This window comes from Oryctolagus cuniculus, chromosome 3, assembly GCF_964237555.1.
Source record: "Oryctolagus cuniculus chromosome 3, mOryCun1.1, whole genome shotgun sequence".
NCBI classification, from domain to species: domain Eukaryota; kingdom Metazoa; phylum Chordata; class Mammalia; order Lagomorpha; family Leporidae; genus Oryctolagus; species Oryctolagus cuniculus.
The window spans coordinates 161,375,786-161,447,874 of record NC_091434.1 but is presented as its reverse complement, the minus strand read 5'-3'; the positions used below and the strand labels follow the sequence as shown (position 1 = coordinate 161,447,874).

The 72,089-nt window shown below is 36.8% G+C and overlaps 1 long non-coding RNA gene across 1 annotated transcript; it reads left to right on the top strand.

Annotated features, from left to right (window-relative positions):
• The first annotated feature begins 18,973 nt into the window (after nucleotides 1-18,973).
• On the top strand, nucleotides 18,974-61,563 carry LOC138849114 (uncharacterized). The gene is made up of 3 exons (XR_011387533.1): nucleotides 18,974-19,057; nucleotides 40,378-40,455; nucleotides 61,313-61,563. It is a non-coding gene; the product is annotated as an uncharacterized lncRNA (long non-coding RNA).
• The last annotated feature ends 10,526 nt before the right edge of the window (nucleotides 61,564-72,089 follow it).

Below are 72,089 nucleotides of genomic sequence, written 5' to 3'. Positions count from 1 at the left end.
ATTTCAAAATGCAGCATTTCAAAATCTGGGATTCACTGTGGCTAATGAAGAGTTTAAAAGGAAATTTACAGAATTCAGGGTTTGAATCATAAAAGGAAAAAAAAAAAACTCAAATCAATGCTTAAATCTTCCACATTAAGAAATTAGGAAAAAAGAGCAATTTAAATTTAAGGAAATCAGAAGAAGCAGCATAGTCAAGAAGATAAATCAATGAAAAAGAAAAAATAAGAAATCAATGAAAACGAAAGGTCCTTGTTTGGAAAAAAAATCAATAAACTCCTAAGAAGTTGACAGGAAAAAGAAAAATATATAAAAAGTGAAAGAGAAGATATCATTACATACCTTAGAAACATGAATAGAATAATAACAGAATAATTTGAAGTTGTCTCCACACATAAATTCAACTAACTAGATGAAATGGCTCAACCTTTTGAAAGACACAAAGTGTCCAAAGTTACTCAAAACAAAACTGTTGGTCATGACCAATCTACATGAATACAGGAAGTTCAATATTTAGTTAGAAACAACCTAGTAAAGAAAATCAGTCCTACTTGACTACTATTCTGGCACAGCACAGACACAGACCAAAGGAATAGAATAAAATGCCAGAAATAGATACATAATTATATGGCAAATTAACTTTTAACATTGAATCAAGGCATCCCATATGGGTGCCACTTCAAGACCTGGCTGCTCCACTTCCGATCCAGCTCTCTGCTGTGGCCTGGGAAAGCAGTAGAAGATGACCCAAGTCCTTGGCCCTTGCATCCACATGGGAAACCTGGAAGAAGCTCCTGGACCCTTCTTCGGATTGGCGCAGCTCTGGCTGTTGCAGCCAAAATGGGAGTGGAACCATCAGATGATGGAAGACCTCTCTCTTTCTCTTTCTCTCTCTCTCTGCCTCTCCTCGCTCTGTGTAACTGTGACTTTCAAACAAATAAATAAATATTTAAAAAGAAAACAGTGATGCCAAACCAATTCAGTAGAGAAAATGTGGATATTAATAAGGAAACTTTAAAATGTAGATATTAGTAAGGAAGACATCCACATGATATTAAAAGAAATATATTCAAATGACCAAGGAGTATATAAAAACTAGCTCAACATCATTATTAATGAGTTTGTATAAATTAAAATCACACTGAGACAACACTTTGTACATACTAGATTAGGTCAAACTTAAAAATCAGCAATACAGGTCTTTAGTTAGAAACTGAAGCAACAGGAATTCTTAAATAGTTCCAGAAGGAATAAAAAGTTATTTGGCTGCTTCTCACAAAGTTAATGATACATCTGCCTAAATATCAGCAGTTACACTCTTAATTACCCAAGAGAAATGAAAATGCATGTCCAAAAAAATGTACAAGAGTAGTTATGGTTGTCAATTAAGAGAACTATGGACATATATTGGAATATTAATATAATGTTTAAAAATAAAGTATACTTTAATAATAAAAATGAATAGATTATTTGTATATGCAACATATTCATATGTCTCAGAAATATTGAAGTGAGAGAAAGAATTCAGTCATAGGATATATATATGATACTACTCTATTTGTATGATTTAGACAAACCAGCAAATCTAATTTATGATCATCTAATGATTGAATGTCTGTGGGGTAGAGATTGGCCAGGGTGAGACACAGGCAACATTGTAGAATGATGGAATTATTTCATACCTTGATTGAGTTGTTAGTTTCATGGGTATATATGTGTCAAAACTCATTGAATTATAAATCTCACAGTGATTAAATTTTATATCTATTTTAAAAAATGTTCACTAGAAAGCTCTTGCAATTTTTAAGAACATTTGAGAATTTTCCCCCAATACTCAGCCTGCAGCAGTGAAGTGATTGGTTGTAAAGAGCTCCATTTGCCAGAAAGCAAGTGCAAATCTTATCAGCCAGTTCATCTGACTGCAGTGCCTACCTACAGACACTAATAGCTTTGTCCTCATTTCTGACTGCTATGCCAAATACAACTTCCCTGATTGGCAAACTCTAACCTGAAACTACACAGGAAAGGGGATCTCATTAATGGAAAAGAGTGATAGTGATCCCATATTCCTAATAGAAAATCCAGGACTCCAAAACACGGTGTAAATGAAAGAAATTCACTGAAAACATCTGTGGAAAATAACATGGCTGAAACAAGCAATTGAGAAAGGTTGGAGCATGGGCAGTGGGGAGGGTAGTGTTGGAAGCATAACTATGTTCCTAAATCTGTATATAAGAAATACGTGAAACTTGTATATCTTAAATAAAAATTTTTTAAAAAGAAAAAAACAATTAGCTCTTTTAAATGTGTTTTTTTTTCTTTCATATGTATCTTGTTCTGGTATCACTACAATCAGTAATTTTATTTTCACTTTTCACAACTAATTATAAAATAGATTTACTTCCTTTTGAAATTCCACTGAAATGAAAGTATGACACATATTATAAAAAGTATTTAACGGGCAGGCGCTGCGGCTCACTAGGCTAATCCTCCGCCTTGCGGCGCCGGCACACCAGGTTCTAGTCCTGGTCGGGGTGCCAGATTCTGTCCCGGTTGCCCCTCTTCCAGGCCAGCTCTCTGCTGTGGCCAGGGAGTGCAGTGGAGGATGGCCCAAGTGCTTGGGCCCTGCACCCTATGGGAGACCAGGAGAAGCACCTGGCTCCTGCCATCGGATCAGCACGGTGCGCCGGTGGCAGCGCACTGGCCGCGGCGGCCATTGGAGAGTGAACCAACGGCAAAGGAAGACCTTTCTGTCTTCTCTCTCTCTCACTGTGCACTCTGCCTGTCAAAAAAAAATTTTTTTAAAAATTTAAAAAGTATTTAACTCCCCTCGCTATGGCCTGGGAAAGCAGTAGAAGATGGCCCAAGTCCTTGGGCCCCGATGCCCACGTGGGAGACCCAGAGGAAGTTCCTGGCACCTGGTGTCAGATCAGCACAGCTTTGGCCATTGCGGCCAATTGGGGAGTGAACCATTGGATGGAAGAACTCTCTCTCTCTCTCTCTCTCTCTCTCTCTGCCTCTCCTCTGTGTAACTTTGACTTTCAAATAAATAAATAAATCTTTTTTTAAAAAAGTATTTAACTCCAGAGATTAGAAGAATAAGATAATATGTATCAACATAACTATAGAAGTTAGAAATTGGTCTGTTTGGTAGTAAATACGAAAGCCATCACAATAGAAACCTAATTATCTCCGGGCTCAGAGCACAATAATGCTAATAATGACAGCTTGACACAGTGCGTATTTAAAGCTGAAGGAGATTGAGAAAACCACAGTAGGAAGACCTGCTGCTGCCTTTCAGGTCATACAAAACTCTCTGACCTACCTCCCCTGAAATTGGGTCATAAGTCTGCCATTCCTCCCCGCTGCCTGGAGATCAAGGAGCTGAACAAACAGGTATTGCTAAGTTCCCTCCCTCCCGACGTATTACTATTAGACCATATCCTTTTTTCTTCAGCCACACCTTTGTATGATTCTTAATAAAAATGCACAGTGCCTCCTGAGCCTCTGAGTCTTCATTTCTGAAGGGTCTCATATCATGAAAAAATTATGTTAAATGAATTAGCATGCTTTTATCTTGTTAACTTGTCCTGCGTTATGGGGATGTCAGTCAGAAACCTTGCCACAGGATAAAAAGATGCCAGGTTTTCTCTTCTACATTTCCAAAAGAAGCAAGTCGCTGTGTACCACAGAATCCTGCACAGCTGAGGAAGTAGAAACCCTCTCTGAATTCAGGGCAGCAGAAGCTGCAGAAGAAGCGAAAAGACTATTAGGGGTTCACCTCCCACCTCTTTCCACCAGAAATAGCCTCCTACACACTGGCAACAGAAAGAATGCTTGTTTTCTGGAGAAGTGAAATCAAAAGTGCTCTGGGCTGAGAAATGGGAGGAGTAGATGTTGCCAGAATGTTGTAACCTAGGTCTTTGGTACTCAAAGTATGGCCTATGGATTAGCAAGATTGAAACCTCTTGGGATCTTGCTACAAATTCAGAAGCTCAGATTTTACACTATAGTTATAGAATCAGAATGTGTATTTGATCAATGCCTGTATGTACTTTAAAGTTTAAGAAGCAATGATTCATGGTATTAATTAAAAAGCATGATGCTATGGAAGCCCCCTGAGTTCACCGACTCTGATCATATTTAGACAAGGCCATGGTCAAAGTGGAAGTTCTCTCCTCCCTTCAGAGAAAGGTACCTCCTTCTTTGATGATCCGTTCTTTCCACTGGGATCTCACTCACGGAGATCTTTCATTTAGGTGGTTTGTTTTTTTTTTTTTTTTTTTTTTTTTTTTTTTCCCCAGAGTGTCTTGGCTTTCCATGCCTGAAATACTCTCATGGGCTTTTCAGCCAGATCCGCATGCCTTAAGGGCTGATTCTGATTCTGAGGTTACAGTGCTGTTTAGGACATCTGCCATTCTATGGGTCTGCTGTGTATCTCACTTCTCATGTTGGATCGTTCTCTCCCTTTTTTATTCTATCAGCTAGTATTTGCAGACACTATTCTTGTTTATGTGATCCCTTTGGTTCTTAGTCCTATCATTATGATCAATTGTGAACAGAAATTGATCACTGGGACTAGTGAATTGGCATTGGTACATGCCACCTTGATGGGATTGAATTGCCTTGGCAGCTCATGACAAGAGCCTAGGGTGATTACTGATGCCATAAACAAGAGTGTCAATTTGTTAAGTCAACAACAGGAGTCACTGTGCGCTTACTCCTCATGTAGGATCTCTGTCCTTAGTGTGCTGTACATTGAGATTTAATGCTATAACTAGTACTCAAACAATATTTTTCACTTTATGTTTCTGTGTGGGAGCAAACTGTTGAAATCTTTACTTAATGTATGCTAAACTGAACTTCTGTATATAAAGAGAATTGAAAATGAATCTTGATGTGAATGGAAGGGGGGAGGGAGTGGGAAAGGGGAGGGTTGCGGGTGGGAAGGATGTTATAGGAGGGAAGCCATTGTAATCCATAAGCTGTACTTTGGAAATTTATATTCATTAAATAAAAGTTAAAAAAAAAGCATGATGCAATCTAGTTTATACCAGGTCAACCCCAAAACAAAGATCTAAAAAGCTGAGAGTTGAGGGGAGCCCCTATAGTAGAGACAGCTAGCTGCCAACAAAATCACTGCTTCTTCTTCCGGAGAACAGAGTTACTGTTGAGGAGCAGTTGCCTACCTTGAGGCTATATTTTCCAGGCCACCATCCCCTGTGAGGCCTTGAACTATTCTGGCCACTCTAGTTTGAATCTAAACCCTGTGTGTCAGTTCCAGATCCAGAATTTAAAAAGTAACATCCAGCTTTTCTACGTTCTCTTTTAGTTTTTGCTATGTGAGTACTATAAGACTCATGGGCTAGTAGCATCAGGCACACAGTTATACATGGGCAAACGGGGAGGAGCCAAAAGACCCTTCCAGTGGCCACACCAAGGACCCTGCTCTCCTCTGTGACCATCTGCTTTGTTGTTTAACTTGTGGTTAAAATATTCTGATAAAAAGAGAGCTCAGCCAAACCAAAGAAGTCTAGTTTTTAGCCACATGTGAAGAGAGCCCGGAAGTATGCAACTCCCAGTTGTCAATCAAAAAGTCAGTCATGAGCAACACAGACACATCACCAGTCAACACCTTAACTCTGAGGGTTAAAAGCCCCAAACGACGAAGAGAGGGTGCCATGTTTGCTCTCAACTGGACCATTGCTCTTTTATAAATTTTGCTTTATGTTCTATGCTTTATATTCTAAGAACTCTGTGTTCTCATTGAACTGCAATTCATTATTCCATTAGCAAAAAAGAACCAAGGGAAGCAGGCCACCACCAGTGACACTAGGATCATCAGGCAAAGAACATTCACCATTAACAAGAAAAATGAATAATAGCAATAATAAAACTGTAAAGTTTAACACTTTACACATTTTGGGTCTATTTATTATAGAAACCAGCTTTGCTTTATCAATACACACTTCAATGAGGTACCTGGCTATGCATCCAATCAACTTATGGTGTAACCCAGCAATCAGGGAGATGAGTTCTGTACAGTTTCCAATTTCCCGGTTAGTGCTACATTCTTAACTATGAATAGATACCAAATATGATCAAATATCTGAGAAAAGCACCCAAAATGTCTAAAAGAAAAATAGCAGGCTTATAGATAATCAGGCTGAGGCCAGTATTGCGGCACAATGGGTTAATGCACTGCTTGCAACACTGGCGTCTGATATCAGAGTGCTCATTCCAGTTCTGGCCGTACTGCTTCCAATCCCGCTTCATGCCAACGCACCTGAGAAGGCAGTGATGATGGCCCAAGTACTTGAGTCCCAGCCACCCACGTGAGAGACCAGATGGAGTTTCTGGCTCATGGCTTCGTCCTCACCCAGTCCTGGTTGTTGTGGGCCTCTGGAGAATGAAGCAGTAGATAAAGATCTCTCTTTTCTGTCTCTCTCTTTTCTGTCTCTCCCTGTCTCTCTCTCACTGTGCTTTTTGAATATATAGACAAAAATTTCATAAAAAAATAAAACCAAGCATGGGAAGGAAGAATTATTAACATTCCCAAAAGAAGCTAAGAATTATACAGGAAACAAAAGATAACCCGAACATTTTACAGGATTTGTATGAACAATATTTATGAAGCCACAATAATGTAAATGGTGGACAAATAATTGTAATATAATAATACCGGTAGAAAAAAATGAGAGAGTATAATGTGAGGGAGGATATGTGAGAAAGAAATTTTCATTTTCTAACTGAAATTGTATATTGTCTACATTTTTAAAAATAGGATATAATGTAAGAATTTATATATGTATACAGAAGTAAATACAAGATGACTTAATTAAAGAGTTAGAAATGTCAGCCTCTGTCTGTTCAGGTAAGGAGAGATAGAGCAGAATTACTCTAGTTTTGCTATTCTTTTCTTTTTTTAAAAAACTTTTATTTAGTAAATATAAATTTCCAAAATACAGTTTATGGATTACAATGGCTTTCTGCCCTCCACAACCTCCCTCACACCCGCAACCCTCCCATCTCCTGCTCCCTCTCCCATTCCATTCACATTAAGATTCATTTCCAATTATCTTTATATACAGAAGATCGATTTAGTATATATTAAGTAAAGATTTCATCAGTTTGCACCCACACAGAACATAAAGTATAAAATACTGTTTCAGTACTAGTTATAGCATTACTTCACATTGGACAACACATTAAGGACAGGGATCCTACATGAGGAGTAAGTACACAGTGACTCCTGTTGTTGACTTAACAATTTGACACTCTTGTTTATGGCGTCAGTAATCTCCCTAGGCTCTAGTCATGAGTTGCCAATGCTATGGAAGCCTTTTGTGTTCACTGACCTCGATCTTATTTAGACAAGGTCATAGTCAAATTCTAAGACATACAGAACATTTTAACTCTAAATTCTGCACATGTGCAACTAAGATAAATAAAAGTTAATTTAAAATGGAAAACAACATGAATGACATTTTATTTTCCCCTTATTTAAATCAACCTAGTAGCATTATACCTTATTTGAACTAGTTAGTTCTACAATTCTCTACTGATTGCTACCACATTTTACCCATCACCAAAATATGTCAGATTGCTCAATTTTGAAGATGAGACTCTGTTTCATTAGAAAGTTTGCCTGTAAATAATCACACACTGCAGATAGAAATGAGCCATATTTTTACTCCATTAAAACTGCTGTTTTGCCATCATACTTCGTAAGTTACCTGTAAAAAACATGCATTTGATTATCTAGTTAAATTGCTAAAAATTTCACAGTGGAATTGCTTCTGTTATTACAGAGGGATTCCCCAAGGAGGTAAGAGAAGATAAGAAATTAAATAACAGGCTGGCAATGTGGTGCAACAGCTTAAGTCACCACCTGCACTACCAACATCCCATATCTGAGTGCCACTTCAAGTTCTGGTTGCTAGGCTTCCCATTCAGCTCCCAATTAATGTGCCTGGAAGAGCAGCAGAAGATGGCCCAAATATTTGGGCCCCTGCCATCCATGTGGGAGACCCACATGGAGTTCTGGGCTCATGGGTTTGGCCTGACCCAGCCCCATCCATTGTAACAATTTGGCGAGTGAACCAGCAGATGGGAGAACTGTTTGTGTGTGTGTGTGTGTGTGTGTGTCCCACTCTCTCTCACTCCACCTTTATAAATTTATAAAGCCTTAAAATGAATTAAATAAGAATAAAAGATTTCCATATCAAACCTTAGACAATGTTTCTTCCAATCATATATGCTGGTATGAAGCATTACAAAATTCAGTGGTGGGGCTTGAACTCTTAATAAAAATATAGTAAGATAAAATATCAATGGCTTCTTTCCCAGAGTGACCTTGGAAGTTATTGTTTGATTCCTTACAAAAGCAAACTTCATCCATGTGTAAACAGTCAGGTCAAATCTTCACAGTAGGAATGATTAAATCCATGTTAGGACAGGCAGAACCAAGAGATTTCAGTCCTAAAATAGCTTAGTTTCAAACTCATAGTGAAACTCTGAGTCATGATATTCAATGTTATAATTGAAAGATTTATTATCAAATATCCAAGAAGTTTTTTTTTTTTTTAAATCCTGTGATCGCTTTACATTTATGACAATTTTTTATAACTAAAATTATTAGCAAGATATAAAATGCTCTTGCCAGGGTGGAATACAAATTCTCAAAAGATTTACTGCCACAATGTGTTGATGTGTCGTTTCATCACGATAACTGCTGCCACAGATTATAAAAAGGAACATTATTTCTAAATTTCAGTCTGAACAAGCCGTCTAGACCAGATAGAGGAGCTGAGAGAGAAAGCAAGCTGGGAGTGATTCATGACATCCTTGTATTTCTAAAAACTGCAGCTTCAAAAAGCAAAGCCCTCCTATGCAGTAATTATATTTTGTCATTTTACATAATAATATAGCTTGCAGTATACTTCTGTTTTCCAAATCACCTGGGGATTGCAAATTGTTCGTGCAATTATCTGATTTTCTATCTCACTGGGACAGTGTTTCTCAAACTGTGAGGTTGATCACCCTGGGGAGATGTCAATCTTTTCCTGGGGCTGTGAAAGTCAACTCAAAGAGAAGAATAGTGTATTTCTCTGCACACTAATTATTTCACTAATGGCTGAGAAAGCAAAATCATTTAATTAGGAATTTTGGGGGTGAATTTTTTAGGTGAAATGTAACATTTCTCTTCCACATGTGTCATAAAATATATTTGTGGGTTTCACTTGCATTCATACATTAAAGGATGTCATTTATTTTGACCATCAGTTTAATTTTTTTATATTTCAAAACAGGAAGAATATAAAGATTTGTAAAGAAATACTAACATTTCAAGGAAAAATAGAGTTTTGCTTGATTTCTAAATGTACTTTATGAATACTCAAAGGATTTGTTGACAATTGCATCATTTCTAAGATATAAGGGTATTCCAATTTCTCTTTAACGTGATTCTCATCGTCAATTATTTTGTGATGTAATCTCTCTTAATTGAGAAGAGTGAAAGCATTGAAGATTATTTTCCTTGTCAATAACTTTAGAATAAGACCTCATAGATGCTATGTGTTGCTTGCAGCGCAGGCCCTGATGAGATAGGATGTACTATTAGAAGTAACGGTGCTGCTGAAGGGGGTGTTCTCCAAGGCTGTGTTCTACACACATGAGAAATATTTATAGCTCAGTTGATCTATTGCCCAGAATAAGCATAATACTACACTTGATCTTAGCCAAAAGGCTGAGAAGCAATGAGAATAAGCATAATAAACTATTTGTTTTTGGATTTGACATGTCTGTAGGAATAATTTTAATGTTATGACTGGTTAACCAAAAGTCTAGCTATTATATTTCATATGAGATATTACCTTTCCAATTTGAAAAATCATGCTGATAGCACCTCTATTCCATATTTTTGGGATATATCTTGTATTTCTTTATTAAAAATATTTTTCTTTTATAACTCTACCTGATCCTGAATGAAAGATGACAAATACAGAAACAATAGACGTATTGTAGACTTTTCATATATTTCCTACTTCCAATTTTTATATCTTTGTATTTTCTGAAAATAATTATATATGTCTATAATTTTGTATGCTACTTTTTCTGCTTAAATATCCTTTTCTATGCATTCTCCATCTGTATGAAATTCAAAAGCACATTACTATAATTTTACCAAAGTCTTCATAAGCATGAAGAAAGTTAATTAACCAATTAAGGCAATTATCTTGACATGTTCAAAGGTGTGTTAACTAAAAAGACTACAAATAAGACATAAAAAGTTTGTGCATTTTGGCACAGTGGTTTTAAGCCACCATTTGGAATGCCCACATCCCATATGGAAATACTGATTTAAGCACTGACTACTCCAATTCTGACCCAGCTTCCTGTTAATGCATCCCGTAAGGCAGCTGATGATGGTTCAAAGTACTTGAGCACCTACCACCCACATGGAAGACCTGGATGGATTTCTGGGTCCCTGACTTTGACCTGGCCCAGCCTTGGCATTTATGGATGTTTGAGGAGTGAACCAGCCAGCAAAGGAAGATTGTTGCTTATCTTCCTGTGTCACTCTGCCTTTCAAATAAATATCTGGTTTTAAAAAGAGACAGATATTTCTCTTTACTTTGCACATGATCTAATGGGATACACGTTTCTATAAAGGAGTGCAAAAATCAGATAAATTTAAATTTAATCACTTTGAAATGCCAGACTTTACTGAACTGAAGGAACTCAATTGTATTCAACGTAGACAGAGAATATTAATGAATGAATAAGGCATATCCCATTTAATACAGTAACAATTTGTAAGAACTATGGAGAATAAAAGAACATAAGAGCATATCATACCTATACCTGTTAAGAGAATTTTTCACCCAAGACAGTATGTCTCCAATAACCTGTCATCAATTCTCTAGTTTGTAACCTTCAGAAATCTAGTGTGATGTCTTAATTGTGCTTGAAGAGAATTCCAAAGCATTGTGTTTCATATATGTAATTATAACACTGTCCATAGGCAAATATTAGAGTTTAAATCATTCATTTTATAATACCTATTTCTTTCATTTTCATAAATTGTCTTCTATAGCACTTCTACCAAGAAGACATTACTAATTACATTTTTGCTATATAATTGTGCATGCATATTCGATAATTACAGTATACTAGAAAATTCTATACAATCTTTACAACCTCAATTATTTTTAAAGAATACTTTTTAGGAAGATTTGTTTATTTGAAAGGCAGATTTACACAGAGAGAGAAGGAGAGGCAGAGAGAGAGAGAAAGAGTCCCATGTGGGTGCAGGGGCCCAAAGACTTGGGCCATCTTCTACTGCTTTCCCAGGCCATAGCAGAGAGCTAGATCAGAAGTGGAGCAGCTGGAACTCAAACTGGGATGTTGGTACTGCAGGTGGTGGCTTTACCTGCTACGCCACAGTGCTGTTCCTGCTCAAATATTTTCTTGTGAGTCCTGTAAGACTTAGCCTCTTCTATACATTATTCTCATTTGAGTGTTCTGTGCTAACATTGTTCACTACCCAGATATGTCATTCATCCGGTTCATACTATAAAAAAGCAATGCTAAAAACAATTCTTCACCAAGAAAATACTACCAAATGTTGAAAAACAAGCAAAAAATTATTTTGGAGAAAAATTTAAAGACTATTTGTAAATGAGACAAAAATAAATGTCTTAATGAAATGATGGAGTAGGAGCTTGAGAATGCCTGTTAAAAATAAAATTTAAAAAAACCTGGCCATCCAATTTTCAACTTTTGTCATTTATGCATTTTAACCTGAAGTCCTATGAAAATTTAATCTGATTAAGAATAGCTTTTTCTCTTTTATTTACTACAAGAGTGTTTGGTGATAACTGCGAGAAAATTTCATGTATGGCATTGAATAAAAATCATGAATTTTGAATGAAACTGTCCTTCTTTAAAATCCCATTCAACCAGTTATATAATCTTCAGTCTCTGGATCAATCTGTACAAAATAAAGAAGAATGGTTATTTTTAATATTTGAAAGATCTATGTGCCCTAATAGTTAGGCTCATTTTTGCACCTCCTTAGTGGAAAAGTGGTTCCCCTTTCAAATGCCATAAAATGTGTTATAGGCTCCTAAATAATGAATTTGCTGTTATTTGCAGTCAAGCCAAAACTATATCCAGAATAGGTGTCTGATCTTACAAGGATGAACTGCTATCCCCTCAACGGAAGAAGAAATATTATGTAGTCAACTTGTTATCAAGTAATTAGTCTTATCAGAGAACATTGCCACACATTCTTATTATGAATTAGCCTGGTAATACATATTTCCCTCTCCATTGTGTTTCAGAGTTTACTATGAATGTGGTAGTAACGCAACTGCCATGCATTTTTGTGTTGTAATTACTTATCCATCCAACCCATGTTTAACCAACCTCAGCTATGTCCCTCCTCTTTCCACTGATCCCACAGAGCCCTGTCAAACAAGAACTCTGCATATAGGATACGAGAGGTGTGAAAGACTGAGCTATCTGCTCAAAGTTTATTGATGGCCTTTGGCCATGCTCAGGCTTGATCCTGAATCTATCATTTTCATCTTACAGTGGACAGTTGCGAGGCTTATCCAATGTTAGAACTTTTCAGGTCTGAGAAACCATCTCAAAGAAGCATAGTGAATTTGTGTTTCAGAATGTTTTTCTGGCTTGAACAGGGCTCAGTATTTCAGAAATGCTGTACAATTATCTATTGCAGATGATGTGGCTTTGTTACAGAATTTCCACTGAAGCTTGCCTTTTACTTCATATTTAATCTTTTCCCACCACTGACATCTCCAACACCACATGTCTGCTGGAAACTCAAATCTAAGATTTAGGGAAGATTGTATTGTGACCTGCATCTGATGCAGCAAACTTTGACTCTGATTATTGCTCAGACTGACAGCATTTCATGCCACTCAATAAATGGGCTGGAGCATTTACCTATTAGTGAATGGCCTATTATGTGCTTTTCTTTGTTTTGTATTATAGGTTGCAAGATGCATATACACTTGGAGTCTATTGTATGGAAATCCTTTAAATAATGGAAATAAACTAACCAAGTTTTTGGATATCTCTTAAACCATCCTTCTCAGTCAGTTGCAAAAGACAGTCACCCCTAAACTTCTTAGTTATGTTAATACCTCTCACACTGTATTTCAGTACACTTGGTAAATAGTGTGACCTTTCAGAGCTGTCACAGAACATAACTCTTTTGTAAGTCATTGGTCCATCTGATGGAATGTATATTCAATACTAGCATGTTCACTGCCTCCAGCTTTACTCTTTCTTCTAATACCCAATATCAGAACAACTGCATATACACACAGTCATCATTCAGATGATATGTATGAATGTGTGTATGTATAAACATTTTATAAAATATCTTTGAGATAAAATCTGCAGAAAAATTCACTATGTAAAATCCATAAAACTCACCTTTCTAAAGTGTATAATATATATATACTTAATTATTAATGTATATGTAACCCAAATATATTATTTATAATCTATTAATTACCATGGGCATTTACTATGATTTCTATTTTTAAAATTTTTTAATTAATACAAAGAGAACAGATTTTATGCATTCCGTAGGCACATTTCCAAGAAGACAACCACACTTCTTTCACTCCCCAATCCTTCTCCCCATCTCTTCATCAGCTTTTGCAAAGACAAAATTTTAATCCACTCTATATTCACAGGCTTAACTCAGCACTATTCATAATCTTCAATGAGTAAAAGTAGGAAGAGCATAGTTCCACAGGAGTATTAACAAGGGCTGAAAATGTCAATAATATCTCAAAATGACCATTTCATTCCTATATATTTGTCAGTATCCTGTCTCAACTATGACAGATCAAAGGAAATATGATAATTGTACTTTTGAGACTGGCTTATTTCACTAAGCACAATGGTTTCCGATTGCATGCATTTTGTTGCAAAAGGCAGAACTAAATTCTTTATGGCTGAATAGTATTCCATAGTGAAATAACTCTTCCTTCTGATGATTTCATTTCATTTCAGTAACTTCCTCGAGTGAGACTGCTGGGTCATAAGGTAGACCTATATTCAGCTTTATGAGAAATCACCATACCATCTTCCATACAGTTTGCACTAGTTTACATTCCCACTAACAGTATCGAAGATACCTCTTTGCCCACATGCTCAACAGAATTTATTGTTTTATGATGTGGGAGTGATAGCCATTCTAACTGGGTTGAAGTGAAACCTCATAGTGTTTTTAGTTGCATTTCCCTGATGGCTAGTGATCCTGAGCATTTTTTCCTGTGTCTGTTGGCCATTTGGATTTCATCCTTTAAAAATGGCCTATACATGTCCTTTGTCCATTTCTTAACTGGATTATTCATTTCTTGAGTTCTTTCTAGATCCTGGGTAATAATCCTTTATTAATCACTCAGTTTGCAAATATTTTCTCCCATTCTGTTGATTGCCTCATCATGTTTTGAGTGCTTTCTTTGTAATATAAATTGTTCTTAGCTTGATGTAATCCCATATGTCTTATTTTTTTCTTTATTTCCTGTGCTTCTGAGGTCTTTTCCAAGAAATCTCGGCCTATGCCAATATCTAGAAAAGTTACATCAATATTTTTCTCTATTAATTTTATGCTTTCCGGTCATAGATTTATATGCTTGATCCATTTTGAATGGATTTTTGTGTAAAGTGTAAAATAGGGGTCTTGTTTCATACTTCTGCATGTGTAGATAAAATTTACCTCAACAATTGTTGAAGAGATTGTCCTTTCTCTAGGGATTTGTCAAACATTAGTTGTAGATGCATGGATTAATTTCTGGGGTTTCTTTTCTGTTCCATTAGTATGCATGTCTATTTTTGTGACAATACCAGGCTTTTTAGATTATAACTGCCTGGTACTATATCTTGAAATCCAGTACTGTAATGATTCTAGCCTTGTTTTTGTTGTTTAAGATTGCTTTAGCTGTTTGGGGTCTCATCTGTTTCCATATGAATTTTAGCATCATTTTCCCTAGATCTCAGAAGAATGGCATTGGTATTTTCATGGGGATTGCATCAAATCTGTAAGTATCTTTGAGTAGTTTGGAAGTTTTGATGATATTAATTCTTCCAATCGTGAATATGGAACATCTTTCCATTTTTATGTCTTCTATTTCTTTTTTAATGTTTTGTAATTTACACTGTAGAGATCTTTCAAACCTTTGCTTAAGTTTATTCCAAGGTATTTAAGTTTTTGTAGTTATTGTGGGTGGGACTTATCTTAAAATTCTTTCTCAGGCATGACTGTGTATACATAGGCTATTGATTTTATTGATTTTTGTGTATTGATTTTATATCCTGAAACTTTACCAAATTCTCATGTGTTCCAATAGTATCTTGGTGGATTCTTTTGAATCAAATCACCTGCAAATAGAGATAATTCGACTTTATCCTTTTCAATTTGCATCTTTCTGATTTCTTTTTCTTGACAAATGGCTCTGACTTAAATTTCCAGAACTATATGGAATAGCAATGTTGAAAGTGGACATTCTTGGCTGGTTCTGAATCTTAGTGGAAACAATTTCAAATTTTCTCCACTTGATATGATGCTGGCTGTGGGTTTGTCATATATTGCCTTGATCATGTTGATGAATGCTCCTTCTACACCCAATTTGCATAAGGGTCTTAATCATGAAAGGGTGCTGTAATTTATCACATGCTGTAAAGCTATCTCTGTACCTATTGAGACAATCATATGGGTTTTATTCTTCAATTTTTTAACATCAAAAAATCCCAGCATACCAGGGATAAAACCCTCTGTGTCCAGGTGATGATCTTTATGATGTGTCATTGGATTTGATTAGCTAGAATTTTGTCGAGGCTTTTCACTGGTATTATCATCCAGGATATTGGTCTACAGTTCTTTTTCTTTGTTGTATCTTTTTCTAATTTTGGAATTAAGATGAAGATGGCCTCATAGAAGGAGAATGATAGGATTCCATCCCTTTCAATTGTTTTAAATAGTTTGAGAAAAGCTTGGAATTAATTATTCTGTACAAGTTTGGTAGAATGGAGCAGTGAAGCATTCCAGTTCTAGGCTTTTCTTTGTTGGGAGGGTCATTATTACTGATTCAACTTCTGTTTTGATTATTGATCAATTTAGGTTTTGGTATCTAGGTTTTGGTAGATTGTATGGATCCAGAAATCTATCCAATTCTTCTAGACATTCCAATTTATTGGCATATAGCTTTTTTTAGTAATTCTTGATTATTATTTTTTGTTCTGTGATATCCATTGTTACATCCATTGATACATCTCCTTTTTAATCTCTGATGTTGATTTGGGTCTTTTCCCTCTTTTTTTGTTATGTGGAGCAATGGTGTATCAATTTTTCTAAAAAGATCGACTCTTCATTTTCCAGATCTTTTGTATCATTTTTGTTTCAATTTCATTTATTTCTTATAAATTTTAATTACTTCTTTCCTCTTAATAATTTTGGGTTTGATTTGCTGTTGTTAATTTAGGTCTTTGAATTGCACTAATAGCTCATTTGTTTGGTTCCTTTTCAATTTCTTTATGGACACAGCAATTGCAATAAATGTCCCTTTTAACATAGCTTTGTACCCCATAAGCTGTTATAAGTTGCATTGTTGTCTTCACTCATTTTCAGAAACTTTTTGATTTCTCTTTTGATTTCTTCTATGATCTACTGTTCATACAGGAGCATGTTGTTCAATCTCCATGTGTTTGCATGTGTTCTAGAGATTCTTGAGTTGTTGATTTCCAGTTTATTCTATTGCGATCAGAGAAGATGCAGGGTATGATTCTGATGTTTTTGAATTTTCTGAGACTTTTTTATGGCCTAGCATATGGTCTATCTTACAGAATGTTCCATGCACTGATGAAAAGAATATGTATTCTGCAGCTGTGGGATGAAATGTTTTATAGATATTGATTTGGTCCATAGTGTTATTTCTTTCTTAATTTTATGTTGAGTTCATCTATCCATTGATGAGTGGAGTGTTGAAGTCCCCTATTATTATTGCACTGGAGTCTGTAGTCTCCCTTTAGTTCCATCAACATTTGATTTGAATAGCCCAGCATTCTGGCATTGGGTGCATATACATTTGTTAACTCACATTTTCCTGTTGAATTGACCCCTTAATCATTAAATAATATACTTTTTATCTCTTAACAGTTTTTATGTTAGTCTATTTTCTTTAACTAGGGTGGCTACACTAGCTCATTTTTGCTTTCCATTAGCATGGAATAACTTTTTCCATCCTTTCAGTTTAAATCTGTGTGTATCTTTGTTGGTGAGGTATGTTTTTTATAGTCAGAAAATAGGTCTTATTTTTTAATCCATTCAACCAGTCTTTATATTTTAATGGGAGAATTTAAGCCAGTCACATTCAAGGTTACTGTTGATCAATAATGACTTGGTCCCACCATTTTTCCATAAATATTCCTGTTGTTTAATTTTGATTTCCTTTGGATTTTTACTAGGAGATTTGATGCCTTCATGTTCTTTCAGAATGATGACTATTACTCTCTGTTTCTGTGTATAGCACATCCTTAAGAATCATTTTTAAGATTGAACAAGTGATAACAATTATTTTAATTTCTGTTTGCTATGTAAAGTCTTTATTTCACCTTCATTCACAAATGAGAGCTTTGTTGGGTACAGTGTTCTGGGTTGACCGTTTCTTCCTTTGAGGACTTGAACTATGTTCATTCTCTTCTAACCTAACCTGTTTCTGATGATAAATCAGCTGTTGGTTTAATTGAGGATCTCCTGAAAGTAATCTGGCATTTCTCTCATGCATATTTCAGAATCTTTTCTTTATGTTTTATTGTTGAAAGTTTGACTAATGTCAAATGTGTCATAGTGTGCCATAGTGAAGATCATTTCTGATCATGTCTATTGCAAGTTCTATGTCTTCCATGTACTTTGATATCCGTTTCTTTCTCCAAATTTGGGATGTTTTCTACTATTATTTCCCTGAATAGGACTTCTAATCCATTCTCTCTATTCACGCCTTCAGGAACTCTGAAGACACAAAAATGTTTGCTCCTTTGAAACTATCCCATACATCTCAAACATTATTTTAAGTTTTTCTAATTTTTTCTTCCCCTTTTTCTAATTATTTCCAAGAATTTGTTCTATCGTTCAGATATTCTTTTTTTCTGCCTTACTAAGTCTGTTGTTGAGGTTTGCACTGTTTTTTCTCTTTGACATTGAATTATTCATTTTTGATATTTCAGTTTGACTTCTCTTCAATATCTCTATTTTTTGGCAAAATTTCTCATTCTTATTTTGTATGAATTTCTTTATCTCATAAATGTGTTTCTCTGTGTTTCTGGGTAATCATGATCATTCTTTTGAATTCATTATCAGGCATTTCATCAATATCTTCGTATTCGCATTCTGATATTGAAATGTTGTGTTCCTTTTGGGGAGTCATGTCGCTTCCATGATCTTATTTCTTGTGCTTTTGGAAGCACTTGGTTTTCTGCTCTAATGGCTTTTATCTTTGAATCATGTCTCTGTGGCTTAGTGGAGTCTCTGGTCCTTCAGTAAATAGCTATAGGTGTGTGCTAGGTGTGGCCATGGAGCTCCAATCAGTGCTCAAGGGTGGGGTGTCAGTGCAAGGTGGGTTTGGTAGCTCTCTTTTTGTCAGCAGGCTGGAGGTCATGGTCATGTCTGTTGGCATAATCACAGCCTCACCTCTTTTCTTCCAAGGTGATCAGTGCCCAGGGTTTACCCACAATGGCTACAACCCCCTCCCACACAAGCGCATGAACTGCACAAAGGATCTCTGCAGTCTTCAGTGTGAACACAGAACCATTGACAATGACCCATCCCAGGTAATCAGGGAGCTCTGAGCCTCTGAGGCCTGACACAGTGATTGCCCAGAGTTCCAGCTATACGATTTCATGCTTATTGTGAAGTCACAGAATCCCTACCATCGTGGCATGCAAGCTCCCACAGTCACGGTAAACAAGGGATCCACTCTCAGTCCTGTGTGCCTGCCTCTACTCTACTACTTTTGTGAGTTTAATTAAACTCTAGATCACCATTTGACAATGAAAATCAAAATTGAAAATATGCTTGTTCTTTGACAGATTCCAGTTAGTATTGTATCCAAATACAATACTTTATCAGTTATATGACTTGCTAATTTTTTTCTCCATTTGTGATTTTTTTTTTTTTTTTTTTTACTTTTTGGCTGGTGTCCCTTTAACAATGTTTCTAGTTTTGATGAAGTTCAATTTCTTTGATTACGTTTTTCTCAGCTTTGGTTATGTGTTTCAGAAACAATTTCCCAATTTAAGGTCATAAAGATATACTTCTATATTTTCTTGTAAGAGTTTTATGATCTTCATTTTCAAATTTAGATCTATGATCCATTTTGAGTTAATCTTTTTAATATGGTGTAAGAGGGAGGATCCAGCTACATTTTATGAATGAATCCTTGGAGATCCATTGATCCTGTGTGAGAATCATTCTGTTATTACATCCAAACTATCCACTAACAGAAAGGGCACCCATTTAAAATAATGAATGCAGGCTCTTCAATGGAAAACCAGAGCAGGATTCAAGAATTTTAAGAAAAGACACTATTGTTTTCAGAACCTTGCAACATGGACTTGAAGTATATATTCATAATATGTGTGATGCACAAGAATATACAGTTAAAAGACTAATACATTGCTTGGTAATTTGATAACAGAAATAAACACTATGTATTTCCTAATTAGTATTTATTTACCAGGTGAAGATGATATTCTTTTGAGAATACAAAGATAAAACCACTACTTTATTTCCTTCTATCCTGAACTCTGATCCAATGACATGCATGTTTATAAAATAGTTCTTGTTTTTCCACATAAACTTTTTTCTTATTTTCCAGCTCTTAAAATGTTTTAAGAAGTTAGATATTAGAGTTGTAGTGTCTCCAAATGTATACACTAAAAAAAGCTGATGTCTCAAAAAGTGAGAATATTTTCTTTCATTTGTCTTTTACTTTATGGCAATAGAGAACAATGGGTACTCTAATCACAGCATATTTACATTTTCAAATATTGCATTTAATTGTACCCTCTGCTTAAACAAAACGAGACAATTGAAGGTAGTTAGAAGCATTTTCCATAATGGATTTCTATTATAAGATGTGCTAAACCACTAAGTGGTGAGCATTAGTGTTTTTGAATTACAATATTGCAAGTCTATTAATTCTCCCTCAGGAAAGAGGAGCTCAAAGAATTGTTTTCATAGTAAAATTTGAATTTTTATTAATATTGTATCTTTTTTCATCAAATGGAAAGTCACAAGGATGACTTGTTGATATGTTACCTATTTACATGTGGAAATATGCACATAAACTTAGAGTATAGGGTTAATTAAGTTCATTTCTTTCCTAGTGCTAAGATCTCAAGAAATAAAATTCATGATAAATAGACTTTGTAGCAGATCAGTGCATCAAGGTTAAGATTGTTTCAACGAGGCCGGCTCACTAGGCTAATCCTCTGCCTTGCAGCGCCAGCACACCGGGTTCTAGTCCCGCTTGGGGCGTCAGATTCTGTCACGGTTGCCCCTCTTCCAGGCCAGCTCTCTGCTATGGCCCGGGAGTGCAGTGGAGGATGGCCCAAGTGCTTGGGCCCTGCACCCGCATGGGAGACCTGGGGAAGCACCTGGCTCCTGGCTTCGGATCAGGGTGATGTGCCGGTTGCAGCGCGCCGGCTTTGGCGGCCATTGAAGGGTGAACCAACGGCAAAAAGGAAGACCTTTGTCTCTCTCTCTCACTATCCACTCTGCCTGTCCAAAAAAAAAAAAAAAAAGATTGTTTCAATGAAGGCTGCAAGGATGACCATTTGTCCTGAAAATTTACTTAACCCACCCTTCATTTCAGGAAAGCAGCTGTTCCTACTGATATTTTCTGCATTGTGGAATATGGATAAATGAAATAATAACTTCTCTAGTTTTAAATTCCCATGTCATCACCATAAAAATGAACCTTAAACTTATTAAAAGCCTCACAGAAAATTACATTTCAGAAGGATAGACAAAAATTAGGATTTTCTCTTATTCCTAAAACATTAGTAGTCAAATCTCTTTCCCCACTGACAGTGTCAAACCCCAGTAACGTGACTACTCCCGTTTTAGGTTTAGATATCAAACTGTGAACATAATCTGTCCTTAAGGCTCATTGAAACACACTATATGATACAGCAGAGTGCCTTAGACAGAAACTGATCCCTTTCATCTTCTCCTAAACCTATCAGCCATGGGTTCTTTTCCACAGCTGTGCCTAACAGATTTTATCAAATGGATTTCTGTTACCCATTTTTTTCCATATATTCAATTCTATATTTTATTGTTATCTTAGCTGGAGTTTGCAGAATACTCAGAAAAATTAAAATGAAAAATAATCTCAAACTCTAGGCATACTCTTCACATAGTTTGTACTTGTTCTTGCAGAATTTAAATAAAATATGCTTTGATCTGTCATGTTCAATCATAGAGTAAATTTCAGAATAATGAGTTACTTTCATATCAGGTTTTCTTTGGTTGAGACATGTTTGAAAAATATTAGGAGAAAATGTTAAAAAAGAAATTGTTCATTTGGCCATAAAGAACTCAGTAACATTGTTTACATGTTTTTTTGAAATACCATTCTTGGAGATAGTAGAATGGTATGGTTTTAGACATAGTTGAACTAAATTTGCTCTATCGGAAAAATATGCCTCTCTAATTTTAGTTTTAAGATCAGCTATTTAAACAAGTTATCATGAAATGTGTCATTCTAACTGAGAAATTTTCTGAGTCAAAACTGATAAAAATGTTTTACAGAATATTATCATTACTAAATAGCATGCTATAAAATGAACCCAGCCCTCTTTTTTTTTTTGCTATTAATGGGAGATCCTTTTATTGTTCTTTGCTTTGGGCTTCTAAAGTCTTTAAAACAGCAATAATAACAGAATACAGCAGAATTAGATTCTATTTTCAGTACACATTCCATCTTCCACATTTCTAGAGAGAATTATGTTAGGGTGTATGTGAATTGGCAGACACAGCAGAAAGACAAAAGACCAGTATCCACTAAATAGCAGTGTAAAAGCATGCAGGAAGAACAGGGAGACTGTCTGAAATCCACACAGAAAAGACAAAAACATTTTTTCTCAAACCAATTTATTAAAAATAACACACTGAAGACAGGCCTTTGGTGCAGCGCTTAGGACAAGGTGTGGGACATCCGCATTCCCCATGGGAGTGCCTGCTCCTCAGTTCTGGCTCCACTTCTGATTGCAGCTTCTTGCCGATGTGCATCCTGGAAGAGCAGGTGGCCAGTCCTCTTAATAATCTTTTTCTTTGAACCAAAAACCAAATGCTTTCTGAAGCATAGTGCACACTTTTTTAGATGTAATGTTAACAAAGATTAAAAAATCTATCTTCCATGGCTGAGGAACAACAGTGGACATTGGTAGGAATTTAAAGTATATTAAAGGGGTTTTTTTTTTCTTTTGTAAAGACCAGAGTTTCATAATCAGATCCACAAGCTTCAAACAGCATTAGCCACAAAATTTGTGGAATCCAGCACATAATGAACATGTGGAGTAATTTGCTTGATAAAATTAAGATTTCACAGACAGTGGCAGCAGTATAGCAAGGCCAGGGAGAGGTCTTTGAAAGCTTGGATCTCACTGGGCTGCATAGATTGAAGGGTGCAAAACTGACCCTGGTACTCTGTGTATGAAATTCCTCACATATTTATCTAATGGTCTATGTAACTTTATTCAAATCTGCAAAGGATTTGGGCACAGAAAGGGGGAGGATAAACTTTCAAAACATGTGAGTTATCCTCCTTCTCATTATTGCTTAAGCCCCATGGGAGTTCACACCAAAATTATTGGTGGTCTCCAGGTCTCCGGTCTCTACTATTTTGGTAGTAGTAGCTTTTGACATTGCCGACTTTTGTTTCTTTTTGAATTTTTAAAAATATGCTGTATCTAAAAATGTAAATGGAGAGTTCTCTTAAAGCAATAATGATCCAAAACTATAAAATTTCAAGTTTACTTTTATTAATAATTAATATTAAAATCAATTGAGAATATAATATTAGTTATGTAAGAACTGGAAGTGATTTGTCTTTTATCTCAGCATTCAATGCAATCTCATTCACAATGGTATCCCTTCAGCTCTGTTGTGAAAGAGAAATATAAGTGAAATGATATTTGTATATTCAGAAACGTACAAACTAATAATGAAGTAAAGAAAAACAAGATTCAACTATCAATAAATTTTAGTTGTTCAAATTAAATAGAATAGGTGGAAAATCTCCTCAGGCTAGACAAATATCATTGTAATAGATTTTTATTATTAAGGATTATTAAGGACTTAACTGAATAGCAAAGTTAACATCCATTTTTGTTGATAATAACACTTTTTTTAAAAAACTCTTGGAAAAACTGAATGAGAAAGGTCCATAAATCTTACTACAAATTCAAAAAATGTAAATAAATTGCGTGAAGTCCATATAGGGATTTAATATCTAAAATTACATCCCTTTTTCATGCAGCAATTTGCCTAAAGTTTGTTAATTAAAAGCAAAATATATTTTATTTTAATATTAAAATTACAAAAATAAGTAGATGGGACATATCTCTCACTTTCTCTCCCCTTTTCTCACTCTTTCGTAAACTTAATAGACTATTTTCTGGAAAAAGTAGGCAATATAGATTAGCAATATGAAAAGTGTCAATTCACCAGTGAATAATGTTTGAATGTGTGCATACATATACATGTATGTCATACACAAAAAAAGATGCAATGATGAATTGCTGTTTTCAGCTGACAAAGATTATTAAAACTACATCCAGTGCTCCTTAAACTATGGGCCATGGAAGTGTCTGAGATTTTAACAAAGGCTACTGATCCAATGATTTTATATTGTTAAATTCTACATATACTTGTTCATACACGTGAACTGTTTAGATAAGCTATCGGGACATTAACAAAGTCTTTGAAGGTCATTCTGGGACTCATAAGGAAACTGAAAAAATATCTTTGATTTACAGCATAACTTTTTATTTGTCATAAAATATTGCTTATGTATGTGAAGTGTAGAATTATTTGGTAATCTCACACATCTGTATTTAAGTTTTTTCTAAATTTTAAAAATGGCAGATGAAATTATGGTTCACATTTTTGTGTATAAATATTTGCTTATCAATCAATCTATGTATTTGGATACAATAATGGTAATGGAATAAAGATAATTACATAAGCACATTTTATATTTTGATTTTCATTGGCAAATATTGATCTAGACTTTACTCAGACTTACAAAAGTAATGAAGTAGACTAATCCATTTCCTTTCTTATTGGATATCACTATTCCTTTTAAGATTTTTTTAAATATTTATTTATTTATTTGAAAGAGTTACAAACAGAGAGGGGAGAGAGAGAGGTCTTCCATCTGCTGGTTCACTCCCCAGATGGCTGCAATGGTCGGAGTTGCACCAGTCCAAAGCCAGGAGCCAGGAGCTTCTTCCAGGTCTCCCTCGCTGATGCAGGGGCCCAAGGATTTGGGCCATCTTCTACTGCTTTTCTAGGCTTTATCAGAGAGCTGGATCAGAAAGTGGAGCAGCCAGGGTATTAACCGGTGCCCATATGAGATGCCGACACTGTAGGTGACGACTTTGCCTTCTATGCCACAGTGCCGACCCCAAGAATTTTTTAAATTATGGGGTTTTTCTTTCATTTTATTTGAAAGGCAGAAATGGAGAGAGAGAGACAGAGAGAGATTGAGATCTTCCATTTTGTTACTCTACAAGGGCCTCAAGAGATAAGGATTCAAGCTAGGATCCCAGAACTCAATCTAGGTCTCCCATATTAATGGCAAGACTCCAGGTATTTGAGACATTATCTGCCCATGCCCGAAGTGCACTTTAGTGAGAAGCTGGAATTAGAAACAGAGCTGGGACTCAGATAAGAGATACAAGCATCTTTAACCACTACTCCAAACTTTAGACCCCAACATTCTTTTAATCTAATGGATATAACAAGCAAAAATATGATGTTTCATTCTTGATTTAATTTATATTTTCTAAAATTTTAGTTTGGTTCATAATAAAATACTATAATGCTGTACTCATATCTATTATAATTTATTTATTTTAATAGTAATCATATGTAGACCTTTTTCATTAAAAATTATAAAGGCATTTGTGTATATTTTAACATTTTTAATTGTTTCTCTATAATTTAATGAAAATAAATTGATATTTCATGATAAAGTTACTGTGCTTGCTGTAATAATTCATAGAAATATTATAGAAGAAAGAAAAAATACTTCATTTGCAGAACTTACCAGATATAATTGTAATTACCAGACAGAATCATTGGCCATATATCTCTGGAACCTACCTATATACCATGTATGCATGCAATTTGCATATCCACAAAACAGACACACACACACACACACTACTTTGTATTTTATTTTTTTCATTCAAACAATATGCTATCAGGTATTCTTATTTTGAGATCAGCATCACGCTATTTTAATGATTACAATGTAGATATATATTTTAATAATTGATAGCAAGAATCTCTTATTTTTCCCTTTTTCAGGTCAGATTATTTACAATCATTTATTCTTCCATAGAAACTATGAGAGTTATTTTGTCAAATTGAAAAAAACAGAAGATTTTTATTTGCAAAGTCTTAAATTCATAAATGAATTTGTAAGATAATTAAGTTATATATTTACAATATCCTAGTCCCATCAAAAAAAATTGTAAATTCTCTTTAGTCCAGTCTTATTCTATTATGCTCACTGAAATTGTTTCATTGTCTACGTAACATACATTCTGTCATCTGCTGCAATTGTCTGCTAAGGTGCAACTCTAACCTCGATCCGCAAGGCTGAGATTTGCCACAGTCACCATCAGATAGTTCTCATCTTCAGCTCCAGCCACGGAGTGTTTAAGAGTGCTTATTTCATTTCAGAAAATCAGGTGTCCGAGGAAGTAGACAAAGATGTGAAAAATGCAGCTCCCATGTAGGGAGCTTCAGGATTATGCCAAATAGTTTCTTCTTGGCTTTTGGTGTGGCGGCATTATTTCAGCTGAGCTACATCTTGTCTCTAGTGGGCTCCTCCATTCTTGGTGTGAGCTCCTCACAGCAGTGTCTCTTCTTTTAAGTCAAGGGCCCGGTGTTTGGCATAGCAGGTAGGTACATCTTGGGACATTCACATCACATATTGAGTATCTGTTTTGTGTCCTAGCTATTCTGCTTCCCAACCAGTTCCCTGACAATGTGCACCCTGAGAGGCAGCAGGCAATAGCTCAAGTATCGACCTTGTCACCCACATGAGAGACCCAATCTGAGTTCTGGGCTCATAGCTTCAGCCTGGCCCAGCCCTGGCTGTTTTAAGCATTTGTAGAGTTTACCAGTGGATGGAAGATCTCTCTCCAACTCTCTATCTCTCTCTCCTTTCAGATAAAATGAAAATAAGTTTAAAAAACATTTTAAAACTAACATAGTATTTCTTTTTTTAATTCATTTTTTATTTAGTAAATATAAAAAAAGCTCTTTAGTGTTGGGAAAAATAACGCTTCAAAAAATAATTAGTAGAAAAACCCACCAGTATACTGTCCGTCCTTTCAATGCCAGCACAGATTTGGGAACATACTGAGGATGAAGTGATAAACATCCACAGGTGAATTACTGCTACTCTTCTACTCCTCATAAAGACAGTTAATGGTGCCATACTAATGGCACCAAAACTTTGCTTTATTTTCAACTACTAAAATACCTATACTTTTCAGATTATTTGCATTTCCAATAATTTCTATGGAAATGTCCTGCTTTGTTTGCCTCAGGGCATGAGGAACAAAATGGACAATAAGAATTAGGAAATATTCTTTTTAAAAATATTATTTATTTATTTATTTGAAAGGCAGAGAGAGAGAGAGAGAGTTCTTCCATCTCCTGGTTCACTCCCCAAATGGTCACAACTGCAACAGCTGGGCCAGGGCCAAAGTGTGGGGACTGGAACTCCATTTGGATCTCCCACATGAGTGCAGGGACCTAAGCACTAGGGCAAGCTTTTGCTGTTTCCCAAGTGCATAGCATGGAGTTAGGTCCGAAGTGGACCAGTTGGGACTTGCACAGGTGCCCATATGAGATGCTGGCATTATGGTGACAACTTAACTCCTGCACCACAATATCATCCTCAGGTGCTGAGTTACAAAAAAAAAAAAAAAAAAAAAAAAAAAAAAAAAAAAAAATTGAACTAAATACACAATAATAAATTGCGAAAGACAAAAATTAATAAGGCACTTTTCATATGCCACAACTTCAGTGTTTTCCAAGGGAAAATAAAGGACTAAAAAAGAGTTATTTTTTATCATTACTTCTCATTATCCTAGGATTAACTATTAATTGGTTTAATTTTCTTTTCCACCATTATGTTACTAGTAAGGTGCACACTTCTGTGTCTTCTAAATACATCACTTTTGGAGCAGGCAATTAGCCTAGCGGTTAAGATTCCAATTAAGATGCCCATTTCCATTACAGTTATTTAGAAAGTGAACCAGTGCATAGGAGCTGTCTCTATCTTTCTTGCTTGCTTGCTCTCTTCCTCTCAAAAAATAAATATTTTTAAAAGTCATGTTTAATTATTCTATGTGATCTAGTCACTCAAAAGTGCTAAGAATCAAATGTCTAATGAATGACTCACACAGCTAGCTGCTTTTCTTTAAAAAGAAAACAAGCTCTATTTAGACAAAATTAATATACTACAAACTCTATCCATTAAAAGTATACAGTTTAGTGAGTTTAATTCAAAGAATTTTGCAACCATCACACCAATCTGAATTTAGAATGTTCTCATCATTCCAAAAGAAGTAAAATTGTGTATCCATTAGCAATCATTTCCCATCATTCCTGTTGTATTTTATATAAATGAAATCACAAAAATGTGTCTTATGTAGAAAGATTCTTTTACATAACATATTTTCTGGATTTATACATGTAGCAGCATTTTTGATACTCTATTCCTGTTTATGATGGAATAGTATTACATGGTGTGGATACACTACATTTTGTTCATCTATTGACCATTTGGTGGGTATTTCTAACTTTGTGCTCCTATGAACAGTCTTAAGTCTCTCTCTCTCTCTCTCTCTCTCTCTCTCTCTCTCTCTTGCTCTCTCTCTCTCTTGCTCTCTCTCTTTCTCTCTCTCTCATCTGACAGACATTTCAAAGCCCTACCTTCAAGGTAAGATATTCTTTCCTCCGCATCATATAGCCTGTTGGTAAGGCTTTTCACTATATCTTTTATTTGACTTAATGAATTCTCCATTTCTAATATTTCTGTTTGTTTCTTTCTCAATATCTCTATCCCTTTGCTGAAACTTTCATTCATGTCTTGCACTGATTTTCTAACTTCATTTAGTTATTTACCTATTGTCTCTTGTATCACTCTGGATAAACTTACAGTTATTCTTTTGAATTCTTTGTTAGGCATCTCATCAATCTTCCTTTTTTCATGGTTTGATACTAGTGTGCTATTGCCTTGGGACATAACATTGTCCTGTGTTGATTTTTGTGCATTTAGGGGCTCTTTTGTTTCTTTCACTTTTAGAGAATGTTATCGCTGTTTTGAGACTTTTTCCTGAAGATATGCCTTTCAGGGTCAGTTTAATAAGCTACTTTGACTTTATTTCCAGCTGGACTCCAAAATCTCCCTATACTTTTACCTTCTATAGTTGTAGGTATATGGAGGACTCCTGTGGGTCACTGTGGTTCTCCAGTGTTCCCCAAGAAAAGAAACTAGAGTCAGTAGCTTCTCAGTTTTTGGAAACAAGACCCGTGCTGCTGTGGTTCCGCAGAGTACAGACTCTCAGCCAACGCTGAAGCCCAGAGCTGTGCTTGTGAGATCAACACTGGTTCCAGTAACAAGATGATCTCATGGATTCACAACCATTGCCCAACGCCAAGAGTGGCAGCAATTCTGGTTGGAGGGAGGATTATTCTACAGATGCTGTCTTAATGGTTGAATCCAAAAGAGTAATGTTGCCTTGGGGACAATAGAACAAGCAGTCCTAGGCCACTTCCTGTGGGCTCATTGTTGAGTTGAGTGGTGTAGAAGAATCCCAGACTGAAGCCACAAGTTAGCACAGATGCATATAAACCTAGAAGCTCCAGGGAGAGGGTCTGGAATCCTAAGCTCCAAAATGAGCCTGGGTGCAGCATGGAAAATTTGGGTCAGAAGCCCCAGCAAGTAAGCAGTACATTTGGTCATGTGTGGTATGGAAAGCCCAGGCCATCGTCCCCAGTGAGCATGCTGAGCTGAGCCAGAAAGCCCAGACTCACAGGAAGAGCAAAAGTTGAGAGTGCTGCCCAGATGAACATCACACAGACACTCTGGCTACTGTCCATGGGAAGAGCTGCGGTTCAGTGGTATAGAGTAGTCTGCAGGATTTTTTCCAGATGGTGTTGGGAGCAAGGTGATTTACTCTTCACATTAAGTGCACTGTCTTGCGCATATTCACCTTCCCAGACATGGACACTCTCTCCATTGCATGCTCAGACCCTACTGCAACAACCAATCCTAGTGCACAAGAATCTCTGATCGGTAGGCAGACTGGACAGGGACAGGAAGACACTGATTGAATGTTGGTACGCACAGATTCCAGTGTGTGCACAGAAACCAGCAATGTTTCAAGTAGTTGAAGGATGGGAAGCAGTGAGGAGGAGAATGTTTCTCAGGTCTGAGGAGGCAGGAACTCCCATTTCTGACAGATTTCTCAACAAAAACCTCACTGGCCAAGAGAGAATGCAGAGATGTAGTCCAAGTTCTAAAAGAGAAAATGCCAACCCACAGTACATCATCCATCAAAATTCTCTTTCCTAAATTAAGGTGGAGAAACAACTTTCAAAGACAAGCATAAATTGAGACAATTCATTACCCTCAGACTAGCCTTACAAATGATAACTAAGGGTATATTATGTATAGAAACAAAGAAAAGCAATCTGCATTATGAAAGACTGTGAAAGTATGAAATGGACTAGAAAAACATCAAAGGGTATTCAAAAAAGAGGGGGTTCTAGCCAGAGCTATTAGGCAAGAAAAAGAAATTAAAGGGATACAAATTGGGAAGGAAGAACTCAAACTATCCCTCTTTGCAGATGACATGATTCTTTATTTAGGGGACCCAAAGAACTCTACTAAGAGACTATTGGAACTCATAGAAGAGTTTGGCAAAGTAGCAGGGTATAAAATCAATGCACAAAAATCAACAGCCTTTGTATACACAGACAATGCCATGGCTGAGGAAGAACTGCTAAGATCAATCCCATTCACAATAGCTACAAAAACAATCAAATACCTTGGAATAAACTTAACCAAGGATGTTCAAGATCTCTACGATGAAAATTACAAAAGCTTAAAGAAAGAAATAGAAGAGGATACCAAGAAATGGAAAAATCTTCCATGCTCATGGATTGGAAGAATAAATATCATCAAAATGTCCATTCTCCCAAAAGCAATTTATAGATTCAATGCAATACCAATCAAGATACCAAAGACCTTCTTCTCAGATCTGGAAAAAATGGTGCTGAAATTTATATGGAGGCACAAGAGACCTCGAATAGCTAAAGCAATCTTGTACAACAAAAACAAAGCCAGAGGCATCACAATACAAGATTTCAGGACATACTACAGGGCAGTTGTAATCAAAACAGCATGGTACTGGTACAGAAACAGATGGATAGACCTATGGAACAGAATTGAAACACCAGAAATCAACTCAAACATCTACAGCCAACTTATATTTGATCAAGGATCTAAAACTAATTCCTGGAGCAAGGACAGTCTATTCAATAAATGGTGCTGGGAAAACTGGATTTCCACGTGCAGAATCATGAAGCAAGACCCCTATCTTACACCTTACACAAAAATCCACTCAACATGGATTAAAGACCTAAATCTACGACCTGACACCATCAAGTTATTAGAGAACATTGGAGAAACCCTTCAAGATATTGGCACAGGCAAAGAATTTCTGGAAAAGACCTGGGAGGCACAGGCAGTCAAAGCCAAAATTAACTATTGGGATTGCATCAAGTTGAGAAGTTTCTGTACTGCAAAAGAAACAGTCAGGAGAGTGAAGAGACAACCGACAGAATGGGAAAAAATATTTGCAAACTATGCAACAGATAAAGGGTTAATAACCAGAATCTACAAAGAAATCAAGAAACTCCACAAAAACAAAACCAACAACCCACTTAAGAGATGGGCCAAGGACCTCAATAGACATTTTTCAAAAGAGGAAATCCAAATGGCCAACAGACACATGAAAAAATGCTCAAGGTCATTAGCAATCAGGGAAATGCAAATCAAAAGCACAATGAGGTTTCACCTCACCCCGGTTAGAATGGCTCACATTCAGAAATCTACCAACAACAGATGCTGGGGAGGATGTGGGGAAAAAGGGACACTAACCCACTGTTAGTGGGAATGCAAACTGGTCAAGCCACTATGGAAGTCAGTCTGGAGATTCCTCAGAAACCTGAAGATAACCCTACCGTTCAACCCAGCCATCCCACTCCTTGGAATTTACCCAAAGGAATTTAAATTGGCAAACAAAAAAGCAGTCTGCACCCGAATGTTTATTGCAGCTCAATTCACAATAGCCAAGACCTGGAACCAACCTAAATGCCCATCAACGGTAGATTGAATAAAGAAATTATGGGATATGTACTCTTTAGAATACTATACCGCAGTAAGAAACAATGAAATCCAGTCATTTGCAACAAAATGGAGGAATCTGGAACACATCATGCTGAGTGAAGTAAGCCAGTCCCAAAGGGATAAATACCATATGTTCTCCCTGATCCGTGACAACTGACTGAACACCAAAAAGGAAACCTGTTGAAGTGAAATGGACACTATGAGAAACGGTGACTTGATCAGCATAGCCCTGACTGTTAATGAACAACTTAATACATTATCCCTCTTAGTAGTTTTTTTTGTCTGTTCTACTTAATATGACTGGTTTAATTCTGTAATTAATACACAGTTATTCTTAAGTGTTGAAAATTAACTGAAATGTGATCCCTGTTAAACATAAGAGTGGGAATAAGAGAGGGAAGAGATGTACAATTTGGGACATGCTCAAGCTGATTTGCCCCAAATGGTAGCGTTAGAAACATACCAGGGGACTCCAATTTAATCCCATCAAGGTGGCATGTACCAATGCCATCTCACCAGTCCAAGTGATCAATTTCAGTTCACAATTGATCATAATGAAAGGACTAAGAGTCAAAGGGAGCACATAAACAAGTCTAGTACCTGCTAACACTAACCGATAAAATAAATAAAGGGGAGAGTGATCCAACATGGGAAGCGAGATGCTCAGCAGACTCATAGAATGGTGGATGTCCTAAACAGCACTCTGGCGTCAGAATCAGCCCTAAAGGCATTCGGATCTGGCTGAACAGCCCATGAGAGTATTTCAGGCATGGAAAGCCAAGACACTCTGGCAAAAAATAAATAAATAAATAAATAAATAAACTAAATGAAAGATCTCTGTGAGTGAGATCCCAGTGGAAAGAACAGGTCTTCAAAGAAGGAGGCAGCTTTCTCTGAAGGGAGGAGAGAACCTCCACTTTGACTATGACCTTGTCTAAATAAGATAAGAGTAGGAGAACTCAAGGGGCTTCCATAGCCTTGGAAACTCATGACTGGTGCATAGGGAGATTACTGATGCCATAGACAGGAGTGTCAATTGGTAAAGTCAACAACAGGAGTCACTGTGCACTTACTCCTCATGTAGGATCTCTGTCCTTAATGTGCTGTACATTGAGACTTAATGCTATAATTAGTACTCAAACAGTATATTTCACTTTGTGTTTCTATGGGGGTGCAAACTGTTGAAATCTTTACTTAATGTATACTAAACTGATCTTCTGTAAAAAAAAAAAAAAGAAGAAGAAGAAGAAATTATCAATTCCCAACTTGACTCTCACTGGGATTAAACATGACAATAGGTCTGATCTGATTTCATCATCATTTAAAAAATCATCTATTATTTTTCACTTTATGTTTCTGTGTGGGAGCAAACTATTGAAATCTTTACTTAATGTATGCTAAACTGATCTTCTGTATATAAAGAGAATCGAAAATGAATCCTCATGTGAATGGAAGGGGAGAGGGAGTGGGAAAGGGGAGGGTTGTGGGTGGGAGGGACGTTATGGGGGGAAGCCATTGTAATCCATAAGCCGTACTTTGGAAATTTATATTCATTAAATAAAAGTTAAAAAAAAAAAGGAAATGGGAAAGGAAGTAACCATACTATGAAGGAGGAAACAATACAGTGGGCCAAATAAAGTGGGGGTAAATACAAAAAAAAAAAAAAAAAAAATTGGCAGAATCAATCAAGTCATTATTTTTCATGAATAAGATTGAGTGTAAATTCCCCAATTAAAAGAAAGATACAGACTGCGGGCCAGCCTTGTTGCTCAGTGAACTAAGCTGCTGCCTTCAAAGTCAGCATTCCATATAGAGTTCTTGTTAAGAGTCCTGGCAGCTCCACTTCTAATTTAGATCCCTGCTGATATGCCTGGGAAGACAGCAGTGAATATCACAAGTACTTGGGCCCCTGCCACCTTTGTGGAATACCAAATTGGAGTTCAGGGTTCCTGGAAAAGCCAAGATCATCCCCAGCCATTGTCATTTGGGGAGTGAATCATTGAATGGATGACATGTCTCTCTCCCTCTCTCTGTCTCCCTCTCTATTGCTCTGCCTTTCAAATAAATAAATAAATAAATTTAAATAATAATAATCAGTTAAAAACTGGCTGAATGGATTTTTTTAAAAAGATCCAGCTATATGTTGCCTACAAGAAATCTATGTCAACAGTTAACGCACAAACACCATGAAAGTGAAAGAAAATAAAAAATAATATATTCAATGAAATGGAAATCAAAAGCTAGTAGGGTAGTTTTACCTCTTTTTCAGACAAAATAGTAAGACAAAATTTGTCAAAATAAACAGAATGCCACTATAGGATGATCAAGGAATCAATTCAGCAAGATATAACTATTGTAATGCATATGTACCAAATGCCAGATCACCTATTTTTATGAGGACTTATTTATTTGAAAGGCAGAGTAACAGATACAGGAAGAGAGAGAGAAAGAGAAATATTCCATGTTCTGGCTCACTCCCCAAATGTCTGCAATTACTAGAGTTACCAGGCTGAAACTAAGAACAAGGAACTTTATCTGGATCTCTCATGTGGATGGCAGGGGCCCAAGAACTTGAAACATTTTCTGCTGACTTCTCAGGCATATCAGCAGGAAGCAGGATTGGAAGTGGAGCAATTGGACTTGAATCAGTGTCCATAAGGGATGATGATGTGGCAGGCAGCAGCTTAAACTGCTGCACTATAATTTTGGCCCCTAGATTACCCATTTTTATGAAACAGTATAAAGAGGACCATAAGCTACAATACAATAATATTGGGGGACTTCAACATCTCACTTCCATAAAGGGTCAAGTCAACCAGACAAACTTCAACAATATTAATCTGTACTAGTGACAAAATGTGGAATAGATATTTATAGCATATGTCATTCCACAGATGCAGAATGCATATTCTTTTCATCAATGAATGGAGTATTCTATTGGATAGACCACATACTAGGCTACAGAACGAATCTCAACATATTCAAAAAAGTTAAAATTGTATCATGTATCTTTTATGTCCATAATTGTATAAAGCTGAAATTAAAAATAAAAGAGCCTAGAAATACAAATACATGGGGACTGAACAACATAGTCTCAAAGAAACAGTGAGTCATTTAAGAAATCAAAAAGGAAATAAAATTCCTTAAAAATAATAAAAATGGAAATAAAACATATCAAAACTCATGGGATGGTGCAAAACAGTGTTAAAGATTTATTGAAATAGTGCCTACTTTAAAAATTACAAAATTATAACAGATAACCTGCAATTGTAATTCAAGGACTGAGAAAAGCAAGAAAAAAATCAAACTCAAAATTAGTAGAAGAGAAGAAATAATAAAAAATTAGAAAATAAATAAAATGCAAATTAAAAACAATGCAAATATTCATGAAATGAATATCCAGTTCTTTAAAAAGATAAACAAAATTGATAAACCATTAGCCAGACTAACAGTAAAAGAGAGAGAAAGAGAAAGAGAAATATAGTTAAAGTGAAAATTCTTGGATTGGTTTTATCTTGGTAGGAAAGCACCTTATCTTCCTTCATATTGGACAGGACAGTTTCCTAAGCCAGGAATAGAAGGCATGAAGTACTTTTTGTCGCTCCCCCATTTCATGGAGGAACGATACAGGACCCTGCGCTGTTCTTTTGTCTGCTCGGCCCTTCCCGGGTTTGCTGCTGGTCCTTCCCAGGTTGGCTGCCGGTCCTTCCCGGGTTGGCTGCCGACCCCTCCACCTCCGTGGAGGGGCGGTACCCCCTGCCACTTTCCCCACTTCCGCGGGGGAGTGGCACACCGCCGGCCGGCTCTCTCGGGGGCTGCTCAGATGTTATCCGGATGTTCCCGGTGCATGTTCTCTCTCTCCTCCTTTATAGTCCTCTTCCACCAATCCCAACTCTGCTACCCACACGCCGAGCACGCTGCTCTCCTCCAATCAGGAGCAGGATCAGCTCCTTCAGGTTATTGGTCGAACTGGAGGCAGCTGTGTAAAAGTTGTTTACTCCTCTCCCAGCGCCATATTGTGGGAGAGCAGATGCATAGAATAAGTCTTAATTCCAGTAACTTAGTCTCCCCACACTTTTGGCATGGTGATAAATGAATTTGAATATCACAGATACTGTGTTAATGCCAATTATAAAGATCATTGCCTGATCAATTAATCAATTGAAATCTATCTTTAGAAAACTAAATGCTTTTCCAGAAAGAAGGTAGAATTTTTTTACAAAATTTTCATTGTAAGTCATAGCAGTTCAAGTAGTTTGGAAACTTTAGGCACATCTGCCACTGTGATTCAGTGAGTAGGAGGAGAACTTCAACATTTGTATCATGAAGTTCTATCACACAATTTACAATAATCTCTACTCATTGTCAATATTATCCACCTTCTCTAAAGAAATTTTTTATACTCGAGTGCAAATATTATTGGATACTGGTACACAAAAAGAATATCAAAGAATATATGCTGATTTAGACTTTGTCTTTCCTTGTAGAAAATAATATAACTGAATCTTCTTTAAATAGTCTTACTTTTCTTCCTCCCTATCCACACAAACTTGATGATACTTTTTCATTATGGTTTCTCTTTTCCCTCCACAAGAATCTGTTAAAAGAAAACAATCATTAGGTCAGTGTCTGCATACACCCTCCCTATAACCCTGGATCGTCTATTCCTTTCTTCTTTGACAGTGCCCTTAAAATTATGAATGTTGATCAACACTTCATTTATTAACATGTATTTCAAACACAAAAATTACTCAGGGACTTTGGGCTGCTTCCCGTGAGACTCCATATTGGGAAAGCAAGGAACAAAGGGATCTTTGGAAGGCAGAAGATCAGACCAGGTCCCAAATATAATGGCCACCAAATAAGCCATTTGCTGTTCTCATTATCCACTTCCCTGCAGGAATGGAAAGGCAGATCAATATGAACAATTTTAGTACAATGAGGTATGACCAGGAGTGATCTGTGTCACTGACTGGTTAATGTAGATAGGATCCTCTATTTCCTCTTCCCTTCACCAAATAGGAATATAGGACCAGATTCTCCACTAGTCGGCATTACTGAGTGACCACATGGAAGGTGCTTGCTCTCCAGACTCAGAGAAAACATTGCAAACAAGCAATGAGAAGAGGCTGTTTTGACTGTAGCATTATAGAGCATTTTTCTGACTGAAACATGAATAATTGATTAGTTACCCTCAACCAATATGAAAATGCAAGAAGAAATATCTTCATTAGATTGTAATTTTAGATGCTCTATAAATTTGGGTTTTTTTGAACAAATACAAAATTTATGAAAGTATATTTTAGAGGGATTGACTGTCTCTTAGAGAGGCATTCATTACTATATCTAGTTTATCCTAGATAATCTTATTCGTGTAAACATTTCAACTATCCACAAGCACACTAACACCACAGTCTGAGCATTAATTATTACTAAACAAATAAAAATTTCTCTAAATAATAAAAACCAGCAGCATTTTTAGATAATTTGGTGCATCACAGATATTTTCTAAGCAATGACTTCCTTTTTTTTTTTTAAAGAATTACTCATTTGTTTGAAAGTCAGAGTTACAGAGAGAGAGAAGAGATAGAGAGAGAGAGGTCTTCCATCCACTGGTTCACTCCCCAGTTGGCCGCAATGGCCGGAGCTAAGCCAATCCGAAGCCAGGAGCCAGGAGCTTCTGGGTCTCCCACGCAGGTGCAGGGGCCCAAGGAGTTGAGCCATTTTCCACTGCTTTCCCAGGCCATAGCAGAAAGCTGGATTGGAAGAGGAGCAGCCAGGTCTCGAACCGGCGCCCATATGGAATGCCGGCGCTTCAGACCAGGGCATTAACCCACTGCGCCACAGCGCCAACCCCTAATCAATAACTTTCTTAATATTCTAAACTACGTGAGAAGCTACTAAGAAAATGTTTTTCACAGGTAAGAAATCTAATGTTCAGAGAGTCTTTATAACTTTCCCCAATTCATGCAGCCAGGAAGTGTGGACTCATGAAGTCAGTCATGGTTCAGATTTGTATTTTAACCACTATGCACATTGCTTTAGTCAATATTGAAGCTCATTTCATTTGAGTAGGGTCTTAAAACACTTGAGTCGTTGATATACAAGTTAGTACTTCTTTAAAAATTAATTCTCCACAAGCCTAATTTCACAAACAAGCCAAGTGATGGGTTTTTGCATTGCAAACCATATTTTTAATAGAAAGACTATTCTACATCATTTACAATATGATTTCATTTGTAGACAACCCATTCCAAGGTTTGGAAAACCAGTCCAAAACCACACATTGATGTTAAATCTCAGATACCATTCATCATTGGGAATCAGTGAGCTATAGATTAATAGGTACAAAGATGGCAAGTACTGTTATTAAACATTTTATCTAGCGTCTTTTTTATTATATCAAGAATAGCAGTACAGTTTGTTATATTTATGTGCTAAATAGGTAATTTATTGGTAATGGTTGAGTTACTTTTCATTTTAATGTGCAAATTTTTCAACTGCTTTTTCTGATCAACACTTTTGTCCCAAAATTATATTCTGAAGATATTGCTTAATTCATTATGGTGATTCATATAGTTATTTATATTTATCTGATGCACTGTTTTTGGAGCAAGAACCTAAGATAAATTAGAGAAAATATATCTTGAGAAAATATTCTGAGAATGGTTTAAGATATAAAATTCCTAGAAATAAGATTGGGGTTCCCACCAGTGCATCCAGTTCAAAGACCTGTGGGTGATGTGCAGTGGTGTCTACATCTGGCCAAGGTGTGACTGTGATTTGTTTGAAGACATTTGATCTAAAAACACATGTTAACTCCCTTCCACATTCAACTACTATAACAAAAAATAGATTAAAAACCTCTATGATGGAGGAGGCATTTGGCCTAGTGGTTAAAATACCACTTGGGATGCCTACAACCCTCATCAAAATGTGTCCAAGCTGAGGCTCTGCTCCCAATTCCATCTTTCTGTTGTGTACCCTGGGAGGCAGCAGGTGTTGGCTCAAGTCATTAAGCCCCTGGTACCCAAGTGGGAGATTGGATTGAATTCCATACACATGGCTTCAGCCTGTTACATTCCTGGATGTTGCAGTTACTTGGAAAGTAGGTGGCTCTTGTCACCCATGTTGGAGAGCTGGGTAGAGTTCGTGGCTCCTGACTTTGGCTTAATCCAGCCCTGGCTGTTTTTGAGCATTTTGAGTGTGAACCAGCAGATCAACAGATGGAATCTCTCTCTCTCTCTCTCTCTCTCTCTCTCTCTCTCTCTCTCTCCTCTTCTCTCTCTCTGTCTCTCTTACAATAAATAAATGAATGAATCTTTAACAAAAAATAACCACCATCCTTATAAGAATGAAAAATGGGAGACAGATCGTCATATAGTCAAATTTATTTGGTGAGTCAAAAGTGTAATAATGTGAGAGGCAGTAATACTCACCAAGTATTTTATTTGTTTACATCACTACACAAACACGATTTACATCTCATATAATTCTTCATCCCTAATGGACCTGACTCCAAGACACAAGAGTGGAAAATGAGCAGAATGAGTCCCCAATAACGCTATATAGAAAGTACAACTGGCATCCAGTGTTTTCTGTGGCCCTTGACTATCATTATCCTCTGCATTTATTCTCTGATGTGGCCATTTGGGGAGTAATCCCCCTGGATGACTGAAGAGGTAACAGCTTATTGCCTAAACGTGTTTTGAATCGCACATACTGTCAACACTTTAGATCTAAAATAAAATACCTCTTAAAAAGTGATCTTCGGGGCTGGCACTACAGAGTAGAAATTTAAGCCTTTGCTTGCAGTGCCAGCATCCCATGTGGGCACTAGTTCAAGTCCGGGCTGTTCTGCTTCCAATCCAGCTCCCTGCTAATGTGCCTGAGAAAGCAGAAGATGGGCCAAGGAATTGGACCTCTGCACTCGCATAGGAGACCAGGATGAAGCTCTTGGTTCCTGGCTTCAATTTGACCCAGCCCTGGCTGTTGCAGTCATTTGGGAAGTGAACCAGCAAACAGAAGCTCGCTCTCTCTCTCTCTCTCTCTCTCTCTCTAACTCTCACTCTCTCCTCTCTCTGTATCTCTTCCTTTCAAATAAATAAATTGTTTTCTAAAATGGTCTTATTATGTTTGATCCAATCAGTCATATGTCTCAAATCTTTCCAAGTAAAATTCAGATTCATTTATCTCTTTGTTTTTTCACCCCAATATTTTGAAGTTGTCACTTTTCATCCACCCCAATCTGATTTTTGCCTTTAGTCATTTTATTCCATTGAAAATATTTACTGGCTCCATGCCCTTAGTCTATTTTTTCTATTTATATCCCCTGAAGCAATTAAGTTAGTTTAAAGCTTTTCTTGAATTTTAATTCTTAAAACTTTCTGATTTTAGATAATTGAAAATGAATCTTAATGTGAATAGAATGGGAGAGGGAGCGGGAGATGGGAGGGGTGCGAGTGGGGAGGGAAATTATGGTGGGGGGGAAAGCCATTGTAATCCATAAACTGTACTTTGGAAATTTATATTTACTAAATAAAAAACACTTTCTGATTTTCTATATGTTTTATTTATTTATCTTCATCTATTCAAAATGCAGAGATAGAGAAAAGGAAACAGAGACCAAGAGAAAACTTCCATCTTCTGCTTCACTTAACAATGCTCACAACAGCCAAGGGTAAGCCAACCAAAGCAAGAGCCCAGAACCCAAACTGAGTGTCCCACGTGGGTGACAGAGATTCAAGTACTTAATCCATCACCTGCTACATCCCAGAGTTCACATAAACAAGAAGCTACAATTGGAACTGGAGCTGGGACTCAAATCGAAGAACATTGCTATGAGATGCAGGCATCTATTTTTTTATAAAATTTTATTTTATTTATTTGAAAGACAGAGTTAGAGAGTTAGAGAGGTAGAGAGAGAGAGAGATCTTCCATCTGCTGGTTCGTTCCCCAGATGGCCACAGTGGTAGGAGCTGTGCCGATCCAAAGCCAGGAACCAGGAGCTTCTTCCAGGTCTCCCACACAGGTGCAGGGGCCCAAGGATTTGGGCATCCTCCACTGCCATTCCAGGCCATATCAGAGAGCTGGATCAGAAGAGGAGCAGCCAGGACTAGAACTGGCACCCATATGGAATGCTGGCGCTTCAGGCCAGGGCTTTAAGCTGTTGCCCCATAGCGCCAGCCCCTGTAAGCATCTATTAAACTTTTAGTTACTTGCCTATCCCCCTCAAAGATTTCTTGATCTCATGTTTATTGTTTTGATCCAGAAGCATGACTTTATCAATCACTTTATCAGTCAGTGATATATATGTTACATATCAATAGCATTTATTTTGGGATCATCCATTCTCCTCCTTTTTTTATGCTTACAAACCAATGAACTGGTACCTGAAACCATCATCTTATACTATCCTTCCAAACACACAAACAGCCATTTATAAAGACAAAAAATTCTAAGTTGTTCAGCCTCTCTTTCCCTAAAGTGATATCTTTTATTAATAATGGAGTTTTTTTTTAGCTTTAGTTGCTTTCTTTTAGGTATATAATCTATCTCCTCAAACTATGCAGTTGTGCATTTTGCCAAATATTTTACTACTGTATAAAATGAATCACCATTTTTTGTTTAGGCTTTCATATCAGTTCACAGCTGCCCATATTTTAGGTTTCCGTCACAGAAGCCTCCCATTTTGGTTCTAATATCAGTATTTGCGAGGGTAGTCTATATTAATTTGTAATAACAACCTCTGATCTCAGGGCTTAAAACACAACAAATTTAACCCCTCTCACACAAAATGTGGTGTGTCACCAATCAACTCTTTGGTCAAAGTGTCCCAGCCAGCTCAGTTTCCATGGGCTGAGTTGTACTAAATGGCATTATATATCAGTGTCTTCACTTCTGTTCATAGCCCATTGGCCATTTCTATTGACATTGTCCTACCTAATTTACAGGGCTGGAAAATATAAAAGACCAAATGAAATAGAGGGCGGATGTACAGCTTCCAATACCATTACATTGTCAATTTCTCAGTAATTTAAATAGATAGCACAATGTCATCCTTGGGCTCTCAGCAATATTCCTTATAAGCCATGGTATGTTTTAATACCTTCGGAGCTGAGGAGCTGATGGTGAGGTTGGTGGTTGTCAATGAGAGTATTTTTCTGTGCCAAGTTAAGAGACTTTTCAGAATTGAATATGTAACTTTAGTTTCATAAGCACTATGCTTTCCTGCCACTGAAATTGCATTAGGGAAATAAGGAAGGAATCTAAAGTTAGCCGTGTTCAGTGTAATTCCTAGAAAATGTTTGACAGGAATTTCCATAAGAATTTAAATATTGTATAGTTTCACATTTTATAATATTATGCAGCCCTCAAGCTTGAAATCTATTTTATGACTCTTAAGAGAAAATGATCAAAGTATAGCTAACATGCACACTGAAGCACTCAAAGAAAATCCATGAATAAAATTCAAACAGTATTTCTGTTCTGAAAGTCAAAAACATTTTGGTGTATAAGAGTGTGACTCAACAAGTGATAAGAGAATGAAGTGTTTAGCCTAAAGCCAGACTGGAATAAAACCTCAAAGCACAAAATTAAAAGAAAATATAAGCTTAGATACTAATAAATTCATTCATTAATTTTAGCAAAAATCAACAAAGCCATATACAATTTAAACATGCATATATTTTCACAGAAATACTTACAATTTTATGGTTATGATGTTGGAAATACAATTAAGCTATTAGTTAATTAATTAGCAAATGTCTCATCCCCAGTGTAGATACCACCATATCAAATGCAGTTTTTAAACCAGAATGGCTTCTACATCAAGGAGTCTACTCTCAGGGTGCATTTTCAGTCAGGAAAAAAAAGGAAAAATAGATTAATCAACAATTTTTTCTGAAATGATCTCTAACTACTACCTAGGTCTGTCCAAAGGAGGCAAAAATATTTTTATATTAAAATATTTTTAGGCCAATGGACACCATAAAGAAATGCTCAGGATCACTAGCCATCAAGGAAATGTGAATCAAAACCACAGTGAGGTTTCAACTCACCCCAGTTAAGAATACCTCTCATACAGAAATCAACAAACAATAAATGCTGGTGAAGAGTTGGGGAAGAAGGCACCCTAATCCACTATTTGTGGGAATGTAAACTAATAAAGCCATTGTGGGAGACAGTATGGAGATACCCTAGAAAGTTGAAAATAGATATACCATCAAACCCAGCAATCCCACTCCTGGGAATTTACCCAAGGGAAATTAAATCAACATATAAAAGAGTGATCTGTACCTCCATGTTCATTGTAGCTCAATTCACAATAACTAAGATATGGAATTTACCCAGATGTCCATTAACTGGATAAAGAAATTATGGTATTTATCCACTATGGAATACTGCTTAGCAAGAAAAAAAAAAAAAGAAATCCTGTCTTTTGCAACAAATTGAATGCAACTGGAAGCCATTATATTTAGTGAAATAAGCCACTCCCAAAAAGACAAATACCATACATTTTCCCTGATCTGTGGTAACTAATAGAGTACAAAAATATAATGCATAGAAGTGAAATTGACATTTTGAGATTCAATGTTTGTTTACAGCTCTTGTCTCTCTGCTTAGAAACAATGTTTTTTTTCTTCTTACTATTTGTTGAACTCTTTGTGTAGGGTTAATCTTAAGAGTATAAAATGAACTGAAAGTAGATAATTGTGAAAATTAAAAGTGGGAATTGGAGGTATAGGAGAAGGAGCGGTGGAAAGATGGTTGGGAGGGAGGGTGGGGAGAAGTATCACTGTGTTCTTAAATCTGTATTTAAGAAATACAAAAAAAACTGTGCATTTTAAATAAAATGAAAATAATAATAATAAAATAAAATATTTTAAAACTATGGCATCTGGCCCATCTTAGTGATATTAGTATGGTTATGTACTTCTATAATTTGCAGCTAACTATATAAAGTCTTTTTCCACCTTAATAATCCAAACTTCACACTCATTACCAGTATAAATCTGAAAACAATAAAATAAGAAAAAAATACTGTTTAAAGTTTTCTATTTAATACTCTAGCAGTGATCTGAACACCAGAAATAATAATTATGTTTGATAAAGGGAAATATTCATTTTTAGAAAAAATTAATGTTAGTCTGCAAAATAAATTGAGAATAATCCCTTATTGCACAAGCTGTAATTGCTGCTTATAATGAAATTGGATATTATTTTGGTCATTAGAGTGAAATTCTGGAACTGTATTAGCATTCCTTTTAAGGAAAATAGGTAATTTCACATTAAAGTACACCATAGGAAAAAAATATAAAGAAGAAAAGTGTATTTAGAGTCTACTTTTAAAATAAATCCATATTTTAAAAAATGCACCATGGAACACAAGATAAAATTTTTTGGCCACAGCAAACTAATGAAGCAGAGAATCAAATGGGCAAACCACCTGAGGCTCATGACTGGCTTTGCTCTTGGCTCTGAGATGTATTTCCAAGGGTAGAGCTTTGAATCAAATTCAGAGTCAGACAATGAAACCTTCCTAAGCTTTGGGCCACGGAGCGAGCAGATGCCTGGAGGACAGGAGGGAAAACAAAACTCTAATCCACATTCTACTCCCCTCTAGATGCTTAATGCTGGGCCAGGAACCCTGCCAACTTGGGATAATGTTGGGCAGAAATTCCACCTAGTTATCCTTAGGGTTCCATGTCTAACGTGTGCCAGGGCTCATTAAAGGTTCATTACTAGCCCCAGTCTTTGGTTCTTTGGATTTCTATTATTATTGAAATACTATGTGAGAAAATTAAATTGCTTCTCTATATGTTTGTGTCCTTAGATGGATTTCCGTCAAAGGTAGAGCCATAGACAAAAATTGACAGGGCAAATAAATGGGATCCCGGGAAGCTGAGGGTAAGGGGAATTTAATAGGAAAATAAGCAAAGCAAAAGAAGAGATGCACTGTTTTAGTATCCACCAGGCTGGGGCACCAGTATTTGACTTTCCAGGACATTGTGAGGTTTATGAAATGCACGTCAGAACTTTCAACTCAGAAAACAATCAAGAAGAGTAATTTAATACTGTTTATATCTCCAAGTTTAATATCATTATTAAGCAGCCTTACTAAGAAATAAATTATCCTGGATAATTTAATATTCTAATTGAAACTTGCAGCATGCATGCTGTAAAATCCCTAGAATGGTAAATTCTTCCTCCTGTTGTGGTAAGAATAGCGTTGAACTCGGATTTAGAAGCTGTCTGAACGTTAGATCTGTCACATAGCCATTGTAAAGTTTTGGTCAAGTCTTTAGAACCTGGAAGTCTGTTAAAGTCAATTAATAAAACTTTTTAGCAAATGTTACTGTTTAAAGATAACGAATTAAAAGATATTTGTCCCCTGAATCATTAAGGACAGCAAATGACCTCTCATACCGAATAATCTCAAAGACCAGACTAGATTACTCACCAGCTTCCTTAGACTAAAGAAACTCTGTCCTGTCTCTCTCCAACCTTGCTATCTGAATAATCTATAAGGAGCTTCAGGAATCTCACATTCATGAAAGTTTGCATCTATGTTGTCTACTCCTAATCTACACACGTAACTTGTGCTTTTGATACAGCAGTCATGCCTCCATCATGGATTTTTTGACATACATGTTTAGATGGTTATTGTGTTAATTGTCTTCTTTCTCTAATGTAGAATTCCACACTGTCAGAATTTTATCCAGGGGCTCTGGTACTGTGACATAATAGGTTAAGCCTCCACTTGCAGTGCCAGGATACCCTATGATCACAGGTCTGAGTAGTTCCACTTCCAATCCAGCTCCCTGTTAATGCTCCTGGGAAAGCAGTGGAAGACGGCCCAAGTGCTTGGGTCCCTACACCCATGTGGGAGACTGGGAGGAAGCTCCTGGCTCCTGGCTTTGGTCTGGACCAACCCAGCTTTTGTGGCCATTTGGGGAGTGAACCAGTGGATAGAGGACTTCCTTCCTTTCTCTGCCTCTCCTCTCTCTCTCTCTCGCTCTCGCTCTCGCTCTCTCTCACTCTGTCTTTCAAATAAATAAAATAAATCTTTAAAAAGTTTTCCAGCTCTTTACAAGAACAAATAGCATCTTTAGTCCAATGCCTTGCTTACATCTTAACTAACAATAATACTCTCTATACTAAATATAGAAAATATGGGTATTAGAACAAACAAATATCTGTTCTGGTACAGTTGATGCTATTATTCATTTATTTTCATTCTGTTCTTAAAATACTTTGAGGATGTACATACAGGCCTTCACCTAGATACTAAACTCAGTGAAACAAGCTTCAATATGCTATGTTGGGCTCCTCACCATACTCTAAGAAAATCATGTTATCCTGGACCCTAAAATAGATATCTTCCCATAGGAGCAACCTATATACTTCTCAAATGTATATAGGATTCCCCTGAAAGCTGAAATGCTAGATATCAGCAATTATCTCTGAAAAATTTAAGTTCTTTTAATTGAATATTTTACCTGTAAATTACTGTTTGAGAATAGAACCTTTGCAATTAAGCAGTGTGTAACTGTCCTATAAATCTCAGTAAAAACACACTTTCAAAGAGACTTCACAAAAATTGCAAAGTTGTCTCTGGTGACACTTTTCCCCAAACAGAATTAAGCCAGAGGGAAAAATAGTCTTTCTCTAAAACTTTACAGTAGAAAAACAGAAATCCTCAGAACTTCTAAGAAGTGTATTTTGGAAATAATTTCTAATTAGAAGTATTAAGAAGTTAAAGGTGACTATAAAAGACAAAAGGGCATCTAATGTGGGACTAGAACTGAATAGAGTAGCTCAATTTGAAAATCCAAACTTAAAATTGATTTTGCACTAAAAGTACAAACTATAACACTGGGGTAGAAAGCAGAAAGTTCCAAAACTTTTCAAGTTAATCAATTGTTCTAGTTATATTCACATATGCTTTATATCCATCAGCCTACTTTACTTGCTGTTACACTAACATAATAAATAGATTATTTACCCATGCTAGGTATAGGCAATGAGGAGGTGTTATCTGTTTCCTTATTTGTGTCTCCCCGCTATGCAGATCTCATTGTAGAACAGTATTGGGCTATGTTTCTAACTTGAACCATGTTTACTTAAACATAAAGCACAAATGCTCCCATTCCTATACTCCTTCTGCCCACATCTGGCCAGGGAGAAGACAGGGCATGCCACCAGCAGCCTTTGTTATCATTCTTACTCCTTCTTTTTTTCCTATTTCTCATGAACATCTGAAGACCCATGGTGTGGATTTGAACTTTCAGGCAGAAAGATGCACATCTATCTTAGCATGGGCTACTCTAACAAGGTACCATATGCTGGGTGGCTTAAACAACAGAAAATTACTTCTCACAGTTTTAGATGAAGGAAAATTTAAAATCATGATACCCTATTTAGTGTTTACATAGGGCTTTCTTCCTTGTTTGCATATGGTAGTATCTCACCAGATCTTTTCACATATATCTTCTTATGAAAATACTAATCCCATCAATGAAGAACCAGCCCGGCCGGCACCGCGGCTCACTAGGCTAATCCTCCACCTTGCGGTGCTGGCACACCGGGTTCTAGTCCCAGTCGGAGCGCCGGATTCTGTCCTGGTTGCCCCTCTTCCAAGCCAGCTCTCTGCTGTGGCCAGGGAGTGCAGTGGAGGATGGCCCAAGTCCTTGGGCCCTACACCCCATGGGAGACCAGGAGAAGTACTTGGCTCCTGCCATCGGATCAGCGCGGTGCGCCGGCCACAGCGCACCAGCCGTGGCGGCCATTGGAGGGTGAACCAATGGCAAAGGAAGACCTTTCTCTCTGTCTCTCTCATCAGCCCACATGATCTTATTTAACCTAATTACTTCCCAAAGCCTCACAACCTAGAACTATCCATTGGGGAGTTAGGGTCTCAAACTATGAATTTTGCAGGATTGGGCATAAGCTCATAACAACTTCTTTCCAAGTTTTAGCAAAAGGATGCAGTGGGGAGTATTTTGAACAATTTCATTAGTAATGTATTTTCATTTTCATTCCATTTGCTATTACTTTTTGTGTTTATGACAGGATTATCCATGCTTTATCTCTACTTTTATTTTAAAAAGCTTTCAACTCTTTAAAGTTTTAATACACTCTCCATTTAGTCACCATTTCTTAATAATTGTTAAGTTTGTCTGATTTGTTTTTGCCTTCTCTGTCTGTCTCAGTCTAAGTGATACATAGGGAAACCGATACATGAAAATATGTAGAAAACATACTTTGTCTGAATCATTTCAGAGTTAATTTTACATCATAAAGCTTCAACCTAAATGCTTTAGTGTGTATCTCATGAATTAAGTGTTATTCTGCAAGAGTAACAAGAGATTAATGAACATTATAGTTGAAAGAGAAACTGTTCAGAAGCCATTAAGTACAATCCTTTTTATTTTTCAGATTTAAAATTGAGGACCAGAGAATTGATCTGGTTTACTTACACATGTCTAGATAATTTGTGCCAGAGTAAAATCTTTTGATTCTTGAGTCAGTGCTCTGACAACTTATGTCTACTTATGCTTATAGGTCATTAAAAATAACATCAATTAATCCTTTAAATATCAATCACTACGATTAAAATATTATGACATCACACTACTTTCTTCACAATATATTGTTAGGCGAGGAACTAGCTAGCCAAACTATTCCTAATAATTCACTATTTCTTGCAATTACAAAATAACTCTAGAATTCAGATAAAAGCATTCCAACTATGAAATCAGATTACTTCTACTATTTCCTACAGATGCTTTTGCTGTAGAAATTTAGGTGGTGTGCATTGCTGGTAAATCTTAACAAGCAGTGTGTCGCTCCCCCTCTTCAAGGAGGAACGACACTAGACCCTGCGCTGTTCTTTTGTCTGCTCGGCCCTTCCCGGGTTTGCTGCTGGTTCTTCCCGGGTTGGCTGCGGACCCTTCCACCTCCGTGGAAGGGCAGTTCCCCTGCCACTTTCCCCACTTCCGCGGGGGAGTGGCACACCGCCAGCCGGCTCTCTCGGGGGCTGCTCAGGTGTTATCCGGATGTTCCCCTTGGATGTTCCTGGTGCATGTTGTCTCTCTCCTCCTTTATAGTCCTCTTCCACCAATCCCAACTCTGCTACCCACACGCCGAGTACGCTTCTCTCCTCCAATCAGGAGCAGGATCAGCTCCTGGAGGTCATCACTCAAGTTGGCGAGAGGCAGCTGCATAGAAGTTGTTTACTCCCTTCTCAGTGCCATATTGTGAGAGAGCAGATGCATAGAATAAGTCTTAATTCCAGTAACTTAGTCTGGTCCGAGTTGCTCCCCACAGCAGTGCAAAGTAATCCCACCCTAGGCAAAAGTTATTTAAAGCTAGAAAAGTTATAACACAATAGAAACTGACTTCTCTTCTGTTTTTTCTATCTTTTCACACGTTGAATATTATCTTATATTTTCTGTTGACAGAATATATATTGAGCATTTTGATACTTAAAATAATAAAATATGTTGATTTCATTAAGTTGCTATTTACCCAGAATAATGTGCAGACTCATATAGGGGTATTGGATGTGATACCTTCACAATAAGTAAGCTAGACCCTGCAAAATCCAGTATTCATATGATATTTAAGTGAATTTTCTTCAAAACCTAATTCAGATGCATCTGGTTTTTGTGTGTGGATATGGAGTAATCTTTATGTTTTATGAAGATCACCCTGCCATGATCTTTTTCACACATGCAAATTATCTTATATGTAAAGAAAATAAAAATTGGGACAAAAGAGCCTCATCCTTAATTGATATTTACAGTGATATTTAAGGGCCTTTCCCACTCACGCATAGGAATGAAGGCTGGAAACAAGTGCCTGTTATGAATGTCTACATTCATCCTTTGGTATGAATCCACATGTAGAGAAAAGGAATCTGGTAAGAAAAGTGTTAGTGGAGAAAATGTTAGGTAGAAAGGTAGACATTAGCCTATGTGTGAAAGGAGATAAAGGAAAAAGATTCCTGCAGCACAGAATGAAACAACCGCAGAAGCTTGCCCTAGAAGCATCGCAGCATTTTATACATGAAATTTCTGCCCATCCTCCCCGTACCTTATAGCTTTCCATCCTGAAGTACCCTAGGAGAATCTTCTCTGTCTGGTGCCCACAGGACTCCTGAATCTTCTATAAAGCCTTGAGAGGAACTTCATTAATTTCACACCTCGTAAGTTCTTGGTCCAAAAAGAAGAGGTAGGAGGAAAGAGCAATGATAGGAAGATTGCAGAATGGGTACTCTCAGATCTATCTGAAGAGATGTCCATGCAGCCTGTCGGATGCATTGTCTTGTTCAACATTGTTAAGCTTCCTACTGCCACTCTGTGTTTCATGTCTGAAATTCTTTCCTTACAGGAAAACAAGGATCTGTTTTCCAGCCCTCTCTGCTAACATATGTTTGGAGAGCCAGCCAGGAGAGATTAAGAGCAGTGATAAGTCCTGAGCAAACCTGCCTAATAGCCTGAGAATATTTCATGTCTATCCTATTTCTGTCCTTTCTCCTGCCATGTCTGTTTTGCTTATCAGCAGCCAAGGTGTCCTTTGCTGCACTCCTGCAGGCATGAGTTGGGCAATTAAATGCCATGATGCCACTCACTGCTGTAAGTCTCCCATATTAGAATAAGCTAGTGCAATGGGGAAGATTTTATTAAGTTTCCTGCTGGCCAGAAGTAAATTTCCACATTCTACAGGCTCATGGTAAAAGCATACACCTGTCTACTCCCTTCAGCCAGTTCTGTTAGGAATATTTTATGCAAACAAAGGCTTGCTCACTCTTTCTTTTAAACTAGCCACCTTGACATTTTCCTGCTCTGTCTGCCTTCCTTGATGACGACCAAAGTCTCTTGATGAACCTAAATAGACATGGGTCAAGCAGTTAAATGCCACTAGAATGCTTATTGAGGAAAGACTTCCAAGATAGGATAAACCAGTGTGGAGTGGAGAAGATTGCACTAGGCTTCCTTCCAACTGGAAGAAAACTTCCACATTTTAGGCACACTAAAATGACACTCCTATCCACTCCCCGTGGCCAGTCCTGTCAGGAATATCTTGTAAGATACCAAGGCGGGGCCAGTGCTGTGGGGTAGAAAGTTAAGCTTCCGCCTGCAGTGCCAGCATCCCATATGGGCACTGGTTCAAGTCCTAGCTGCCCCACTTCTGATACAAGTCTCTGCTAATGCTCCTGGGAAAGCAGCAGACGATGGCCCAAGTACTTGGGCCCCACCACCCAAAAGGGAGATGCAGAAGAAGCTCTTGACTACTGGCTTCGGCCTGACCCAGCCCTGTTCATTGCAGCCATCTGGGTAGTGAACCAGCAGATGGAAGATTTCTCTCTCCTTCTCTCCTTCTCTATGTTGTATTTCTTTCAAATAAATAAATTAAATATATATGAGAGAGAGAGATAGAGAGAGACCAACGAATACTCACTCTCTGCTCTCTTCTAAACGCATTACCTCATCACTCGGTCTTTCTCATTTTACTTAGTAGGTAGTTTCTGTCCACAGCTCCCACTCTTCACAAATGTCATGGAGGAAGGATGCCTCTAGTTACAGTCAATCTAACAGGTACCCTGTTTAACCTCACAAGAAGCTTTGATCTTTTAAGCTGAAAATCCATTTTTCCTTAACTCTTTCTACATGTCTTCTAGATTTCCCCCTTTCTCTGCAGTTTGCATGTTGTCAGTGACTGCTTTCTTCAGTTCCTAGATCTAAGAAGTCTTGATAACAGGATTACCTGATCTTCATCTCTTTGTTCCTTGATGTATTAACTGCCCTGAGTAGTGGGATCATATGTTGATGTCAAGTGCTAATCCTTTTAATCAAGGCTTTGCTTTGTTTTTTGTAACTGACCTAGGAAACAGGATTTTATATATCACATGGAAGGTTTCTTGTGTCCCATGTTGTCTTTATTGAGTTTTGATTGCTTTAGAGAACTAAATATTAAAGAAGTTATTGTCTGCTTATTTTAAAATATTTGATCACTTGATCAAATCTAGCCCATAGGTCTCATTAAAACGCCAAGCTATATGGATTATTACTTTTAAAATAATCTAAGATCCTATTTTGACTAAATGTTATGAATTTCTGACTTTTTTTAAGATTCAAAGTTCCAAACTCAGTCTTTTGATTTTGAGAAGTCCAGTAGGATCCCTGGAAACCTCAGAGCATAGGACTCTTGAACTGGAGTGATAATAATTTGGATTGTATGAAATGCATTTTTAGGATATAAAATGATGCCAAACTTACGTTGTGCTTTTATACTGATCTAATGTTTTATGCACCGGAGTCATTCACTGCTGGTGGGATCTGGTTTCAGAACAGACTCCTCGCCTATGGCTGTATAGCAGACATGACCTGTCCTGTGTGTTGTGTTTGATGCAAGCTGGTGGAGGGTATCAGGGATGTGTGTTCTCTCCCTTGTCTCTGACGTCTGGCCATTGCTTGGGTGGCATTGAGCCAGAGATCTAGCTTACTTCTCCATTGCACTCCCATCCTCTCCAGCAACCCTTTCCCTGTCCTCTCTAGGTACCTAGCAAGTTCTGGCACAAAGGGTTAAAAATTCCCAGGGAGAACTTGTTACCTGTCTGTCTAGGGGTTAGGACTATGCATCCATGTGGAGTCTACTGCCAGGCACAACACCCATGTTACTCAACAGCCATATATGAACTGCAACATGTATTTCACTGCCTAAGCCAGCAGATGAAGAACAGTGGACTAGATTCTGGGACTGACAAAGGTCCAGGTAAATTAAACATTAAATAGCTAGGAAATGCCAGGTTAGAATATGGACCAAATGTAGGTTCTACCCAGACAAGAGGAAAGATCCCAAATCAAAGACACTTAGCGATATTCAAAACTGTGTTACTTACATGGTGACCACTGGTTAAATCCAGAAACTCAGAAGATGATTACACAATGAGCACTGGTTAAGTTTGAAAACCCAGGAGGTTAGGCTACATGGTGAAGTCTGGAAATACAGAAATAATTTAGTAATTTTCCCCCAGTGGGGCGATAACTTGTTCTCCCCTTTGAATAGGAAGAGATACATGCCCCATTTTCTCTTCTATTCTTTTTCCAATGGGAAAACAACTCTCTGAACCACATAACTATCATTAGGATGTGTTCTTAAAAATTGGCTACAAGTTTGATCCCTGCCTGTAAAGAAGAAATAACTAATCCTTTTATATATATATAAAATCTTATATATATATATTAAACCATATATATATATATATGTAGGTATGCATAAAATCTCTTATGTACAGGTCTTTGTGGAACTAATAAAAAATCATGATTTCTAAGATTTGCAAGCTGGATCCAGCCATACTATCTTTACTTAATCTACCTCCAAGAGCCCACTGTGAGACTAAGTCAAAAGAACTGCCATTGTAGAAAACTGCCCCTTGAAAAACAAAGACTTCCTATACACTCTTCTTTCTGATAAGGGGGCTGCTTCCCCTTGATTTGGGACTCAGCCCACAGCCCAAGCATGGAAGCCATTGGCATGTGCCCCTACATGAGACAGTGAGACCAAATGTACCCCTACATGAGACAGTGAGACCTTCCAAGTACAAGTTCCCATTACAGTTCAGGACTTAAATCAAATTAAAGAGATACAGGAAGTTTTACTGAGAACCCTAATAAATGGATGGATGGAAGGCATAAGTTGATTTCCATATTTGACTTTACCTGGAAGTGCATAATTTTCCTTCTAAACATTGTTAAGTCAGATATAAAAACAAGCAGTAGTACAACACACCTATGATTATGCAAATACCTTACTTAATCAAAATGAAAGGTACACAGTTTCAGAAACAGTGTAGCAAAGACAAGCATAAATGGGATTATAATATTCCTGGAGGACAAAATAGCACAGATTTATGTTGGCTTTATTCCGTTAGGATTGCATGCCAGGAAGACTCAGCCAATAAACTTTATTGAACTGACAATAATTATACAAGAATTCTGGAAAAACACAGCTACAACTGTCAAATACATTATTGCTTTAGCCCAATTTCAAAAGGGAAACTATGATCATGGGCTTCACACAGGCCAGCTTGCCAGCTTATCCCACATATGAATCTGGTAAACAGGTTCCACTTAAAATCTGGATGGATGACTTCCCCATGTCCCAACTGAGAAAGATTATTCCTTATCTTACTTTCCAAAAATATAGCAATAAAGGAACGTCACATCTCCAGCTGGGTCCACCATACTGGGATAAAGCAATACTGCTCTGAAAACCAAGAAGTCTGTGGACCAAATGGAACTTTGTCAACAGAACCCCCAGAAGATTTTGGCCTACTCTTTGATGGGAGCCCAGAGAAGTAAAGATGAGCCTCCCTGCCCCACCCCTACACATACAACCTCTTTTACTGTTTCTGTTAGTACACTTCCTAACTATACTTCTAGCTAATGTTTCAATCTTTATCAGTACACTTCAGGCTGCAGTTGATTTTCTAGCCAATATTTCTTGTGACTGTTCTAGCTGGATTTGTTTAGTGGCGTGTAGCTCACCCATAGAGGCATGGCCAACTCCTCCAAGGGAATGGGCTCAGACAGAGGGTTTATACGTTATTCAACTTCTACCGGATGTCAGGGTGTTCATGCATAATTCAGGAAGGACACCCTCTCATAGTGTTATGGGGACCACTTATACAAACTTCATCTTAAATGCTACAGTTCTCCTCTGCTTCTATTAGCCTGTGTTTTTTTTTTTTTTCATGGATATTCTCTGGGATCCCAAAATAACTCCTGTAACTTCATTATCACTATTCTCACCAATAATTGGAAATGTTTTCCCAAATCCCTCTTGCTCCTCTTTTGTCTCTCATCCACAACAAACATATCCATGATAGAGTTTCTCTATTTTACTAGAGAGTTTTCCAGTGAAAGCCCCTCTCATGTAGGCATCTAGCTCTGATGGCCAACTCCTATGGAGGCAGCATAGGCTTAGATAATCACTGTCTCATTCATGAGAATGATGACCGAGACTTTTATTGACACCACTCACCATGTAATATTCTGAGACAAAGATCAGACAAATAATGCTTTCTACAGTAACACCCTTTGTTTTGGTCCACTAACCTCAGTATCCTTTGTTGTCGCACATTTCCCCAATCTCAAATTCTCAAAATATCCAATTTAATTACATCACTTGTCACAATGTCTCCTTCCTACCTAAGGGATGTGCTTTGTGGAACTTATGCCTCCCAATACTTAACCACTAATTGGCTGAAGCTCTACACACTGGCCTATGTCTTATCTATGATAATCATTGCCAATACCTTAGTGCCCATTCCAATTCCCTTCCCTACCACTTCCCAAATCTCAAAAGAGTTGGCCCCCCTTATCTCTATCCTGGTGGGAATTAGTACCCTGGGCAGCATAGAAGGAGTCACCACAGGAACTGGGAATGATTCATTAAACAAGAGTTAACCTCCACACTGAATTAGCTTGATTTAACACCCAGATTACAGTGTCCCTCTTCACACTCCAAAATCATATGTACTCCTTGGCTGTAGCTGTCCTTCAAAACATATAGATTTTAGACATGCTAAGTGCTGTCTAAGGGGGTTGTGTATGCCATGCTCCAATAAGAATGCTGTTTTAGGGTCAATTCGGTTCGGTATTAAACCATATTTGTTATTTCTTGCACTAGGCTCGACAACTCCAGGACCAGGTTGAATAGGGCTGGAGCTTTTGATCTAATGTTTGATCATGATCAAATAAATAAATAACCTTTTTTAAAAAAGAAATACAGCTCTTACTCTATTCATCAATGATATGTCACTTCTTTGCTGAATCAGCTTAATCATATTCAAATATTAGAGAAATATTCCATCAAGATTTTTGTACTATGCACAAATAACTACAATCATAACATATTTTAAATTTAATATCTATTATTAACATTTTATGCATCACTTTATTATGTATAGTCATTAAAAATAAATATAGCATTGATTTGCAGTATTTGATAATTTTTGTGTTATAAGTGAATTTCCAACTTGTGTTATATCAAACTGTAAACACTATATCACTGATTACAAAGCATGCAATTTTGTGTTTCCAATATGCATATATAAACACAAAAACAACTTCAAACATACAGATAATAGTAAAACGTAAAATAACTAGGAAGTGGTCAAAGTGGAGTATTACTTCAGTGTTTCATATCATTTCTTTAATCATAACTTCAAAAGCCAGCTCATTACATTTCTGAAAAATACAATAAATAACCTATAAGTCTATGTGAGCTTCTATGAACCAACTCTGATTCATAACTAAACCAGGGTCACATTATGAGTGTAAGATTTGGAAGTATGACATCCCTTCGTGCGCGGAGTCTATCATGAGACTTAACCTGCAAAGAACAAGATTGTACCTGAGAAGCCATTTAAATGCCCTCCATCCCCAAGCACCTTGTCAGGGCCCATGAGACAATTTTCCATAAATCAAGGATCAGAGAGTAGCTAAGTTACTGGCAGAATTTCTATACTTCTCATTGCTGCATATTGCCAAGTTCCCAATGTTAAACAGTGCTGTCAGTGATGAAATCAGAGTGACTGACAAAGGAGTTACATGCTACACCTGTTTCCTAGTTCCTCTAGAAGTTCAAAAGATTCTGAATGTCAGAGATTTGTTACTGCAGTACTTAGAACAAAACTAGAGTAACTAGCTTGGTATTATGGACATAAAGTGTCACCAATAAAATCTAACACAGTAATTTTAGGTCTTGTGAAATCTAAGTTGATCCCTTTCATTAAAGATTGTCGTCCTTTTGTGTGTCATAAATCCTGTTCTTTGAAGTATATGTAATATTTTGGTAGTTAAAACATACTGTATTTCCTTCAGGTCAAGGCAATACAAATGCAAATGCTTTCAGTGGCATTCACTGGCGTGGTACTAATCCTGAGAATTAATATTTTTGCATCTTAAGAATGAAGGCCTCAATGTGGTTTCTGGGCTGATAAACATTACAACAGCTTCACTCCTCTTTAGTAGAAATATTTGTGGATTGTACACTGGTCCTATAAAGCAAGAAAGTTGAAAGAGTACAAAATATTTTAAAAATATAGATAAGTGACACACAATACAATCATAGGCAATAGATATATCCTTAATTACCCTAGATTATTCTACCAACAGTGAAATAGATAGAAAATATTAGTTTCAGAAAGACATTTAAACAGTAAATATCATTCCCATCCTATGTTATAGCAAATCATATGTGAAAATAGCACCTTATTAGGATGCTGAAACTGTGCAATACAGATCAACTATCCTTTTAGGGATGAATATCTGCTTTATACATTTTTCTGCTGAAACTCTGATTTTAGGACTCTATTCAACAGTTAAAATCTGTTTCATAGATTTGGTTTTAATTGTGTTTTTACTGTGAATTTGCTGTGAAAATAATTGGTTTTTCTAATGGCTTAGTTAAAATATTACAATTCAGAAATTGCTTTCAATGCATCCATATTCAAGATAACCTTCCATGAGGCCCTTTAGATATTTAGTTATTTTAAAAAATGTTTTAATGACTGTAATTAATAGCTGAAAATTTGTTAAAATGTCTATGCAGCCAATTTTCAAAAACACTTTAATAAATATATGACATTAAGACAGGTTCAACTTAATCATCTTTTTAGTGAGTCATCTCAAATTAGTCACAATTCATTTAGCAATAATTACAAATTTTGTAAATTGCTTAGCCTTATTTTCTGATTAATTAAATACAATGGTAAAAGTATCTTAAAATAGAAAAAAACTTATATGAATAAAACTTATCTATGTTTTTCACGACCTTAAAACATTGGCTTTCATAGTTTAGCAAAATAAAAACAAATTTACTTGGAATTTTTATGTTCATGTACACATAGTATCTATCATTATCAAATATAAAATTTTAAAATTACAGATTTTTTGAACTTTTATGTTTAAATGATATAATCGTATTTAGGATGAAAGGAATCTTTTTATGGTGAATCCTTCTTAATATAATCTAAAAATGTCTAAATTGAGTCAAGCATTTGATACAGCAGTTGACATATGGCTTGGGACACCCACATCCCATATATTATAGTGACTAGGTTTGAGTCTCAATGTCCTGCTCATAAGCACCTTGAGAGGCAGCAGTGTTAGCTCAAGTACTTGAGTTCCTGCTACCCATGTGGGAGACTCAGATTGAGTTTCAGTTTACTGGCTACAGCCTGGCCCAGCCACAGCTCACTTGCACTCTCTGTCTCTCTGTCTCCCTGTCTCTCTCTCTCTCTCTTTCTCTCTTTCTCTCTCTGGCTCTGCCTTTTAAATAAAATGAGAATAAAGAAATAAAGTTTGTAAAAATTCTCTTAATATGAGTAATAAGAGAGGATCTGTGCCTTGTGGAGTAGCCCTACACAGGCCTTGGTCCTGTGAATGGTTTCTCATTTTCCTATGGATCCCTTGGAAGACGAATGCTGCCAGAGAGTCCAAGCGACACAGGTGAAACCCTCAGTCTCTGAGGATGAAGATCTTGAACCCATCTAGTAAGAAGCAGAGACTTAGGTAACGAAAAGAGAAAACAGGCCTTTTTGAGATTTATGAGCTTGAGAAAAAACACACGCACTGGTAGTCTTGCTATAGAAGACAACAATCAGTTCTTATTTCTGAGCAGGGGGAGAAGACCAGAAAATTACTGAGAAGCTACAGGATGATTATCAGCAAAGCATGGACAGGACATTATCAGAAAGATACAGACAGTGTCGTAGATGTGGCTTCTGGGAGGCAGGTCATGATGCCGAATGTGATGTAGCCAGGAATGAGGAGGGGGAGGAGGAAGAGAAGGAGGAGGAGGATGAAGATCGTGATAATGATTCACCAAGTCCCAAAAAGCCTGATGACTTTGAAATAATCCAAGGCAGAGAAAGAGAAATCTATTGAAGAACGCTGAGTCATGGGGCACCCCGGGAGATGGACAGTACCTAAAACAAGATGGATGCAAGAAGTAGCTGTTAATTGGTGTTTGTTGGATCCAGTGATTCATCATTATTAAAAGTAAGTCTTGGGGCAAGCATTGGTGGCTTAGTGGGTAAAGTCATCGCCTACAGTGTCGGCATCCCATATGGGTGCCAGTTCGAGTCCTGGTTGCTGCACTTCCTATTCAGCTCTCTGCTATGGCCTGGGAAAGCAGTGGTAGATGGCCCAAGCCCTTAGGCCCCTGCAACAGCATGGGAGACCCAGAAGAAGCTCCTGGCTCCTGGCTTCAGATCGGCACAGCTCCGGCCATTACGGCCAACTGGGGAGTGAATCAGCAGATGGAAGACCTCTCTCTCTTGCTCTCTGCCTCTTCTCTGTGTAACTCTGACTTTCAAGTAAATAAATGAATCTTAAAAAAAAGTAAGTCTTAATATAACAATGCACTGTAAAACACTGCTTGTAGAGTGGAGATCTTTGATCTATTGTAATATTTAAAGATCTTTTAAATTACAAAAGTGTTTTCTTTTGGATGTCATAGGTTACATTTTATGGGCATACTATAAACATTTTTATAAAGAGTAAAAATGATAAAATAAGAAATACATGCAGTACTCAATTTCTGAAAAAAACTGTGTTTCAGTACTCTTAAATGTGAAAGACTATGGGTGCATCATTGGTATCAGTCTAATTGAGGTTTAATTACTAAGCCAACATGGAAAACAGGGCCAACATTTTGGAGATTACTACAAAATTGCAATGTCAATGGCTAAATCAAATTAAATATAGACAAACAAATATAGAACACATTGACCATAAACACATTGTATTCTTCTTTTCTTGTTTAAAATAGTTCTAAGAAAAATTACAGCTGATATTCATTAAATCCATGTGTGAGAAATAAACAAATGTAATGAAAAAAATGAAATTTTAGCATGAAGAAATGGTATGATGGTAACATTTATTTTTAATGATTTGTTTATTTATTATTTGAAAGGCAGAGTGACAGAGAGACAGAAGCAGGGTGGGGGATCCTCCATCCGCTGGTTCACTCCCCAAATGGCTGTAACAGCCGCAGCTGGGCCAGTCTGAAACCAGGATCCAGGCCTCTTCCAGCTCTACCACGTGGGCACAGGGGCACAGGGTCTCAGGCCATCTTTTTTTCTTTTTTCTTTTTTTTTTTTTTTGACAGGCAGAGTGGACAGTGAGAGAGACAGAGACAGAGAGAAAGGTCTTCCTTTTGCCATTGCCATTGGTTCACCCTCCAATGGCCGCCGCGACCAGTGCGGCGCACCACGCTGATCTGATGGCAGGAGCCAGGTGCTTATCCTGGTCTCCCATGGGGTGCAGGGCCCAAGTACTTGGGCCATACTCCACTGCACTCCCTGGCCACAGCAGAGAGCTGCAGGCCATCTTTTACTGCTTTCCCAGGCCATAGCAGAGAGCTGGATCAGAAGTGGAACAGCCATGACTCAAGCCTGCCCCCATATAGGATGCCCCCACTGCAGGTAGTGGCTTCACAAGCTAAGCCACAGCACCAGCCCCAACATTTATTTTTTAAAAAGATAGTGATATATGACAGAAATAATTCTTTTTGGGAATCTTTAGTGAAGTATTCATAATAAATATAAACTGTACAATTAGTATAAAATTTGTAGTTTTCATTTAAACTATCAATGCCTTCCTATTATCACTACATTTATTAAAATGTACTGTATTTATTTTCATAGTGTAACATAATCCATTTATAACAAGAGCACACTTAAAACTCTGTTCACCCCAGCGATAGTTTAAGCTCTCAGAGAAGACCCCAAGGAGTAAATTTCTATAGGGAAAACTTTTATACCAACCAGTATACTTAACAATATGTGACTAGACTATTAATCACGCACAAAATCAGTGTTGAGACCTGCCAGGGAAATCAACTTAAAAACTTTCCCTATAATGCGTGTCTCCACACAACACTATCTAAGTAGCAAATATTTGCTGTAGCCATTGGCATGTATGGAATCCAGTAAGGATTGGATTCTCTGATTCCATGAGGTTTTCTGGGTACACGTAAATTAGGTGAATCTACACTAAAATGACACATGGCTACTCATGAATGAAAATAACAAAATTAGAGACAGTAATACGTTTGTAACAACTTAAAAATCAACTTCCAATACAGTGATTTTCCTTGCTTGTATTTTCAAGACCTCCATCCACTGCTGTATTAAACTGTTTTCTTTAGGACTTCATTACGTTCCTTGGGAGACTATTTCACACTCTATTAGTTACAGTCAATTTCATTGCATCACTTGGAGTATAAACGCCCACAGTTCTTTGCACCTCCTGAAAGCACATATCTCCCGTCTTGGTATTTAATAACCTGTAGGCTTGCTCTTGAATTAAGGATAATTTCATCCCTTTTGGCAATGTGGCCTGAGGTGGGGAAAACTCTTTTTGAAAGTTTCAAGTTCTGTTTAGTATAAAGATAAGTTGTGCATCTATCTTGTATCAGAAAAACTAATAAGACAATTCCTTTTGTGTCTGATATAGGCCAAAACTACCTGAAGATTTTCTAGGAGAATATGCCTGATTCATTTCATTATTAAACATCACGGAACTGGTTCTTCGTTAATCTGAAGATTTTCTTCAACAAAGACGAAAACAATTCCTGTCTGTAGGACTGATAACAACCAATATTTGTGAACAACTAGAATTAAAGAGTTTAATAACCAATTTAGCAGTCTAATCCTAAAGTTTCTCTGAGAAATTGCTTAAAAGTACTCTAAATTTTTAAGTATGCTTTGAACCAGTCATAACATTTTACTAGTCTTTCACTTACTAATGAATTAAATGAAATATTTGACACATGTTTATTTTACATTTGCCTGAGAGTTATAATTTTACTTTTTAAAAATTACATTAAAATATGAACTGATTAAAAAGGTCATCCAAGTTATACCAGTACTAAAAGAAACAGAACCTGTCCAGATTCTTGCCGGAAACTCCAACACAGGACTAAAGCCTTATTACTCATATTGCATTGAAGAGCTTGATTGAAGCTATATATGATATACAGTTTACTCTTCCTTACTTATTTTCTTTCAAGTATTTAAACTTTACAATATACCTGATGAATTATTTTTAAAATCCATTATTTCAGGAAACATTATAAAATGTAGCATCAATAAATCCATTTATACTCCTAAGACTTCATCAAAAATTATTTTACACAAATATTTATGTACATTTTATTTGTGTATATCATGGCTCAATAGCAACATTAATGTTATTTAATAAAAAACCCCAAATGTAATATTAAAGGGTTTGTTAAATGTCATGTCCTCAATAAATTTAAAAACATACATATTGAGTCAGTTTTCACTTTTTTTTTTATTAAGAATATGATACTGCTCTTCATTTTAATAAAATGAAGTGTTTCTTATACAACATCAAAATAAGAGACTGTTAAACACTAGTTTGATTGTATGCCATTATATTCATTAGTTACTTTGTGGTAAAGGATATGAAAATCATAATAAAATATAAATTATGAATTAACAGGTTGAATGATTTGAAGAATCAAATGTAAAACAGTGTTAACTACACAAAAAGTATGAAGTTAATAATTGCTTCTTTTTAAACATTTATTTATTTCCATCTACTTGAAAGGCAGATTGACAGTAAGAGAGAGAGAGAGAATTCATCTGCAGGTTCACTTCCCAAATGCTTGCAAAGGACTGGCTGAGACAAAGCAAAGCCTGGAGAACAGGACTCCATCTGGATCTCCACATGGGTTTCAGGGACAGAAGCACTCAAACTCTCACCTGCAGCCTCTCAGGATACGTTATCAGGAAGCTGGAGACAAACAAGGAATAGCCTGGGTTCCAGCAGGCAGCCAGGTGTGGGATGCAGGTGTGCCAAGCAGCAGTTTAATGTGCTGAGCCACAAGACCTGCCCTTAATAATTCCTTCTGATGTGCACCACAGAAACAGCACATTTAAGTGTGCTCACATGCCGAAGCAAACGTAAGCTGTTGAAAGAAACGTAAGGGTATCATTCACCCTGGATTCATCAAAGTCAGATTTAAAATCTCTAGCCCTTTATTTAGGAATGTAAATCAATGCCTAAATTATTTTACTTAGAAATAGTTGCATCAGGTGTTTAAAGTTTATAGAGATATTAATTAGTGGTTTAAATATTATCTTGAGGTTTCTTACATGTATATGCATTTGGATTGCTTATTTGAGATGAAAAAAATTAAAGTAAGATCATTTATTTGATTTTTGCCTGGATTCTACTTTACAGAAACCATTTCTAGATGCCTGGAGATATAAAATATACTAAGAATATTATCCTCATTCTATTTCAGAGATAGATGGATCGGAAGTAAATAAAACCCATTTCCCTCAGCCAGTTTCCCAAAACCAACTAGTCAGCCAAATTCACAAGAATGAGGCTCATAATTAATAAAGCTTTTAGAAATAAGGCTGTAAATAAGATTTTCAGCTCACTCCCAAATCTCCAAGTGTATTAGATTCCTGTTACTAAAAATCTACCAAGCTGGTTTAATTGCATTCTATGCCCTCAATTATCTTGTGTAGATGATTTAGTACAGAAATGACGATATTCTTCTCCAAGCAGCATAAATGCAGTTAAGAAAATTTCCAGGGTATGCTTACAAATCTGTTTTCTTTTGTGTGTTACAAATATCAGTGATGCCATGAAGGTGCTGATAGTAACAAATGTTAACAAGATTATTTTACTTAAGATGTGGTTGTAAAACACAGAAAATGAAATCAATGTTTGACTGAGTTGAAACTTATGTAAAATAAGAAAAAACTTGAGCCTCAAAATCTATGGGCAGGCTATGGAATTAGTAACCCAGTCTTCGTTTCTTGATAAGCCTTTTTTATTGTTTTTTTTTTTTTAGTGATATATAGCTTACATAGATAATTATGTTTAAGTCATATGTGCAGAGTTCAAATAGTTATCAACCATAAATCTACAAATGTGATTACCGTCAAAACCAACAAAAATACCATTAAAAAGCACATCAAGGGGCCGGCGCTGTGGCATAGCAAAGCCACTGCCTGCAGTGCTGGCATCTCCTATGGGCTGTGGTTCAAGACCGAGCTGCTGCACTTCTGATCCAGCTGTCTGTTGTGTCTCAGGAAAGCAGTAGAAGATGGCCCAAGGCCTTGGGCCCCTGCACCCGCGTGGGAGACCCGGAAGAAGTTCCTGGCTCCTGGCTTTGGATAGGTGCAGCTCTGGCTGTTGGGGCCAATTGAAGAGTGAACTGCAGATGGAAGAAGACCTCTGTCTCTCTGCCTTTCCTTCTCTCTGTGTAACTCTGACTTTCAAATAAACAAATTAAAAAAAAAAAAAAAAAAGAAAGAAAGCACATCAGAAGACTCCCTTAACATTTTACAAAAACTACCCAGCCTTCCCTGCCTCAAGATAACCATCACTCTGAATTGTGAAATTGTTGATTAACTTTTTCAATTTATGAACTTCAAATAAATAAAGGTTACAGTATGTATGTTTAAAGCTGAAATCTTTCACAAGGAATATGTGTGTGGAATTTACTTATGGTATTGATTTACTAGTAGTTATTTCATAATTATTGTTGTAAAACATTCTAATGTAAAAGTAAGCCATAGTTTACCATTCTGCCAAAGATAGATATTTAAGGGTTTACACGATGGGACTATGAACATAATTATGCTCTGTGAAAATACAGACAAATGAGACTATCTCAAATTTCAAAACTGTTCCTCAAAAGAAAAAAAAATCAACAGAATGAAAGGCAACCTACAAAATTTATCTGCAAATTATGTACCTTATAAGAGGTCAGTGATTGGATTTAATAAATAACTTGCACAACTAAACATCAAAAATAACTCAGTGAAAAAAGGGGCCGGGGTATATGTTTGGCACAGCAGTTAAGACCCCACTTGGGATGACCACATCTGATATTGGAGTGCCTGGGTTCAAGTCCCAGCTCCATTTTGAATTTTAGCCTTCTGATAATGTGTACCCTTTGGGGGCAGCATGCGATGGCCCAAGTATTTCTATCCTGCCATCCACACTGGGGACACAGACTGGGTTTTGAGTTCCTGCTTTTAGTCTTACCTAGTGCTGCCTGCTGCAAACTTTTGGGGACTGAACCAACATATGAAAGGTCTCTCTCTTTCTTTCTCTCTCTCTCTCTCTCCCTGTCTCTCTCTTTCTCCCTCTCCCTCTCCCTGTGTGTGTGTGTGTGTATCTTCCATTCAAATGAAATTAAAATGAATGAACAACTTTAAAAGAAAATAATGGGCAATATATGTGAACCGGCAATTTTCCAAAGTATATGCAAATGGCAACAAGCATATGCAAAAATGTTCAGCATTATTAGTTATGGGAGAAATACAAATCAAACCACATCGTATGCAACAGGATAGCTACTATCAAAACAACAGCAAATAATGAGTTGAGATAGAGAGAAACTGGAACCCCTGTGCACTATTAGTGGGAATGTAAAGTGCGTCAGCCACTGTGGAAAACAGTATAGAAGTTCCTCAAAAAAATTGAAAATAGAATTACCATATAATCCTACAATCCCACTTCTAGGTACATAACAAAAGTGTTCAAACCAAGATCTTGAAGACATATCTAAGCACTCAGATTCATAACAGCCTAAGTCAGAAGAGCCAAGAGGTAGGAACAACCCACATGTCCATCAACAGATGAACAGACAGAGAATGTGCAATAGTTACTTATATTGTGGGGTTTTTTTAAGCTTTATTTATTTATTTTGCTTGAAAGGAAGAGTTACACAGAAGGAGAAGCTGAGGCAGAAAGCGAGAGATCTTCCATCCACTGGCTCACTCCCCAAATGGTCACGAAGGCTGGAGCTGGGCCAGTCTAAAGCTAAGAGCCAGGTGTTTTTTCTGAGTCTCCCACATAGGTTCAGGGGTCCAAACACTTGGGCCATCTTCCAGTACTTTTCCACATGCTTCAGCTGGAAGCTGGATCAGAAGTGGAGCAGCCAGGACTCAAACTGGCTCCCATATGTGATGCTGGCACTGAAGGCAGCAGCCTAACCCGCTACTTCTAACCTGATATGCCACAGTGATATTAAAAGGGAAGGAACTATTCTCATAGGCTACAATATGGATGAACCTCAAAAGATACTAAGCAAATTAAGCCCATTATCAGAAAACGATCAAAAAGGTATGATCCCACTCTTAAGAAGTACCTAAGCAGTCGAAGTCAAACAAAGGAAAGTAGGAAGGGTGGTTGCCAAGGTGAGGAGAGGGGAAGACTGACAGAAAGTGCTTGGTGGGTATAGAGTTTCAGATGAAAAGGTTTCTGAGATCTGTATTCAACAAAGAAGTTATGTTTAACAGTCACTGGGCACTTGAAAATGGTTAAGATGATAAATTTAAAGTAATGAAAAAAAGCAATGAAAAAAGAAAATGCTTTATTTGCACATATTTTTGTGTGCACTTTTAGGTTATAGAGTGCATACATGGTAAATTTTAGAAGACACCATTGAAGCAGTTTTCAAAATGGATTTAAGAATTTACTGTCCCATCAGAATTAGATTGGTTCCACATCACTGAGAACACTTGATGTTATTAGAATTTTTAATTTCAGTCATTATGGTTGATATGCAGAATATTTTACTGACATTGCATTTCCCTGATGAACAATGAAGTTGAACACATTAGAATATATTTACTGTCTTTTTGGATATCTTCTTTTATGAAGAACTTGTTCGATTCTCCCATGCATTTTTCTGTTGAACCATCTGTCTCATTTTTATTTATTCATATATCTTTTTCATATATTGAACATGACGCTTCTAACCATGATATTCATTATAAATTAATTCCCTACTCAAAGAATTAAATTTTCATTCTCTTGATAGTGTCTTTTCATAAATAAAACTTTGTAATTTTAAGGAAATATTATTTTTCTTATTATTAGTGTTATGTCCTATTTTACATTTTTCTTTTTAAATTCTTTATTAATACCTTGAAGAAGCATCATTGTGTGCCATTAGTATTTAGACACATAATCCACCTAGAATGGAATATTTGTACATTTTACAGGCAGCTATTGAGGAGTTGCACCTCCTTTTCTATGCCTACTTTCCAAGCACTATTCATTCAGATAATCATCCTTTCTTTACTATTGTGAAGCTATATTTTTATCATAAACCAAGAGTCATTGTAATTTTGTACCTGTTTCTACACTCTATTGTGTTAGACTAGTAGTACTTCACTGGGCTAGTTTCTACAGTTAATGTTACAATTAGTTGACACTTCAGTTTGTTCTGTTTTAGTATGATTATGACTGTTCTTCACTTTAAAAATTTTAGCATAAATTTAGCAATGTAAATTTGCATAAATATAACATAGAATTTTGCTTGATATTATAATAAATCTTTATGTTTCCCAGTAAATCAATGTGTAGCAGAGAGAGTATACCCTGAATTTATTGATTTTATTGAAAAAGAGTTAGAAAGTTAAAAAATGTATTGTTATTCTCATACCTTGTCCAAAGAGTTCAAATAACAGGCAATAAGAATCAAAAAGAGATACCACCTCAGGTCCTTTAGCTCCCCTACTTGCTGATAAAAATAAATATTCATGTCCATCACCCTGACATTTTTCTACCACTCCTTAGTGAACAATAAAACTTGTACCCAATTCAAAGAGCACCATCATGTGCCCCAGATCCAGGTCCCACATCTATCATTCTGAGTTGTATAACTTAAATATTCATTAATCTCACTGGATTTCACTTCTCTCAAGAGTAATACTAAGCAGGTAAATTCCATTATTTCTAAGAACATTTCCTGCTGTCAACAATCCTTCTATTCTTTTAAAAGAATGTATGACTTTGTTTGAAAATGTTTGCATTTCAAAGTTAATGAATAGGGAGTTCCACTTCTTAGGATATAGGAACACAGAAAAGAACAGTGTTCCTATCCTGACCAAACCCAGAAAGCTGGGTAAGGTGTGGACACACAGGAGGTAGGGAAGTGATTCAACAGGCTCAAGTCACTGAGCCCACAAACACTGGAAGGACTTACAGGTCCAATAGATGGTGGCATTGGTGACAGCTACTACCACTCACCTGTGCCTCCTCACCACTTTTCAAGGTTCTCATTAGAAACTGTATCTAATTGAACTAAAGCCAATGTATCCATACCTCAAAAATAAGGATAAAATGTAGCAGTCTATATCCATATCACAATGCATATTTGTAGAAAAAGCTTAATAAGTGTTCCAGGAAAAGAAATCAAATGCCAAATGTGTTTTAAGAAAACACATTTAAATAGATATTAATTCAAAATACATACAAAATGGGAATTAAATGTTTTTAGAAATGTCATATCATTTTTCTGTGATTCAGAATGATCTTATATTTTAGAGTATATTTTAACAAGACCATATGAACGATAAAAACTTTTTTGAAAAACCACATGGAGAAGACTTATATACAGCAATTATTGACCATATCTGCTGTGGTTTTAGTGTTCTTTTTGTATAATTATATTGGAAACCATTTTTGACTCTACACAAGGCTTTAATGAAGTTCATACTAAGTATGTTATAATAATTATTTGAAAGTTCTGTCAAATATCACTGTCCTTATTAAATCATGCATCACCAGCGTTATGATTTGCAGTGATAAAGTTATGCTATGGTAATTTTTTGGAACATTTCAGCATATGGTGCCAGATGCCAAGGGCATGCTAATTAATGAGAAAATTTGCACATTGATAGTTCACTACAATCCATCTGTAGCCAAGGCTTAAAATATAACACAGAAAGCAATTTGAAATTCTAAGGTTAATGCTTCACCAAACTGAATATTGATCTTTAATAGCAATAAACAAAATAGTTGTGGTCTTTTGAACAATGAGAATATAGAAAGTGTACAGTTTATTCAAATATTCTCTTTGCCTTTCAGGTACAATTTATGCCAAGAAAAGCGAGCACATGACATACTTTGTTCAAATGCCCTTATCAAAAGTATCTTCTGTATTCCACTTTACTTTGTGTGCACAAGAGTAAGAGCAGGTTTCAGGGTGGAGTCATCTACACGAGCATTGTCTTTATTCCTCAGGCCTCCTAAGTGAACAACAAAAACTGAGCAATCAAAAGGCTGTTCAGTTGAATCCTGCCTGTGCCAAGCAGTCTTGATAACTTACCAACTTATAATTACATAGCTCAAGTTTCATAATAAAAATGATACTATTTTAAATTTCTATAGGCTTTCTATTTTATAAATTACTTTTTGGCCTATAAATAAAAAGCATGAGTTCTAGAGACAAATTATCCACGGACAAATTACAACTCTAAAATTTGTGAGCTCACGGTCTTGGAAAGTTATTTAATCTTTAGTAGCCACAGCATTTTCACTTGTAATGGAAATTACTACAGTATCTATTTCATAAGGCTATTGGGAGAATTAATTGAATACTTCATATAAGCAATCCTTGCACATAAAAATCAATCAGTAAATGTATAAATTATTATAATTTTCTACCTAGAGTTCAATGAGGTACTTGTTAAAGTTACTATTGTTATGGATGAAGAAATATGAATAATAAAGTATTTAAATGGCTTTGAGGTGGTAAGTTTCAGAGCTGGAACTTGAATCCTGGACCCTGATATCCAAATCCAGCTATATGGCTATTAGGCATTAGAAGCTTGCTACAAAAAAGCTGGAGAAAAGCCACTTCAGCTACATACCCTTTCTTGTAAGTGTTCAACTTTTTGACACGATATTTGATAATCTTTTTTTTTGACAGGCAGAGCGGATAGTGAGAGAGAGAGAGACAGAGAGAAAGGTCTTCCTTTGCCCTTGGTTCACCCTCCAATGGCCGCCGCACCCGGCGCCCTGGGGCCGGCACACTGTGCTGATCCGAAGGCAGGAGCCAGGTGCTTTTCCTGGTCTCCCATGGGGTGCAGGGCCCAAGCACTTGGGCCATCCTCCACTGCACTCCCTGGCCACAGCAGAGAGCTGGCCTGGAAGACGGGCAACCGGGACAGAATCCGGCGCCCCGACTGGGACTAGAACCCGGTGTGCCGGCGCCACTAGGTGGAGGATTAGCCTATTAAGCTGTGGCACCTGCCTATTTGATAATCTTGACCAAACAAATTCAGATAGTCCGCATTCTAAAATGCAAACCACTAAAAATAAAAATGCTACACCTACACATTTTATCCTAAAAGCCTTTGCTTTTGCAAGCCAGATCTTTGCAATCATAGAACACAAAAAATGCCTCCATTGTGTAAAGTGGAAACAAAGACAAGCTGCAAGAAGGTGTTAGTGATCTTGATTTTACCTCCTTCGAGGAACCTTCCCTAAAGCTTGCAGGCAGTCTTCAATTCTCATTTTACACACTTTCTCCATTCCCTTCTATAGGTTTTCTGTGGACATTTCCAGGAAAATAAAAGATATTTCCACAGGAGGGCTGAAATCTCTAATGGTGCTCAATATAGTACAGATAAAAATGTTCTCAGAGAATGGGTTGCTGAGGCTGGTTCAGAGGATTATTCCACGGACTGTCTTGTAAATTGAAAGAATGAAGTCTGGGTGACCTACATCAATTGGGATATTAAAGTATGTTTAATATACAAATCCAAAAGCACAGCCACTAGTAGAGATAAAACCATGTCATCCTTGTTAAAAACATCAGAATCATTAGCAGATTTCATTGACTCCTGAACGACCCTATAGAGAGAAGTTTGAATCTTAAAAACCAAATCTAATTTAGAACAGGCATTACCATGCCCAAAACTGATTCTTTTTTGAATGTGTTTTTAGCACAAATGCATGGAAATTATTCTCTTCCATCTTTCTCCTCTATATTTTATTTTTCATCACACATTTTGTGTGAAATCTAATGGATTATTTTAAAAAATACATTAAATTCCAACTAATCTATGATATGGATATTCTGAATTGATGAAAAAAGTTCTGAATTATGTATTCCTAGAATGCATTTTAGAAAAAGAATGCACTTAATTTACATTCCAGGATAAAAAGGATTTAATTAATGTCATGCTACAACAACAAAAACTACACATGCAAAAATCTGTCTGAATGCTCATGAAGACAGGAACATTTGGCTCTAATTCTGATCTTCTCAGTCAAAAGGAAATAATAGGAGATTTGTAATCAGGAGCTATATTCATGTTGCCCATTTTGCATCTCCAAGATTTAATGTATTGTTAGTAGAATTACATAGATACTCTTCATGCGGTATCTTCAAAAGTACTACATTGTTTTTTTCTTTCAGTCATTGAGTTACACATTGTTACTTGTATTCTTGTATAACAAATAGCATAGCTTCCCACACCACAATAAAGTTCTCTTCATATAACTTTACATATTTTGTTCCTATATAAGAAATTCCTGATATTTTTATTTTCGTATCTCTACATAACAGTCTTTTATATAGAAAATTTGGAGAAATCTAAGAACTCTAGTAATGCTGACTGCCAGTAAACTAATCAAATTTAAGATTTAAAGAACAGGAGATATCATCCTATGGAAAAGACAATTGATTTATGATATCTTAAAATACATCATGGGTGTATTAGCTAGGAATTGCGTTCAGCTGGTAAAAAAAAAAAAAAAAAAAAAAAGACACACTGCCTCCCCATCAACACAATGCCATAACCATGTTGTTGGTTTTACATTTCTCTTAAACACACAAAGTGCAGCAATTGGTGAAGTAACAGCAATATAAGCTAGAACCAGGCTCCTTCCCTGCTACTTGAACTTAACACCTATCCTCTACAGGCTAAGCAAAATGAAGAAAAATTGAGGTTTCTTATAGGGTACATAAGCATTTTACTTAATCATATACAAACTCTATTTATGCAAGAGAAATGGAGAATTTAACTATTTGGCACAGAGGCCAGTGCTGTGCTATAGTAGATTAAGCCTCCACCTGTGGCGCTGGCATCCCATTTGGGCACGGGTTCAAGTCCTGGCTGCTCCACTTCTGATCCAGCTCCCTGCTGATGGCCTGAGAAATCAGCAGAATATGGCGTAAATGCTTAGAATCCTATTGTGGGAGATCTGGAAGAAGCTCCTGACTCTTGGCTTCTGATCGGCCCAGCCCCATTTGGGGAGTAAAATAGCAGATGGAAGAATCTCTCTGTCTCTCCCTCTCTCTGTCTGTAGCTCTGCCTCTCAAATAAAAATAAATAAATCTTAAAAAAATTTATTGGGCCAGCTCTATGGCATAGCCAGTAAAGCCTCCGCCTACAGCACTGGCATTCCATATGGGCGCTGGTTCAAGTCTTAGCTA